The sequence below is a fragment of the Pongo pygmaeus genome, chromosome 4 (genome assembly GCF_028885625.2).
Source record: "Pongo pygmaeus isolate AG05252 chromosome 4, NHGRI_mPonPyg2-v2.0_pri, whole genome shotgun sequence".
Taxonomy (NCBI): Eukaryota; Metazoa; Chordata; class Mammalia; order Primates; family Hominidae; genus Pongo; species Pongo pygmaeus.
In genome coordinates this window covers 123,944,575-124,016,663 of record NC_072377.2, presented here as the reverse complement: position 1 = coordinate 124,016,663, position 72,089 = coordinate 123,944,575, and the positions used below count along the sequence as shown (strand labels likewise).

At 38.9% G+C, this 72,089-nt stretch overlaps 1 protein-coding gene and 1 non-coding gene across 3 annotated transcripts; one reads left to right on the top strand and one right to left on the bottom strand.

Annotated features, from left to right (window-relative positions):
• Nucleotides 1-23,876: 23,876 nt before the first annotated feature.
• FAM170A (family with sequence similarity 170 member A) lies at nucleotides 23,877-30,097 on the bottom strand. 2 transcript variants are annotated; one of them, XM_054489555.1, is made up of 5 exons: nucleotides 29,829-30,097; nucleotides 26,761-26,901; nucleotides 24,916-25,693; nucleotides 24,564-24,622; nucleotides 23,877-23,949 (listed from the first exon to the last, which is right to left on the bottom strand). In XM_054489555.1, exons 1-4 carry the CDS (start codon nucleotides 29,896-29,898, stop codon nucleotides 24,616-24,618), a joined length of 996 nt encoding a protein of 331 aa, XP_054345530.1. In that variant the 5' UTR covers nucleotides 29,899-30,097; the 3' UTR covers nucleotides 23,877-23,949; nucleotides 24,564-24,615. The 2 variants fall into 2 exon arrangements, with proteins under 2 accessions (XP_054345530.1, XP_054345531.1); XM_054489556.1 differs by lacking the exon at nucleotides 26,761-26,901 and having other exon boundaries at nucleotides 29,829-30,040.
• Nucleotides 30,098-49,317: 19,220 nt separating this feature from the next.
• On the top strand, nucleotides 49,318-49,421 carry LOC129037731 (small nucleolar RNA U13). The gene has a single exon (XR_008502954.1). It is a non-coding gene; the product is annotated as a small nucleolar RNA U13 (small nucleolar RNA).
• The last annotated feature ends 22,668 nt before the right edge of the window (nucleotides 49,422-72,089 follow it).

Sequence of the window (72,089 nt, the reverse complement as noted above, 5' to 3'; positions counted from 1 at the left end):
TGAGTTTCTTTACTCTCTGAGCCTCAGCTTCCTTTCCGTAAAATGGTGCCAATAATGCTTACCTCTGTTCTTTGTTGGGGGCATCAAGTGAGGTGATGAAGACTATATGCTTAGAAGAGGGCCAGGCACATGGTAAATATTTAAAGATAAAATGAGTTTAGAAAATTTCTGCCTTCCTCTGTATGTTCTGAGGAGAAGGAGGAGAATGGGGAGAGAATAAAAGGAGAGAAGTATCACAGCACAGTGCACTGTAATATTGTAAATCCCCTATGACATGTAACTACTATTTAATGTTCTTTCTAATACAGTTACTCATACTAGATCAAAAGACCCAATGTATGTAGCCATCTCATAAAGCAAGTATAGGACTCCCACCATATAATCAAGAGTCCAATGGGTTCCATTGTGTTTAACATTCAGACTCAAGGATGAAATCATTTCTTAAGAAAACCTAAAGGAATTTTTAATATGTCACTTTACTCCCAGCTTCTAGTGTAAGGGCTAACCAATTTTCAAATTTTTGTCTCTTTTCTACTCACTCTAGACATGCCCTGCTCCAGAATAGGATGTATTTATCCTATTTGTGTCTCTTTCATCTGTGTTTGGGTGAAAATAATAATCCATTCATATGTTAATCTAGTCTTTTGGGCCATTTTTAATCAGTTTTTTTCATATAGCACCACAGAACGGTAACTTCAGGCAAGTCTTTAAGACTAAGCTAGAGCTGACTAGCAGATGACCAGTGATTAAAGTCAGCAGTCACTATTGAGACCAGAGTTTATTATTTGGACGTTAGAAATGTTTGTCATTAAAATGAAAAGCAGGGTTAGTCAGTTAATGAATCTGGCACAACAGCATCTGGAATGCAGGAAGGACAAAATACTGAATAAGTTCAGAAATCAAGGAGACATTATGAGCCAACAAGGTCATTGCCTACATGTTCCCTTTTCTCTCCATAAGATTTGAACTTCCTATAAATCCTATCATTTAAGATGGCAGCCTGTCCCAGCTCTGGACTGTGAAATGCCAACATAAATGAAAATTTAATAGCTTTCCACCTGCAGCACCTGTGCAGATAAATTGTACCAGGCTTCAAACAAGTTGCAGAGCCTCAATATGTTATATATGGAGCAGCTGGTTCAGTCAATGTGCATTTGCTGAATGGTTTCTGTAATCCCAGCTTGAGCTGGAAAGGAATCTCTATAAAAGTAGTTAACTCAGAGCGTCCATGAAAGAAGCATCTGTCATCTAAACAACTTTGTGGGAGATGCCTGCCTTCTCAGCTGTGGCAAATGATGAGAAAGACTGCTATCAGAAAGAGCAACAATGTTCGTCAACACATGCTTTCCAAAGTGACACAGCAAGTCTCCTTTGCCACTAGCTCAGGTTGTTAACACCTGGCCCGAAATCAGAGTCATTTACCCAACACTCTCCTTGGAATAAAATGAACACTTGGTTATTCCTGATACTTTTTGGCCCTGTCGCATCAAAATGTACTTTAATAACCTGTTTATCTACTAAGAATGTATATTCTGTCATTGTTTCTACTCTGCCAAGTCTGTAAGTATTCTTGTCAAAAAGAAGAACGAAGAAAGAAAGTCATGTTTGGGAGCAGAACATTAGAAGCCTTGCAACAACCCAAGAAACTGCATTACACTATCTTACTCCCAGAATTATCCCACTGGGTACAAATACATATTATAGGGATAGTATATTTTTCATATAAAATGTTTCCTTTGGAATATAAATCATTCTATTATAAAGATACATGCACGCCTATGTTTATTGCAGCACTATTCACAATAGCAGAGATATGGAACCAGCCAAAATGCCCATCAATGATAGAATAGATAAAGAAAATGTGGTACATATATACCATGGAATACTATGCAGCAGAAAAAGGAACAAGATCATGTCCTTTGCAGGGGCATGGATGGAGCTGGAAGCCATTATCCTCAGCAAACTAACACAGGTACAGAAAACCAAACACAACATGTTCTCATTTATAAGTGGGAGCTGAACAGCGAGAACACATGGACACAGGGAGGAGAACAACACACACTGGGGCCTGTTGGGAGGGTGGGGGAAAGGAGAGCATCAGGATAAATAGGTAATGCATGCAGGGCTTAATACCTAGGCGATGGGTTGATAGGTGCAGCAAACCACCATGGCACACATTTACTTATGTAACAAACCTGCACATCCTGCACATGTATTCTGGAACTTAAAATTTTTTAAAATGTATCCTCTGTTTGTATGCAATGGCCTAAACATGCCCTATCTTCTCATGTGATTATTAGTTATTAATGTTCTTTAATTGAACTGGTTTATGAGATCTGTTCCTTTGTTGATTTATACCCACTATCACTGACCCTAATCCCTACATTATATCAAGGATCCTCAGTAAAAGGAAAAGAATGATTGCACATACATAAACATATGTTTCTACCTACCTTCCAAAATAATAAAATCACACGCTTGAAAATCAATAAAATGTAAGAGACCCTTTTATGCTCTCTGTCCACCTGTCTTCACATTGTCTCAATTCTACTATTGACTTTGTCTTCCATTTCTAGATCCTGTTCCATCCTTTCAACTTATCTTTTCAGTGAGCAAACTAAATGGCTTTAATGAATACTCACCCCATGCTTTCCTCCACTACCGAAACCTTGTCATGCATTTCCAAGGTGAGAACCTTGCCTGAGCCACCCCTTAAATCCCCATGATAGGGAGAGGGGGATGGCTCAAAATTTCCCATGAGAACGAAATTAGATGCAAATAACCACCCAAACCTTCAGTCTAGAGTAGATTGTTCTAAATTTTACTTTGAGGAAAAGGATTTCTTTAAATGATGGTCATGTAAAATGATCATCTATTGGGAATGTACTTTAGCATTTATTAAGGAAAAGCAAATGACACTTGGTTTTTTACAAACCCTTTATAATCTATCTGATGGCTCAAAAACTATTAAGAAGATTATTATGGATGATTTTATAGCCAAACACAATGGCTTATAATTTCTACCAGTACTGGTTCTGTCTTCATAGCCTAATGATTATTTCTACACATAGCTTTACATTTCAATTTTTTATCATTCCCAAGCCATCAGACATGGATTAGGAAAAAAGTCTAAGTAATAGGAAATTATATCTTAGTATTATTTTTAAACAATTAATAGTTCCCAATTGAGTGAAATGAATTTTATTTTACACCAAATTACAATAATGCAGCTCTAATCTGTAACATCACTGCTAGGCTCTACTTACTGGAAGTTTAGTTCATTTGATTCTGGACTTCAGCACAGAAGACCTCAGTTCCACTTTTCATTTCTGCCACTGAGCTCCTGAGTAATCACGCCCGTGCCAACTGAAATTCCTTTGACTTTTTTTTTATGGGGAGATGTCTGTTTTTTCTTTCTTCATTTTTAAAATGGCAATAATCCAAATTCAATCTGCAAACAGCCACCCAAAGTCAGGGACCTCATTTTAGGTTTTATTTTCAAGCTATGTTTCTAGAAGTTCTGAAATTCTGCATAGTTCAACATGTTTCATACAAATAATTTCACTCCAGTTTTTTATTTTAATATATTTTAACACTTTGGGAATATACCAGAAATTACTAACTCACATGTATTATAGACATTTTAACACATTTTGGTGAACATCCTTTCAAGGAATTGCCTTGTTAACCCATTCTTGTGTGCAAATCTCAGTATCAAGCTTCTATAGGCCAGGCATGGTGGCTCACGCCTGTAATCCCAACACTTTGGGAGGCTGAGGAGGGCAGATTGCTTGAGCTCAGGAGTTCAACACCAACCTGACCAACATGGTGAAACCCCGTCTCTACTAAAAATACAAAAATTAGCCAGGCATGGTAGCGGGCACCTGTAGTCCCAGCTACTCAGGAGGCTGGTACACAAGAATCACTTGAACCCAAGAGGCGGAGGTAGTAGTGAGCCTAGATCATGCCACTGTACTCTAGCCTGGAGGACAGGATAAGACTCCATCTCAAAAACAAAAAGAAAAGCTTCTATAAAAATCTGTGTGTATAAATGACCTTCTGTTAAGTATTTCTTAGTAAAAATATAGATTAGCCCTGGTCTTTTTCTTTTTTTAAAGTCAGTGCCTGATTTACTCTCATTCTTCAGATGTACAAGCAAGTCCCCCCATATGTGAATGGCTTTCTTATTGAGGCCTATATGCTAGGCCAGCCCATAGTGGGCATGTGCAACACCTGGTCATTATTACATAATCTGTGGCAGTGTAGCAAGATGACGCTAGTGGTGAAGTAAAAAAAGAAAACAATTCGACTAAGTTACTACAAGGGTTGGTTAATGGGATTTTGCAATCATGTTAGGGAATCGTGCTGGAGTTTCAGGGTGACAAATTTGAATTATAAAGGGTTAGAAAAGACCCTACTCTGGGTTTTTTGCAACCGGATAGAATTTTGTACAGGGAGAACCAAGGAGAATAGAGATTCCATGATCCTTGAATATCTCCCAGCCTGATATCTGTTGGTATGATTTGCTAAGTGCACATCCTTTGAGCTTATCACAGTAAACTGTATTTCTATAAAATGTATATGATAACTCATTTTTCCCATATCAGTAACCCAGTCATGCAATAACATGACCCTCCCATGTTTACACCAAGTGAGATTCACACTCATCTGCTTGGAACATAGTCTTATCATGTAATAGTCAATTTTTCAGTAAGAATTTAATTTCTAGCAGGTCATGTCTCAATTTTGTTGAATTATAAATTTTAGTACGTATTACAAGTTTTATGTGCTACCTGTCTGACTTTGATGTTTATAATAAATACAAGCAGCAGTTAGATATTGTTGGTGATTAAATTTTGAAATGAAAATTTCTTACCATCTCTTTCATGTTTCTGGATAAATAATAAATGCAGTGACAGTATACAGCAGGCTGTTACCATTTTCAGCTACCTATCTGTTGAATCAGTGTTTTCATATATAATTATGTTTTGGAGTTCTAAAGAATATTCTATCTGAAAAAATTACTCAATTGCTGGGAAAATAAGAGTTTGAAAACTGCTATTTTGAAGATACAACCACTGATATCATTTGCAAACCATCCTGATAGGCAAACACAAAAAACTGAATGTATGGTCCCAGGTGTATTTGGAAGGCAGAACCATCCTTTGAGTAGGCAACACTAGTGAGAGACTTTTTACCTTTTGCCAACCTGACACACAGATGGAACAGCTCACCAGAATCAAATGTGCAGTCAATGCACGAAACTAGAAAAGTAAACCTGGGAAGACATGAGACCTCAGAAAGAATGAAAAATAGGTGTCATGATGATAATATGTTATCAACATGTACTATAAATGTGGGGTGCTTCTGGCCTAGCTTTTATATTTATGATAAGGAAGCAGTTGTAAGATATTGAGCTGTGATTATATATGGTTTCCAGCTGAGCCCTTAACCTTCCTGTCCCCTTCAGTCCCTTCCTATTGGTCTCTATTCATTTGCCTCCTAGAGATGGGCTCCAAATTCAAAATCAAGCTACTCGTATAAGTTATGCAGGTATAGCCTTCTAATTAAAGTTGTATTGAGAATATAATCTGCTTTTTACTAAGAAAGAACTTATACTTTGCTTCCATTTTCACTCCTTTTATTCCTCAAGTAAGAGAACAAAGTGAGAAATGTAGAGTCACACTTTTTTACTTTGCTTTTTAAAGAATAAAGTAGTAAAAGAATATGAACTGACAGCCAATTCCCCTCCCATATCCATTCTTCTAAACTTGGTTAATAGCTATCAATTTAATCTAGTATTCCTATGTCACCAGTCACTACTGTGTGCAGACAATTGAATTCAGCAAGACTCCATGGCTATATATGATATTGGAATTAAATGACATTGGACCTGTTTATCTTAGATTATTTACCCCTTAGCATTTCACATAAGTGATGCCTACTGTATTAGTCCATTTTTACACTGCTGTAAAGAACTGCCCAAGACTGGTAATTTATAAAGGAAGGAGGTTTAATTGACTCTCAGTTCCACGTGGCTGGGGAGGCCTCAGGAAACTTACACAATCATGGTGGGGAAACGGGAAGCAAGGCACATCTTCCCACGGTGGCAGGAGAGAGAGGGAGCAGGGGAAATGGCCACTTTTAAAACCATCACATCTCATGAGAACTCACTCACTATCATAGGACAGCATGGGGGAAACTATCCCTAGGATCCCATCACTTCCTACCAGGGCTCTCCCTTGACATGTGAGGATTATAATTTTGAGATGAGATTTGGGTGGGGACACAGAGCCAAACCATATCACCTACTCTTATATGCTTAAAGTGAATGCATTTAATTATAAATTTAATAGAGCCATTATGCTTTTTATATCACCTTTACACTGTATAATTATTTAAACAGTACTGTAAGCAAATAACGTGTATAGGGAAATGTAAGTTAACCATAAAGGTAACTTTAGCAAGATCACCAGTGCTTGCTTTGAGCCAGCCATCCAGATAGTGAAATGTGACCCTCATCATGGTAAATACATGACTTGCTGTCTGTCGTACCATGGTGACATGGTTCCCAAAGATGTCAATGCTGCCATTGCCACCATCAAGACCAAGTGTACTATCCAATTTGTGGATTAGTGCCCCACTGGCTTCAGGGTTGGTATTAACTAGCAGCCTCCCACTGTGGTGCCTAGTGGAGACCTAGCCAAAGTACAGAAAGTTGTGTGCATGTTGAACAACACCATAGCTGTCGCTGAGGCCTGAGCTCACCTGGACCAAAACTTTGACCTGATGTATGCAAAGCATGCCTTTGTTCACTGGTACGTGGGTGAGGGGATGGAGGAAGAAGAGTTTTCTGAAGCCCGTGATGACATGGCTTGAAAAGGATTATGAGGAGGTTGGAGCAGATAGTGCTGAGGGAGAGGATGAGGGTGAAGAGTATTAAACTGTGTGCTATACTTTTATACACCATTGTATTGGGACTGTCTCATTTTTGTTCTGTGAAAATGTACATTATATCCCTAAATGGTCAATAAAAGTAATAATTCCATTTTAAATGTCAAAAAAAAACCTCACTAAGCATGTTACTCTTAGTGAAATCAATGCATGGTCTAGCCTCTCATATAAGAAACAGAAAAACAAAAAACAATCTATTAAAAGATTATTTAATAGATATTAATAGTTTAATAGAAAGCAACTTGACAACTCTGTTTCCTCAAGAAAATGTCTTCATATGGTTTTTCCCAGATTCAAACCCAGTAATAAGCATCCTAGTTCAAGTAGTTAAATGTGAGAAATGGGGAAGGGAAGATCCAACAGGGGAGTAAGACGGTGAGAAAGAGAAGAGGAAAAAAAAGCATTAAAGGGTCTGTTATTCACTGGGTAATATTATAGGCAACTGGAGCTAATCCGCAGAGAGACTCTGGGAATCAGAAAATTCCACATGAAGGAGAAGGGTGCTAGGGCATTTGTGTACCCCTCCCATCAATCCCTGGTTGAGGGCTGTTCCTGGAGAGTTCTTAGCTCCCATCCCTTCCTCCCTGCCGTCTACACAGACAGAGCAGATGTCAATAGCTTATGGAAGCTCTTGGGCTGGAAGAGGGCAGACACCATCTGCCAGTTGGAAGTCTGCCAGAGCGCACCAAAGAGGTAAGGTCTAAGAGATACTGGAGGGACACTGAAAGAATTGCCAATAAAAGACAAATGCCAAGTGTAAATTCAGAGGGGTTCACAAGTCATCTAAGCAACTGAGCAAAGATAATAAGTCTCTTTTGACAAAAGCCTAAGATGAATTACTTTCTATGATTTTAATAATAATTGCTGGTTACCATTTATTAAGCAGCTCCTATGTGCCAGATATTGCTCTGAGCAACAAATATCCATGATCTCATTTAAAGTTCATAGCAACCCTATTATGATCATCCCCAATTTACAAATGAGGAAGTTAGGGTTAGAGGGATTAAGAAATTTCCTGAAGTAACAAACCAGACTAAGTTCTCTTTCTGCCTCCCATTGCTTTCTTAGGTCCTTAGATTGAGAGAGAAATATTTTCCTTAGAATGAGTATACACTAAGCTCTAGAAAATGTATCTAAAGAATATGACCACCCACAACCTTCAGAGAAAGACCTGGGTCTTCACATCTTTGAAATGCCAGCCCATGTACCAAAAGCGAAGAAATTTCCCACCCTGGTGGCCCTGCTGAAAGGGTAGACTTTTATGAGAAGTCTCTCATTTCGGGCTCTGTACCTGCTTCTTTCAAGTTAGCACTTTTTCTTTTTCCTTTTTTCTTTTTTTTTTTTTTTTTTTTTTTGAGACAGAGTCTCACTGTCTCACCCAGGCTGGAGTGCACTGGTGCGATCTCAGCTCTCTGCAACATCCACCTCTCAAGTTCAAGTGATTCTCCTGCCTCAGCCTCCCAAGTAGATGGGATAACAGGCATGTGCCATTAAGCCCAGCTAATTTTTATTGTATTGTTAGTACAGATGAGGTTTCACCATGTTGGCCAGGCTGGTCTTGAACTCCCGACCTCAAGTGATCTGACCACCTCAGCCTCCCAAAGTGCTGGGATTACAGGCATGAGCCACCACGCCCAGCCAAGTTTAACATATTTAAAGAGCTGCAAGCTCCATTAATTACAAGACCATCTCTGCATCTGTTTCCTTTCCCATCTGACTTCCATTCACACTGCCTGGTCATTGATGGGGAAGTTTATTTTGTGTAGCATCCTTCCAATCTGACTTTTCTTTTACCTCTTCACATTCTGGCGATTTTATTCTAAAATCTCCAGTTAGAACTTTAAAATAGATTTTTAAAGAACATCTGAATGTTAGTACTTCAAAGACCTAACGTGTAACCATCTTCTACAATAAACCTAAATTCAAATCCATTTTAAGTAGCATTTTGGGCAAAATAATATTTCATACTCACGTGCATTTGTTCTCTTTTACTCCTGATTCTCCATATCTTTCTTAAAACTTTCAAACTTTAAGTCCTTTTATGCTATCATACCCAATTTTCAATTATTTGTATCAAAGGAAAAGGATATCATAGGTGAAATCCCTTCTATATTATTTTACCAGTCTAATTTCTAGACAAAAGCTTTGAAGTGGTAACAGATAGAAGAAATGTATATCCGAATAAGCCATAAGCTAGGAAGACAGACCAACAATTAGCAATGAAGGCCAAATCCGAGTACAACAAAAGCCATGGAGAATACTGATATCCTTTGTTGGAGTGACATTTCACAGACATTGGTACCTTGTTAAAGATTACATTTCCAAGATCAAAATGGATAACGATGAAACATGCTCAGGAGTAGAAAGCAAGAGGGTTTTACTAACAGTAGCCCTCTAGAATTTATAAATAGTACTGAATGACTGACAGGAAGATAAGTAGCATATTACCATTCAGGGAATTTTGTTACTTTCCAACCACGTGGGGTAGCAGGGAGGCAGTGGGGGTGTCTGCCATGATTAGTCTTCCTTCTTACACCTTGGTTGTGAAACACAATTCAGTGTTAATCTAAATGTAGACATAGGTGTGCGTGCACGTACACACACGCATACATATGGAGAAAGGGGAACCTTTCATACAGTCTGCGCTTGAGAGAACTGAAGATTTTTATCAATGTGACTGAAGGCTTCCTTTACACCCTGGAATTCATTCCACAGGAATATTTAACCTTCCTCAAAAGTGAAGCTAAACAGTCTTCCAGGAGTGGCTTCCTTCCCTGTAGTAGGCCTAAGTTTTCTTCTCTTAAAATAAAAACAAGGTAAATATTTTAGAAAGCCAAGAGATTTAGACCAGTCTATACACTAAAATGTATTGAAATTCATTCATATACAGAATTCATTTCTTATTTAACATTACTTCTGAACTGTTTGAGTAGATCTGGATCTCACACACACACACACACACACACACACACACGGCCTTTGGTGGAGAAGAGAGGGTATTAAATAAGTGATGTATTCAGCAACTAGTTTTAAGAGGAGAGATGTTTTCTGCCTTTTTGTTAACTTCTTCTGAAGCAAAAAATGGTTACCTGTGGTGAGGTCCAATCAGAACTCCATTGCCTCCTTTGAGGTGAGCCCACAAGGCCTGTCCTGCTCTGTTCTAGGGGAGCAGCACTGCACGCTGAGCTGCTGCAGATTTGGACCACAGAGATTTCTTTGAAGAAATTTACAACTACTCCACATTCGCCACTGCTTACAACATGTGGCATACATTGCCTCAGGCGGTGCAACTCATTTTATCATCAATTTAATCTTTTTCTCATAACAAAGAAAGAAGCTATTGAATGTGTAGGAACGGCCCATAAAAAGGAATATGATCAAAGGTCACTAAAACGCCCTTTCACAAGCTTGTGGGGATAGAAAGAAAAGAAGGTAAAGAGGACCAGGAGTCATAAAGCTAGAAATTCTGCAAGTGTCTTGGCCCTTACTGTTATATACTTCTAGGTCCCTGCCCCAGAATTCCTTAAATTTCATTTTTTTCCATCAGTTGTTATTTTCACTTGGCTACTGTTGGGAAAAAGCTGAGTGTTGGGAAAAAGCTGAGGCAGGGCTTGCGGGTCTGACATAATGCCCAGGACTTAGGGCATAAAACCCCTCGTGGCCCCTGGAATGAGTCCAGACTTGTAGGCTCCTTGCGTCTATCTTAAACTAGAAGAACATGCTCCCCATTATCTCAAGTAGCAGAATATGTTCCATATGCGTCAAAGGAAATGCTAAATCGTCACAGCTGTAGATCATGTGCTTGCCCTTTCGACCCCCACATTCTCATCACCTGTTTCTTTGTTTGATCACCCATAAATAGTCTGGGCTTCCAGAGCTCGGGGCCTTCACAGCCTCCATTCTCGTGTTGGGCCACCTGGACCCACTTTCTCTCTCAAACTGTCTTTCCTCATTCCTTTGACTCTGCCAGACTTTTTCCCCCCCATGACCTGGTGTTGGGACCTGATCACCCTAACAGTCTACTACATGTACCAGACCCTTTTTCTTTTTTTTTTTTTTTTTTTTTTGAGACGGAGTCTCACTCTGTCACCCAGGCTGGAGTACAATGGCGCAGTCTCAGCTCACTGCAACCTCTGCCTCCCAGGTTCAAGCGATTCTCCTGCCTCAGCCTCCCAAGTAGCTGGAATTACAGGTGCCCACCACACCTGGCTAATTTTTGTATTTTTAGTAGAGACAGGGTTTCACCATGTTGGCCAGGCTGGTCTCAACCTCCTGACCTCCTGATCCACCTACCTCGGCCTCCCAAAGTGCTGGGATTACAGGCATGAGCCACTGCACCCAGCCACCAGACCCTTTTTCTATAGTGATGGCCCTTTTGGATTCTAAGGTAATTTAGAATAATACAAAGAAAGATCTGCCTTGCAGAATCAGGAAATTTACTGAGCATGTTACTCTTAGTGGAATCAATGTGGTGGTGTAGCCTCCTGTAAGAAACAGAAAAACAAAAAACAAAACTCACTGCCCCCCACCCTCCACCTTAGTCCCAGCGACCTACCTAGTCCCATATGGGACACTGGTCCACACACAGAAGAATTCGAGCTTACTCCATGTTGGCTGATGCTCAGTTAAATCCACTCCATACCCAGGTACCTTAGTGACTTCTCTAAAACACACATCTGATGACGTCACTTTTCTGCTTATTAGCCCACAGAACAAGTCCAAGCTTGTTAACACAGTCAACAGAGCTCTGTCTCCCTTCCCAGCCACTCTCTCCCTTGGATTTTATGCCCAGCCATACTGAAGAATGTGCACATTCTCTTCATCTTAGAGATTCTGTACAGACTTTCCCTCTGCCCAAAACTTTTCCATTTCTCCATCTTTGCCTGAGAAAGTCTGGGAAAATTCTTAGTCACCCTGCAGAACTCCAATGTCACTTCCGCCAAGAGCCTTTCCTGGGTCCCCCATTCCCTACCCTAACAACTAGACTTAATTAGCTGACACTCCTGTTTGCCTTCACAGTTGCACTTACCTCTTCTATCTCCTATATTGCCATTGCCTATTTATCAGTCTTTCTGACTGAACTATAAGCTCCTTAAAGCCTAATAATTCGTTTTCTTCACTGTTGTATTTCAAAACCCAGAATACTACCTAACACATGACAGTAACTCAATAAATACCTAGGAACAGATGAATGAATGACAAGCTGGCCAATCCCTAATGCTATTCCTCACTGCCTGGCCTGCAACCCAAACCACAGCCCAGTACCATCCCTCTTCATGTGCCATTTGTGAATTTCCAGCAACATTCTTCCCATTCCACACATCCCTATTTCACATTGTTCCCAGAACTCCTCAAGCAATTTGTGACTATTCAAAAACCAGTTTTTACCTTCCCTTAGCTGCCTCCACTATGGTCCAAATTATCCCTAATAATTTGCTCTCCTTGGCTCCTGTAATACCAGTGTTACATAAATAGCAGATATTTGTGCCATGAAAGGGAACAAAACAGATGAAAATCCCTTTGCACTGTACAGGGAGCAGCACCACATCTTCAGGGTCTGGGCAGTGCCATTGTCAGCCCAGAAAATTCATATCTTTTCTATAGCCTCAGACCTGCTTTTTCTCAGAAAGTGAGAGAGTCCAAAGAGTATATCAGAGAATTTTCTGGACCTCCAAAGTTGTAAACAAACTCTGTCTTTGAAACACCATCTAGACAGAACCAAATATAAGAGCCTACATGTGATGAAGACAAGATCTCTGTGACTTCCGTTCTGGAAACTGTGTAGTTCATTGTTGTTTCCACAGGCCATAAAAGGTGATCTTGAAACTCAAGTCTGTATCTGGTCCCATCTTGAAACTCAGGTCTGTACCTGGTCCCATCTTGAAACTCGGATCTGTACCTGGTCCTTACGAACATCTAAGTTTGCATCTGTCTGTGCACTCTGACCCACTAGAGCCTGATCATGCATCTAGATGTATAACAGGACTTTTTCTGTCTATCTGGGAACCTGGAATCTTTCACATCGATCCCATTAAATCTCCCAAGAAAGAAAAACTACATAGGCGTCAAAGCTGTGTTCATCCAGTTTCACAAGCCTCATCATCTCTTGTTAGCCACATGCAGCTATTTTTAGGAAGATTCCATTTTGAACTGGAAACAAAGTCATGAGGGTGAGAGTCACTTTGAGGCTTCCCCTTAGATATGGGCTTCCAGACTTACTAGAAAGCTCTTAAAAGGAAGGTCAGGAAAGGTCACCTTAACTCAGGGAAGCCCAAGGAAGTACTTGCAGTCAAGATTTCACATTGTTCCCCGAACTCCCAAGCAACTTGTGACTATTTGTACCTTCCCTTAGCTGCCTCTACTGTGGTCCATCAGTAGGTTGCCAGATTTGGCCAATAAAAATGATATCCAGTTAAATTTGAATTTAGATAAACAACAGATAATTATTTTAATATAAGTATATTCTATGTAATACTTAGGCATACTTAGACTAAAAATCGACTCATTATTTTTCTGACCCTCAAATTTAACTAAACAGCCTGTATTTTATGTGTCAACCCTACTCATTGGAAATGGTGGAGGCTCACCAGGATCAGGAATAAGGACCCCAAAGATGCCCCCAAATAATCCTTGGCTTTTATTTATAGACAGTGAATTAGTAAGCATGAGAAGCATGAGCTTTTCATTCCAACTAACAGGCTGCAATGAATATCTTCAGTTTTAGGGCTTTATATACTCATCATTATCACAATCTTTCTTATTTTAAAGAGATGGTTATTTTTTCCAACCTTAATATCTCATCAAAAAGTATTCAAAAGTTCACTAGACAAATGAAAAACATGTATCTGAAAAATGAAGGCAAAACCCCTGGTGTTTAGCAAAAAACAAAAAGTACTAGGAAGACGGAAGAAAACTAACTTAATAAGTAAATCTCTCCAGGGATATTTCCATAGTTTGATGTCCTCCCACACTCTGAAAATATTATTGCATCAAGAATGTAGAACTGCTAACCAAATTTATGGCGTCATTACAATTCTATCAAATTGAGGATACTACTATATCAACAAATGGGCCGAGTAGCTGACCCAGGGACCATGGCAATTTGTGGAGCATATCCAAAGGCCTGAAATGGAACCAGGCAAGCTTTTTCTGTGCATTTCCACCTGGGCCCCAATAATGATACTAAGCTCCTAGTACTTGCCAACTTTAAGTACTTTTCTATGTATCTCCATTTTTCCCTGAGTATTTGGACTACATCCTAGACTTGACATTACATGAACTGCATACAAGAAGCTATTTGCTATAAAAGGGGAGGGGGGGGTAGTGGGAACCCTGAATCTGTAGCTGTTTTCCTTCATCCAGCTACATGGAGTTTTATAAAATAAAGGGTCAGTTTAGTTAACCTCTTCCATATAACAGTACCATGCTTGTCTTAAGAGATGTAAAAATCTAACATGATTTTTAATAGTTTTTGTGGCAAAACCATCATCTCCCAGATGGCGGCAACAGAGCAAAGTAATTAAAGGCGTGGATTTTGACTTGCTCTTATGTCTTGGAGGAGTCACTTGACCTCTGTGTATTGTCTGTACTTATCTGCACTTATCTGTCACGTGGGATCAATAATTATACCTATTTTATAAGGATGTTGTGAAAATTACATGTGATAATATGTAATATTATCAAATATAAAGTATATATTATATATATAGTATATATAAAGTAGCTAGAGGAGTGCCTGACACACAGTAAGCACTCGGCAGATATTAACTATTAGCTATTGGAATTATTTCTCCATGAAAAGGACTATTTTATCAGTGGATGACTGAGTGACAGAGACTGAATCACAGAATCACAGCATTTTGGAGGTGACCTAGTTCATACTCTATGTGAAAAAAGAAAATTATATGTGTGCATAGGAAAATGTCTGAAAGTTAGCATAGTAAATGGTTAATGAGGTTAACTTTGAGGACTAAAATAAATTGGGAAAGGAGTATGGAAAAAAATTAAGTTTTACTCAATTTTTAAATCATTTGAGTTTTTACAGTGAGACTTCCAATATATTGGTTGTGTGATTTTTTAAAAATGTGGCAGGATAAATGTTTTGAAGTTTTCCTGGTATGTCTGTGTTTTTTTTTTCTTTTTTTTTGGAATGGCTGGTATTTCTTTCATCTTTGGATAGAAAGAAATACCCCACTGAGTTAGCAGGCTGCAGGAAAGAGATGACAGAACAAAAATGAATGGAGAGAAAGAAAGGAGTCTAGGAAATGAGAAAAACTCACAATGACAATACTTTGGAGAAAGGATGTGATGAGGGAAAATGAGGCAAATGTCCTACCTTTATGAAGATAGGGACTCCCTGGGCTGAGGATGGAGGAAGGTCAGAGGTGGCTGAACAAGGGAGCCAGGCAGAAAAGGACACACAAATAAGTGCAGAGCAAGCATCCTGAGACACTCTGCTTTCCCCCATGCAAGCATGCATCTCCAGCAGCCAGCACTTCACCTGTGACTCCCCAGCAAGAATGACACTCAGGGGTGTCCTATCCAACTTATTCTGCATCCACTATGTCAGGACACTTATAAGCCCGGAGTTGTGGATGGCTCCAACACCTATAGGGGTGATAATGGTATGAAGGGGGATCCCCTGAACCCAAACTTCATGGGAAGAAACAGAACAAGCTCAGAACTCCCCCAGGCCAGAGGTTTTCTGCACATGATTTCTGTCTGAAATCATGTGCCTTATCTGGACCAGGTGCACCTCACTGATCTTAGAATTTTTTCTTAGTAGCTGATGTGACTACAGTGTATAGTAACTTCGTGACTACAGTGTACAGTAACCTCAGGCATGAACAAACTCTTCCTCCACCTTTTGTATGAGTCAGACTAGTGTGGTCTGGTCTCAGATGAATTCAAGGCTGCAGAAAAAGAACAAAGTTCCCAGATGGTTCCAGGAGTTGTGCCCACATTTCCTTAGACCACTAAGGTGCTCATCCTAAGATGAAAATAGCATCTGCCTCCTAGAGTCATTCTTCAGACTGATTGCACGAGTCAAACAAATGCTTAGACGAGTGCTTGGCTCATGATCAGTTCTCAGTAATATCTAGCTAATTTTATTATTATATGTCCCTCCTTATCAGAGAGGTTTGAAGATCAAACTCCCATGACCTCTAAAAAAAGATAAAACTAGTTTACCTATTGACAGTGATTTTAGCCCTAGGTTTAATGAGCCATCAAAACTACTGTTGAAAAATAGGGGACTTTACAGTTTTGAAGAAGAAGCAGAATGCCTTGGAGAGGAAGAGCTTGGCCAAGAGACTTGGACAAATATTCCCCAGAAAGGAGAAGAGAAGGGTCTGGGGACCCAGAAGCATGATCATCAAATTATAAATTCCCTGCATTGGCATTTTAGGGGAACACTGGAAAGGGACAATAAATGCTCATAAGACTAGAATAACAAGTAGAAAGTGGTTTCAGGAGAAGATCACTCTTACAGAGTGTGTTTCAAAAGCAGAGAAGCTGGCAAAAGGACAAGCATGAGCAAGGAATGAAATAAAGGGGGTACCTGGTTCCTTCATTGAATGAACCCAGCCCCATGGCCAGCAGGCCTCCAGGAAACACTTGCAGCCCTGGAGCTATCGATCATTCATCATCTTTTGAGAAAATACACCCAGCTCTGAGATCATCTCTTCAACACCATCTTTCCTTCTTGAGTTTAGTTTGACCTCCTCCCTCATCTTCAAGCTATGGACTAATGCTGCCTAGCAAGAAGGGTCATTCGTGTCCCTGGTCCTCTAGCTATCATGATTCACATTAGTGAAGTACAAAAGGCAGTGACCAAATAATGAGAAACGGGAGTGTATGAACAGGAAGAGATACTCATAAAGCAGCAGATTTTGGGGACAATATGGTCCATGTCAGCTGTATGTGTCTGGCACCACCTTAATTACTAGCATTCCTTGGAAAGAAGTTCTCAGAAGGCAGAGGCAGGCCATCTGGTTGCACAGTGCCCTCACACTCCACTCAGAGATCTCAATAATAGCTTCAGCCCCCAAGATCACTCCCTTTGTCTGCTCATGGTTTTTGGATTCTCCTTTTCTCCACACTTGTTTTGAGGAGAGGCAGAAGGATGGAGGCGCAGGCCAGCCCAGATTCTCCCGAGGGCCCAACAGGATGCCTAAAATTAACCTGTTACCTTCTGGGCAGTGGCTTAGATCTCCCCATGTGGGTGAATTTTCCTTTCATCTGTGCTCCAAATTCCTGACAAATGTCGTCCATGCTTCAAGTGTCTGACTGGAGGAAGCCTGTGGAAGCGGGCTAAAGGCAAGCAGCAGTCCTTCAAACAGCCTGACGCTTTCTGAGTCTCAGGAGAAGTCTACACAATGTTCTATTAAATCCTGTTTGCTCCAGAGAAGTAATGGAAACAATTCAATTGTTCGATAATATTTTAATGGAAAATAAATTAGTCTATATGCATACGATGGAACAGTATCAAATTGTTAAATGGGTCTTGATCCACATGATTGACATGGATAAATCTTGAAAACATGTTGATTGAAATAAAATATGTTTCATAATGTTATAACAATCATGTAAATAAATAGTCACATGAATTCTAAATATTGCTATGGATATATACATGCAAGAAAACAATTAAAACATGGACTGGATATATGCAGATCTTTGATATTAGTTATCTCTGTGTGGGGGTGGGGGGGCAGTCCTAAAAATGTATGAAAAACAGTTATCATGAGTTTTAAAAGTATATAAGATGCATTATAATGAACTAAAGTTCTTCATGGAATACATTATTTACATTTGATATCATCATTTATCTAGGAAATCCAAAATAATCCATAGGTAAAATAGTAAAAACTAATAATATAGTTCACCAAGGCAGATGGTTACGAGATCAAAAATTAAAAAATCAATCAAGTCCCTCTACAATAGAAATAGCAAATTAGAAAATGTAAGGGAAAATACAATGCTATTTAAAATAGTACCAAGGACTATATAAAGTATTTAGAGCTAAAAATACATGTAACATAATGTATAACTAAAAAGCTGTGTATGATTAAATTCTGCCCAATTCAAGGTTAAAAACAACAATAAATGTTAACTATTATGATGCTCATGCTTCATGAGAAAACACTCTCTTCTCAAATAGCAGACAATTAAGTGGGGGGGATTCAAAGACACCCAGCATTCTAAATGTGAGCTAGCCCAAACCTTTTGATAACACATAAAGCTGAGGCCAGAGAAGTTAAGTTCCTTGATCAAGGGCCCAATGTCCTGACTGCAAGGCTAGCATTTTTCAGTAATTCACAAGACACAGTCAAAATTAGTACCTTGGAGGGAGAAAGTAATTATATGTATCATGTAATTACTCAAACTTAAGTGAAGAAATAGCTAACAAAATTCCAGATATTGAGAGAGAATTGAAGTGCAGAGTTTAAAATTTTACTAATCTGTAGGGAAACTGCAGACTATTTAAAGTATTTTATTAGACAGTAGTGATAACCATTGAATACTTAGGAGAAATGCAATCTGGTTAACAAAGTCGAGAGACAACTGCAGGAGAAAGGAACACCTTTCTCAAAATGTCCATCAATGAAGGGATAGTTAATTATATTATGATTTGTCACTGGAAGTAAATAAATTACACTTGCTTAAAAAAAATGGGATGAATCTATATTAAAGATCCATGTTAAATGTCTATATTAAAGGCATTAAAAGATCTTCAACAAAAATGTTGATTTAGATTACACATAGTATGATACAATTTATGAATCAAAAATCTCTATAAAGCTACATATATCATATAAAACAGCTATGTATGTAAATACATGGACCTAAGATCTTGAAACCAAACAACTAATGATCAAAATCTCTGCAAAATGAAGTAGGCTTGGGAGGAGAGTAGGGATAATTTGAGGGGGACTTTAATTTTATTTTTATACATTGATTACTTTAATATCATTTGCATTTTTATGATGACAATATTTCTATATTGCTCCTAAAATTTAAAAATATATAGCTGGATGCTACTTTGAAAAAGTTACTGAAATATTTTTTATCACTTCTCTTTGCTGCTGGATTTTCCCCATCCAGTCAGCTAAGCACTTGAAGTTCATTGCATTAGGAAGATAAAGACCCAGCAGAAACAAAGGAGAAAAAAAGGAAAATTCTTGGCTATGGAATGTCAAAAGCAGAAACCACAGGAGAAAAGAAAAGACTTCTGTGAACAAACAATAAATCTCACCTCAATTGTAGAAAGATTTCCCTGTACTAGAAGGTCAGAGAGAGGGAGAAAAGTGTTGAGGGAGAAAGGTTAGCATGGCCAGGGACAAGGAAAATTACTTTAAAGACTATATATACAGGAAGAGAATCAGTATCTACAGACTAGCCAGCCTGCACTTGCCCTGTACTCCAGCCACCACTCCCAATCACAGACACTTGGAGAAACTGAGAGAACTCTGCCTGCAGCTCGTTTGGAACCCATTCCATTAAGCATTTTATGCCTGCAGAACAAGCAAGAAATATATTAGATCCTCCCTGTTGAACTCTCCATCTTTCAGAAACCTAAATCCTCCACGTACTTCAGCAAAAAGGAGAAGAGAGAAGACTTGGATCATGTGGAAGATTTGGGGGGTCCGGGGGGGCATGCCTGGAAGTGTGGCATTTATCTCTTCTACCATATTCTGTCAGAAAGCTCTGCCACATGGCCCCACCTAACTGTAAAAGAGGATAGGAAATATACTTTATGTAAATGCTCAGGAGGAAAAGAAATACAGATTTTATGAGCATATAGCAGTGTGACAGCCACAGATGGCATATCCGTATGGTGCGCCCAACTAAAAGCATCTTCAACAATCATGACATTACTGTTTCATAAAGTTCAGATTTGAGAGATAGGTGACTCAATGACTATGGGTCCCTGAGTGGGATTTTCTGTAATTCTTTTGGCTATCCCCTCATGTTTGAAAGACAGTTGTCATACCTGTAGGCATTACACCTTCCAACATCTACCTTCAAAAACAAGAAGGAAAGGGTCAGGGTTTTTCACCGTGAGCCACTCCCCTTTTATCAAAGAGGAAAATCTCTGCCAGAAGTTCCCCAGCAAACTTCCCCTTACTACTTATTTGGTAAAAATCAATCACTAAAAAAGTGGAATGAAGCAATATGACCAGCTTCAATAAATCAAGATTCACCTCCTGAGGCTGTGCCCAGTAAAGCTCAAAACCTGAACAAAATCAGAGTTCAGCTAGCAGTAAGCAGAGAGTGATATTAGGACATGATCTACCAAAGTTGGTAAGTGAAAAACACAGATGGAGATGTAGAAACCATTCCAAACCTCTCAGTCTTTGAAATAAGTATAATCAGCTAAACTCACTTACTAAAAAGCAGACTGAATATTGTAAATACAGCAAAACAGTTCTTAGACAAAAAGCATATTAAAGCAACTAATTGGAATTTAAAACAAGAAAGGAATTAATAGAGAAAAAGTGGGGGAAATATTTGACAATAAGAAAACCCACCAAAAAAAGTAAAAAACATTAATTTTCACATGACTTGTAATATAATTTCAAAATATATGAGCTAACTCTGTACAAATATAAGCAGAAATTGACAAGTTCACAATCATTGTAAAATATTTCAGGCTATACCAGAAACTGGAAGATCAGACTTAAAAATAGAAAGAATAAAAAATATTTGAATAAAATAAAGGAGACTGATTAACAGATATGCATATGAACTTGAATCCAATAGAGAATACACGTTCTTTTCAAGTACATATGAAACACTTTTTAAATTGATTATGCACCAGGTTACAATAAAACTTTGGCAACTTTGAAATGTATTCCTATGTGATTCACAGATTAAAAAGAATATCAGAATGGAAATTATAAAACATTTAGAAATAAACAACAATGAAAGTATAACACAAAACTTGTGGAATACTACTAAAATGGCATTTCAGAAAATTTGCATAGTTTCATATGCATTTATTTAAAAATAAGAATGATTAAAAATCAGTAAGTTAATTGTTCAATAGATGCTGGAAAAAGAAAACATTGAGTAAACCTATAAAAGAAGGAAAGAAATAATAAAGGTATGATTAGAAAATCAAAAAAAGGAAATAATACAAAATATCAACACTACTAAAAGATTTCATTTTCAATTATTAAAATAACAAATCTCTGGCAACACTAATCAGTTGAACTAGGTGAGTAAATGTGCAAATAAAAAATTAGAAAAAAATGCAAACATAATTACAATAGAAGATTTTTAAATCACAGACTACCATGATAAAACTATGAACTACTTTGTGTTATTAAATGTAATTTGTAAAAATATAAATTTGTTTCCGGAAAAACTGAAAGCTTTAAACAACAAATTGAAATAATAAGAAAAATTATTCTCAACCCTCTACCCAACAAAAGAAAAATCCTACATAAGGCTTTTAAAGAAAAACTTTACCTAAACTTCAAGCATTAAATGGGAGGGGAGGGGCCAAGATGGCCCACTACAAACAGCTGCAGTCGGTGGCTCCCACCAAAAAGAATCAACACAGCATTTGAATCCTGCACTGACTGGATAAAGAAAATGTGGTACATACACACCATAGAATACTATGCAGCCATAAAAAGGAACAAGATCATGTCCTTTTCAGGGACATGGATGGAGCTGGAAGCCATTATTCTCAGCAAACTAACACAGGAACAGAAAACCAAACACTGTATGTTCTCAATTATAAGTGGGAGATGAGCAATGAGAACACATGGACACAGGGAGGGGAAAAACACACACTGGGGCCTGTTAGGAGGGAAGGAGAAGGGAGAGCATCAGGATAAATAGCTAATGCATGCAGGGCTTAATACCTAGGTGATAGGTTGACAGGTGCAGCAAACCACCATGGCACATGTTTACCTATGTAACAAACCTGCACAGCCTGCACATGTATCCTGGAACTTAAAATAAAATTAAATTTTAAAAAAAAAAAGGATTAAGTGAACTCCCGTTCCATAGAAGCCCTTTCAGGGATGAGAGGAAAAAAATCATAGCATAGGAGATAGCTAATTTTGTTTTTAAAAAAAAAAAAATGGACAAGGGTAATGTAAGAAAAAAATTATACTGTGATATTATTTGTGAATAGTCATAGAAATCCTAAATTTCTTAATAGCAAAGTGAATTCAACAGTTTAGTAAAAGAAAACAATAATGGTAGAATGAGGTTTATTTCAGGGAGGCCAGGATGGTTTATCATCCAAAAACCCATGATGCATTACACAAAATTAACAACTAAAGGAATGAAATCATCTGAATAGATGCATCAAACCCACATAAAATTCAACAATCATTCTCACTTTTTTTAAAATTAGGTTATTTTTATGGTCACTATTATTTTATATTGTACCAGAGGTCCTAGCCTGTTCAGTAACAGAAGAAAAATAAAAGTGCTGTCTAGAAATAAAAAGGAAAAAACTAATTCTTCTTATTTGTATTTAATATGATTGAATATAGAAAAATACAGAATACTATGTAGAAATACTTACACCTGAAAAATTTCAAAAAGGTTGCTAGATGTGAAATGAAAATTTAAAATATGCATCAATAATAACCAATTCTAAGATATAATAGAAAAAACATACCATTTACAAGGAGAATGAAAAGAAATCTTGGACTGCATCAAATAAAAATTGTATATAACATTTGTGGAGAAAAGCATTAATCATTATTGAAGAACAAAGAAAGAAAGAAAAAATGCTTGAACAAAGAAAGAAATACACCATGGCAGTAACTACTAAACTGAAATATCTATATAATTCAGCACAGCAATGGATGTCTGGGTATACATCCTAGAGAGAGACTCACATTCTGTGGTAATAGAGGAAATTTGGATGCAACTAAAATTTCATCAAAAAGACAATAAATAAAAAGTTGGCATATTGATAGAATGAACTATAATACAGTAGTAAAAATTAGTTAACTACAGATATGTGTACGACAATGGATAATCTGTTTTTTAATAAAAACAAGTTGCAAACTAATAATGAAGTACAATAGTATGTGAAACTTTCAAGATATTCAAAACATTTTATATATTTGTATAATAGCATAAAACATGCATAGAAGTATTAAAAAATACTCAAAATCCATATGTAAGGCAATGGAACAGGGGACTATGGCTGTATTTGTAATCATTTTTACTTCAAAGCCATCTGAAGCAAACGTAGAAAAATGCTAAGCTTAATAAAACGGGATGATGGAAACATAGGTATGTAGTGGAGTTTGCCTTGGTCTCATATGAAATGTGGTATCCAGCCTTGAAAAAATTGTCACACAGAAGCCTAATCCATCCCAGGAGCTTGGTTATTGCTGCCTCTGGAAAAGGCTGGTAGATATCTTTAGTGCTGATGTAAAACTTCGTTCACAAACCACTAGAGAGATAGATGAAAATAATGAATAGGGCCGGGCGCCGTAGCTCACGCCTGCAATCCCAGCACTTTGGGAGGCCCAGGCGGGTAGATCACTTGAGCCCAGGAGTTTGAGAGCAGCCTGACCAACATGGTGAAACCTCGTCTCTACTAAAAAAAAAATACAAAATTAGCTGTGTGTGTTGGCACATGCCTGTAATCCCAGCTACTTGGGAGGCTGAGGCAGGAGAATCACTTGAACTCGGGAGGCATAGGTTGCAGTGAGCCAAGATCATGCCACTGCACTCCAGCCTGGGCAACAAAAGTGAAACTCCATCTCAGAAAAAAAAAAAAAAAAGAAGAAGAAGAAGAAGAAGAAGAAAAAGAAAAAGAAAAAGGAAAAAAAAGAAAATGATGAATAGATAGGTAGATTAATTTGTTAATTAAATAATGTATCCAGGGAAGGTTTGAAGCACAACCTTTATTACACATGATGTTTACATGTTAGACTGAATGCTGGTCCCTCATCTCCTTCATACCTTGGGCAGCCTGTCTGCTGCTATCTCCATGGCTCTTTCTTCTCCCTGGAAGTGAAGAAAACAATTGAGGCAGAACAGGAAGAGGCAAGAAACAATACAAGCATTGCTAGTCAGTTACCCTTCACCTTTTGTTTTAAAGCTCAGAGCCATGCACCCCACAGTGAGTTCATTTCCAGATCAAATGCAGCAAAATGAAGGTTCTGAAACATTTCCAGGTCTCTTGGTATCTCATCAGGATGATGTTGTTACCTCTCCAAATTCCCCTTTTCCCCAAGGGCTATACCCATGGGCTGAGGTGAGATCCCAGCTCAGGCCAAAGGCTCTCAGACTCCACACCTCTGATCTTGCTGGCACCCTGTCCTTTCAGGCCAATCCTGGCCCTTGAGGTTACACTGAGCTTTCTCTGCCAAGAAGAGCTGCAGTACTTCCTCTCAGAATTGAGGAAAATCTTGGAGACATTGAGAAAGTTCCCAGTCAATGCTCTTCACCTTGTCATCTAAGCAAATGGAGGACAATTACCCCAGAAGCACCAGGTGCACGACAAGTTAATGCGGCTGCAGAGCCACCAGGTGACCCAGTGCATCCCTGAGAATCCTTCCCTTGGATTCCTCTGGGCCCTCACAACACAGCCTCAGAAAACTGCAAGTCTCACTCCTTACCTCTTGCAAGAGAAGGCCACACCATCTTCCAGTATTTTCTGGCCCATAAGTCTCAGCTGCTGTGTGAAAATCAAACCAAAGAAAGACACTTCTTAGTTAATGCGACCTTTGAAATTCTCAGAATTTCCTGCAGGAACTGGAAAGGTCAAGACAAATCCTGACTTACAATCAAGACTTTATTAGATGCCTAGGCAAGAAGCAGGGATCCCAGTTATGTCCCCCTCCATTGTTCCCTGAGGCAATAAAGCCCCCAAATCTTCCTTACAGAGACCTAAGCCTGAACTGGGGAGACAGTACTGGCTGGGGGAAGCCATTGCTCCCTCAGCGGACCCACAACCCAGCCTTTGCTCACTTCCTGTCCTTTGGAGAATGAAACACACAGCCTGGACATTGGCTCCAGGATCTCCTCAGGCCAAGGTCTTCCACTGTGGACTGCCTCTCCTCCTCCTTCTTTGCTTCTGGTTTCTCTTCCTCCTCCTCCTCATTTCCATTTTCCTCCTCCTGCTTGTCTTGGGTGCTCTCTGATTTCATGTTGCCTGTCAGCTGAGCCATGGTAAGATGAAAGACGTGGCAGCTGAAGCCCTCTCTGATCCCATACTGCACATGCTCCTGGAGGGCTTCCATGGTGGTGAACACCCGGCAGCAGGCCATGCACCTGAAGCCATTCTCCATGGTCACCAGCCAGTCAGGAGTCTTGGCCCTGGGTGTGTCTTCAACAGTGGGTGAGCCTGGCAGGCTGTCTGATTCTGCCCTTTCCTCATGCTCTTTCTCCTCCCCGCTGGGCTCACTGTCAGACAGGAGGTTTCTGGTGGACACATCAGAGGGGGGAGTACCTACCCTCACAACCTCAGAAAGGGTCACTTCTTCCATCTTTGGCTGCTTTTCTAAGGACTCCGAAGTTTCCTCTGTCTCCCAGGAGACAGCCACACCTTTTTTCATTTGTACCTGCATGTAGTATATTTTCATGCCCCTTTCCTCTTTGTTTACACACAGAGAGGACACACAAGTCTTATAGGACGAATGGGACGACAAGGAGACATGTTGTGAGTGGGGAGGAGTCTCTCCTCGTTCCTGAACCTGGGCCAAGGGGGGTTGAGGCTGGGGGCTGTCTCGATGTATTCTCTGGATTCCTGGGAAAGGAAATTAGAAACATGAGCAGATGCATGGGCCATGCCAGGAGCTGAGGGAATGTAAGTTGAATATGTGTGGTGCAGGAGACAGGGACTGTGGTGTGATGCAGCTGTGTGGTGAGCTTGGTATTTGTTGTTCATATTGTGGGGTAGTGATTCTAGTGTCATTTGCGTGTAGGGATGTTGGTGGGGTGTCCGTATATAGGGGTGTGAAGTATGGTGGTGAGGACTGCAGCATACGTGGAATGTCGGCAGCGTGTGTGTGCTATGAAGATGTGAGTTGGTGCCATCATTGATGTGTTATTTGTGGAATGTGGGAGGTAGTGTGGGAGAATGACACTGCAGGTCATGCATTCGGGTGGTGTGTGTGCAGAGAGAGTACCTGTGGAGCGTGTGGCTGTATGTGTGAGGTGTGTGGGCCTGAGCTAGAGTCCCGCTGTAGTGCTGGAGGCCTGGGCTGAGGAACTCTTTCTCTGGAAGGCAAAGGCAGAGCCCAAATAGTTCCGCTGAAGGTGCTTAATCTGGTCCTGTGGCCCTACACCCCAAGAGCAGACTTTTCTGGCCTCTGCTCCCTGACTGCCTGACTGCACACCAGGGCTCATGCTCTCCTACACTGAGCTTATATCCACGCTCTTCTAACAGCTCTGTCATCTTGCCCAGACACCTCTGCAGAGCTCTGATCGTATCCAACTGCCCTGGGTTTCTTCTTAGCCTCATCCTTGGATCTATGGGCCTCCTGCCCCCTACCCAAGGAGCCCTGCACCCAATCCCATGCCTAAGGAGTCCAGCACCCAAAGATTCTCATACCCATAGCGCCCTGCATCCAGAGTCTCATGCTCAAGGAACCTCACACCCAGAGAATCTCACATCCAAGGAGGCCCACACCCAAAGAGTGTCACACCGAAGGAGCCCCAAACCCAAAAAGCCCCACTCCCAAAGAGTCTTACACCCAAGCAGCACTGCAACCAAAGAGTCTCATGCCCACAGAGCCCCACACTCAAAGATTTTCATGCCCAATGAACCCCACAGCCAAGGAGCCATGTGCCCAAGGAACCCTGCACCCTTACCACCGTGGATGAGCTTGCGTGAAGAAGAAACGCAGGAGAAGTATTCGGAGGTAGAAGTAACTTCTCCCACCCCTTGGCTCCAGCCTTTGGCCACTCTAGTGGATCCAGGCTGCAGGGCATCCTCTTGGGACTTTGACATTCCTGAGAAAGGTATGAAGGGCACAGAGATATGATGGATGGGGAATATTTGTGCATCATTTACCATCCAACAAATATTTACTGAGTGGCTGACATATGTCCGGTGTAGTGAACACACATGGTTTGTGAGACAGGCTTCTGGTGGATACTCCAGTATTTAATTACAGTCAACAGGTATTTTGATAGTGTATTCCAGTTTAATTACAGTCAACAGGTATTTTGATAGTGTATCAATAGGAACATAGGCCTGTGTGGTGACTATGAATACGTCTGAAATGTAAGAGTGATACATATCAGGTAGCCTTTGATATGTGTAGATTTGTGTAGGTGTATTGTAGAAACATGTGTCTGTGTCTGTGGAGTTTGTGTGCATAGTTTGTGTTTACAACCCTGGAATTATGCAATATGTAACTTTTCCTGATTATATGGTGTGGCTTGTATTTATAATATACATTAATTCATTCATCTGGCAATATTTCATGAACAGCTACCATGAATCAGACACCAGTCCACTCTTCTAGTCTCTGGGAATACTGAACAAAACAGTCCTTCTTCTAAGTGGACTTTCCTTTCTAGACAAGGAAGACAGACATTAAGCAGAAATATATGTTTATCATAGGTCAGCTCATTATGAATATATAAGGGTCACCAGATTCAGCAAACAAAAAAAGCTGATGCTTAGTTAAATTTGAATTTTAGATAAATTACAAATAATTTTTTTAGTGTAAGTGTGTCCCATGCAATATTTGTCATACTTATTTTTAGTGTCAGTATGTTCCATACCATATTTGGGACACACTTATACTAAAAAATCATTGGTGGTTTATCTGATATTCAAGTGTAACTGAACATCCTGTATTTTATCCGGCAACCCTAATAAGGGGATGGTGGTGAATCTTTGTTTCGTTGTGGTCTGTGCAAAGCAGGCCTGGCTCTGCTACACAGTGTGTTGCAGATATGGTATGTATGATGTGTGACTGGCTCTTAAAGAGGTATTTACAGTTAGTTTAACGTAGCTGGGTTTGTGTGAGAGTGGAGGAGACACACACACACAGCCCTCACACACAAGAAATCTCTGTAGGAAGAAAAGACTGTCACACACATGGGTTGCGTGAGTATGTAATAGAGGAACAGTATGTGTGTATAATTATATGCACTGTGTGTGGAGGTGTGTGACTCTTTTTCTGTATCAGAGTATATATGGGCGTATGAGTGACTGTCTCCTGGAATACCATTAACAAAAATTCGGTATACACTGTTAGGTGTATTGAGTGTTGCCCAGGCCCAGGCATGGTGATAGGAAGTTCATCCCGCAGACCCCACCACTGTGCACCCATTATCTCCAGTCCTCCTCCTCCCAACACACACACGCACGTGTACACACAGACACACATACACAGGCAGACAAAACATTCTGAAATGTAAGGGTAGATGAAGGAAAACCATCGCCTTCCCCTTCCTGTCCCAGCCCCCTGCTCTCCATGCCTACTCTCCACGCCTCCATTCCCAGGGCTCAACCTACAGGTCTTTACCACCTTCGGCCTCATAGGCGCTGCTGAGCTCTAATTGGGGCAGAAGACTCCAGGGCCATCTCTGGGGCAGGCTCCTTTCTGCCCTGTCTCCTGCATGTGAGCATCCCCCTTTCAGGATAAGCAGCTTGTTTACATTTAATACATGCCATTATCATGCAGCCTGGGAAGTAAATTGACAGCGATCTAAGGCCCTTACCCTGTGCTTCATTTCCTCTGGAAAGTCCCACACTGTGGATTCACAAACTCTATTGGATTAATTGGTTAATTCTTCCTGCTGAAGAATTGGCGTGGTTTCACTATGACGCCATCCCTAACAAGTGTTTAATCTACTTTCTAACAAGCATTTCACTTCTCAAGATATTTTTCAACAAGGCCTTTAACTCATTGGGCTACTCTCATTTCTGCTAAAAGGGGTAGTGCAAATCATAGATTTCTACCAGCGCCCTTCACACCATCCACCTCAGTCACCCCAGGGAAAGAGCAAATAAAGAGAATAAGAGAGAAAGACGAGACTCAGGCTGCATCACTGGGTCTTTGTAAGTGGGTCCCCCGCCTGCCTGAGACTGGCATAGTTCCAGGTACCAGCAGCCCCAGAACAAAAGTTCTCAGCCCAGCAGGGTTGGCTTTCTGTGTGCCAGTGGCATCTGAACTTCCTGTCCATCTCACATCCGGGTACCCTCAAGATGGATGTGCTGGCATCAGCCAACAGCCAGGTCTCCCCCTCCCTACTGCATAGGTGGTACATTCTCCTCAGTTCCTCCTCCCTAAAGAAGGCTCAGGCTGGCCGGGAGCGATGGCTCACACCTGTAATCCCAACACTTTGGGAGGCCGAGGTGGGTGGATCATGAGGTCAGGAGACCGAAACCATCCTGGCTAACAAGGTGAAACCCTGTCTCTACTAAAAATACAAAAAAAAAAAAATTAGCTGGGCATGGTGGTGGGCGCCTGTAGTCCCAGCTACTCGGGAGGCTGAGGCAGGAGAATGGCCTGAACCTGGGAGGCGGAGCTTGCAGTGAGCCGAGATCACACCACTGCACTCCAGCCTGGGCAAGAGAGCAAGACTCCATCTCAGAAGAAAAAAAAGAGGCCGAGGCAGGCGGATCAGGAGGTCAGGAGATCGAGACCATCCTGGCTAACACGGTGAAACCCCATCTCTACTAAAAATACAAAAAATTAGCCGGGCGTGGTGGTGGGCACCTGTAGTCCCAGCTACTCTGGAGGCTGGGGCAGGAGAATGGCGTGAACCTGGGAGGCGGAGCTTGCAGTGAGCCGAGATCGTGCCACTGCACTCCAGCCTGGGCGACAGAGCGAGACTCCGTCTCAAAAAAAAAAAAAAGAAGAAGCAGGCTCTGGCTGGCCAGTGACGCTTGTGCCCTAGACAGTTTGCCCCGCACATACCTCCTCCCTTCTCAGAGGTTTCCTGGAACTCTTCATTTTCCAAATGTTTCCTCTTTTGTCGTCGTTTCATGATATCAGCTAGAAGAGTTTCTAGAAGATGCTTAATGTCCACCTCCCAGTTTTTCCTGTAGATTGGCCCTTCTTGGCTCTCAGGAAATTCATTTAAAAGATTCAGTAAGAATAAACGTAGTTGAATCTCCTAAATAGCTAAATAACTCAGACCGCTTAGTGAAGGAGCAGCACTGCCCAGTGCCCACTACACTGCAAGGCTGTTAAGGTTCAAAGTTCACCAGGCCCACAGCAGATTCTCTGACCTCAATGATGACATCACAGCGTTCTGCGGACCTAGGTCCAACACAGTCTGTGCAACTGCAGAGACCTCGTTTTCAAAAACAATTCCTTTTTTCCAATAGAAGTCCTCTAATGAATTCAACTCTCCCGTATTTCAAATGTGGCAGAATATTTTGAGATGTTAACATGTTTCTGTTTAATTTTTTTCTTTTCTCCTTTTTTTTCACCCTTTCCCTTCTGGACTCAAGCAGGTAGCAGGCTTTGTGTTCATTGCTCAGAGGAGGGGTATGGCAGGGCTGAAAGCAGCAATAGCATGTATATCATCTTGACTTTTCTTTTTTGTTGTTGTTGTTTTTATTTTGTTTTGTTTAGTCAGAGACAGGGTCTCTCTCTGTTGCCCAGGCTGGAGTGCAGTGGTGTGATCATAGGGTCACTTCAGCCCCTAGGCTCAAGTGATCCTCATACTTCAGCCTCCCGAGTAGCTGGGACAACAGGCACCAGACACGAATCACCACACCTGGCTAATTTTTTTTTGTTGGTTTTTTTTTTTTTTGAGAAACAGGGTCTCAGTATGTTGCCCAGGTTGGTCTTGAACTCCTAGCCTTAAGCTATCCTCCTGCCTCAGGCTCCCAAATTGCTGAGCCACCACACCCCACCTGACTTTTATTTCTAAAATCTCAGACTCTATAGGAAAGAGGAAAGTTAGCAGAAACATAACAGAAGCAGGATTTTTTAAATTAGGCATGCCCCCTTCTTACTCTACTACAGTGTTGAGAGGTACTGATTAGGTCAGAGAGAGAGAGGGATCTTCAAACTATGGAGGAAAGGAGCCCTCTAAAATGTGGCTGAAGAGGTACATGTGGCAAAAACTTCAAGAAGGGCTGGCTGTATTACGCATACAGGCAGAATCATGGCGACCTATCTCACACATGGCATAGGAGCTACGCCACCTAAAGACTCTCTGGCAACTGAGCTGATGGGCATCTAAACTTCAGCTGTATGCTCCAATAACCAGAGACTATGCTCTCACCCCACCCTCAAAACCTCAGCCCTGTATGATTTCCAAATAGGGAGGGGTGGAAATCCAAACGGGACATCAACAGAACCAAGGCTTAAATTACAAATTAAATGGAGTTATATAAGAAAATTGCATACTATTTCCTACACATCTCTGCTCATGGGCTGAAATGTATACCAGTTATAAGTGGCAACCCATCTGGATCTTCCTGATTCCAATCTAAAATTAGAGACACCTCATTTGGGGCAGTGGCCCCAATCCAGTGGGACTATTAGTTGACAAGTATGAGGGGGACTCCCAGAAATCACTGCATTAAAAAAGCAGTAGAAATACCCAGAGGACCAAGATGGGCCCAAATTTGAAAGGGCACTGCAGACTGTCCCCAGGCAGAAGGAGAATGAAGATAGGGCAAATGTAGCCTTGTAAAAAAATGCTGATGAGATTAAATCTCCAGTTTCTTAAAGAATCCCTAAAAAAGAGGGGCCAAAGCGCATTTTTTCATGTGGTAGAAATTTTCAGACTAAAGTAGAGAGAATTGTATAATAGGAATGCAGTTTCATGTACACATAATCCAGTTTCAACAGTTATCAGTATTCTGCCATTCTTGTTCCATCCACCACACACACACACTTTTAGTCTTTTGTTCATTTCTTTTTATTTAGGTGTTTGAGATAGAGGAGTGGGGGACTTGCTGTATTTTAAAGCAAATTCCAGACATTATGTCATTTCTGCTTGAACGCAGCAGTATGTACCTACAAAGATATGAACTTTTAAAAAGCATAACAGAAATATCATTATCTCACCAAATGAATTTAATCATAATTCTTTTATATAATTTAATAACCAAGCCATACTCAGTTTCCTCCAAATATGCTAAAATATCTTTGTATAACTGTATTGTTGAGATCAAGATCCAAACAAAGTCCACACATTGTAATTGTTCGATACATCTTTTAGTCTACAACAGTTCTCCCTCCCTTTTTAAGGCATTCACCTGTTGGAAAAAACTAAGTAATTTATCTTCTAGAATTTTCCACAGTTTGGAAATGGTTAATTGTATTCTTGTGATGTTATCTAGATGTTCCCCTATGAGCTGCATTGCCTTGTAAACAGGTAGTTAGGTCTAGACAATTGATTAGTTTTAGATTCAGTGACATGGGAAGCTTGGAGAGTTTTGCATGAGAAATTACATTTGAAAAGATCACTCTGGTAACTGTGTTGAGAATAGACTTTTAGAAGGCAAAGGCCGAATCAGAGAGAACAGTGGGCCTATTGCAATAATCCAGGAGAGAGATGAGACTGGTTTGGATCACAATGTTAGTTGTGAAAATAATGGATAGTGGTCATCTTCTGGATGTATTTTGTAGGAAGAGACAACAGAATTTGCTGAAAGATCAGATGTTTTCCAGAAGCTAGGCTTGTGGACTCCTTCATCTGGTACCCACCAAAAAAGCCCATTCTACATCTGCCCCTGAAGTCATAGCCTTCATGCGGGGAACATGTGGGGACACTAGATCAAAGGAGCCTCCTCTTGTAGCAGACAAAGATGGTTGTTTGTTCCTCCCTCTGACCTCCCCCTCTGGCTTTCCTCTGTTCCTCTTTGACTTCCCCCACCACCAGTTTCATCATCAAAACTCCTTCTGATCCTTGAAGAGTCAGGGAAAAAATGTCCACCAGGTGACCAAATATTACTTAGGGGTAGGAGTCACAGTCCTGGAAGACATACCCCAAACTGTTCACTTTCCTTACCTCTGAGTCAAGGAGGATGAGAGGAACAGGTGCAGAAGATAATGAAAGAGAACTCTATTCCTTATATTTCATACTCTGGATGGTTAGAATTCTATAACAAAAATGTACCAACATATAACTTGTGTAACTAAAAATATACACATATGAAGAACAAACCAGCGAGACTGCCATTCCTAGAAAATTGACAATATTAAGAATAAAGCAGAAGATACAATTACAGATCCTGCAGACATCAAAAAAAAAAGCAAGAAAACCCCACAAACAAAGCTATGGACATGAATTTGACAACTTAGATGAAATGGACAAATTTCTCAAAAAACACAAACTGCTACAACTCACTCAATATGAAATAAGTAAATTTCATGCCCTATAACTATAAAGGAAATTGAATTTGTAATTGTTAAACTCCCAAAAAAGAAATCTCCATGACTACATGGTTTCACTGGGAAATTCTGTCAAATGTTTAAAGAAGAATTAACATTAATTCTACACAATCTCTTCCAGAAAAAGAGGAAGAGAGATGATTTCTCAATTCATTTTATGAAGTTATTAATACCCTGATACCTAATCAGACAAAGAGAGCAACAAAAAAGAAAACTACATACCAATATTCCTAATAAATATAGATGCAAAAATTCTTGATAAAATATTAGAAAACAGAATTCAGCAATATGTATAAAGAATTACATACCATGACCAAGTGGGGTCTATTCCAAGGATGCAAGACTGATTCAACCTTCAAAATTCAATCAATATAATCCACTATATTTATAGGCTAAAAAGAAAAATCGCATAGGCTAAAGAAGAAAAGAAAATCAATCGATGCAAAACTTTTTAAAGCATTTTAAAATATTCATTCTAGCTGGGTTGGTGTGGTACTCCTATAGTCCAAGCTACTGGGGGGCTAAGGTGAGAAGATCACTTGAGCCCAGGAGTTTGAGGCCATCCTGGCAACATAGCAAGACCCCACATCTTTTTTTAAAAAAAGTTGTTCTTATAAAAATAGGAATAGAGAGGAAATTTCACAACTCAGTAGAGAGAATCTACATAAAGCCTACCACTAACATTGATGGTAAAACTGAATGTTTTTCTCCTAAGAACAGGAACATGGCAAAGCTGTCTACTCTCAATATTCTTAATAATAATGCTCTTAGCATAAAACTGGATGTTCAAGCCAGTGCAAAGGGCAAAAAAGGAAAACAAAAGTCACACAAGAGAGAATGAAAGAAATAAAACTTCCTATTTCTAGGTGACATGATTGTGTAGAAAATCCCAGAAAATCTACAGAAAGAAGAAAAGGAGGAGGAGGAGGAGGAGGAGAAGGAGGAGGAGGAAGAGGAGGAACAAAGGTAGAGAAGGAAGAAAAATGCAAAAAGAAAGAGAGAGAGAGAACTTCTATAAATGAATTCAGCAAAGTTACAGGGCAGAAGATAAAATTACATCAATTGTATTTCTATATATTAGCAACAGACACATGAACACCAAAATTAAAACAATACCACTGGCCAAGCAGAGCGGCTCATGCCTGTAATTCCAGCACTTTGAGAGGTGGAGGCGAGAGAATCCCTTGAGCCCAGGAGTTCCAGACCAACCTGGGCAACATAGGAAGAACCCGTCTCTACAAAAAGAAATTTTTAAAAATTAGCTGGGGGTGGTAGCACATGGCTCTGGTCCTAGGTACTCAGGAGGCTAAGCACATGAAATGATATTCAATGCAAAGTAAAACCACAGTGTATCACTATACAACTATTGGAATGACTACAATAGAAAAAGTGACAACATCAAATATTGATGAGGATGTTGGATCATTCATACATTGCTGCTAGAAATGTAAAATGTTATAGCCAAAAGTATGGCAGCTGAAATATATAACTACCTTATTACCCAGAAATTACATTATTGGGCATTTATCCCAAAGAAATGAAAAACCTGCATACAAAAACCTACATAACAGCTTGTTCATAATAGCCAAAAACTAGAAACAACTCAGATGTCCTTCAATGGGTGAATTATTAAACAAACTGTGGTACTTTCTTACTTTGAATACTACTTAGCAATAAAATGGATCAAACTTGGATGAATCTTCAGAGAATTACACAGACAAGGGGAAAAAAAATCAATGCCACCATGTTATATACTGTGTAATTCCACTTATAAAACATTCCTGGAATAAGGAAAGTATAAAAATGAAAAATCAATTAATGGTTGCCAGTGGTGAAGGAGGGGATGAGAGTGAGAGAAAAGCAAGTGTGGCTATAAAAGAGCAACATGCAATATGGCTATAAAAGAGCATCCCACTGCCACTCATACCATGGGGTGTGGCTCCTCTTCCTTTGAAAAGGGGAGAGAAGAGTGGGAAAGACTGCATCTTGTGGTTTGAGTGCCAGATTAGCTGCAGAACAATAGGACACCAGGTAAACTTCTAAGGTTTTTGACTCTAGTCCCTGACTTCTAGATGGCACCTCTGAAAATGCCTAGGGCCCCAGGGAACTCGCCACCCTGAAGGGAAGGACACAAGCCTCTCTGGCTTTACCACCTGCTGACAGTAGAGTCCCAGGGCCTTAAGTGAACACAAGTGGTAGCCAGGGAGTGGTTACAGTAGGCCTTCGGTGAGACCCAGTGCTGTGCTGCCTTCAGGTCTGACCCAGTACAATCATAGTGGTGGTGGCCTCATGGGAGTTTGTGTCACTTCATCCCCAGCTCTAGGTGGCTCAGAACAGAGAGACTGTGTTTGTTTGGGAGAAAGTAACGGAAGAGAACAAAAGTATCTGCCTGGTAATACAGAGAATTTTTCCAGATCTTGTCCAAGACCATCAAGGTGATACCTCTAGGAGTCTGCAAGGACCACAGTGTTACTGGGCTTGGGGTGCCCCCTAAAGCAGATACAGCTTAGATCACAACACCAAAATCCTTTCAAAAAAAGTATTCTCAAGAAGGACAAGTACTAAGTCCAGACTGAGAAGACAACAGTAAATACCTATCTATTCAATGCCCACACAGACAAACATCTACAAGTATCAAGACCATCCAAGAAAACATAACCTCATCAAATGAACTAAATAAGGCACCAGGAATCAATCCTGGAGAAACAGAAATATGTGGTCTTTCAGAAAAGGAATTCAAAGTAGCTGTTTTGAGAAAATTCAAATAAATTCAAGACAGCACGCAGAAGGAACTCAGAATTCTATATGTCAAATTTAACAAAGAGATTGAAATAATTAAAAATAATTAAGCAGAAATTGAAGACAAGAAAAACACAACTGGCATACTGAAGAATACACCAGAGTCCTTTAATAGAAGAATTGATCAAGCAAAAGAAAGAATTCATTGAGCTTAAAGACAGGCTATTTGAAAATATACAGTCAGAGAAGACAAAAGAAAAAAGATTTTAAAAAAACAATGACGCACACTTGCAGGATCTAGAAAATAGTCTCAAGAGGGCAAAACTAAGAGTTGTTGGCCTTAAAGAGGAGGTAGAGAATGAGATAGGAGTTAAAAGTTTATTCAAATGAATAATAACAGAAAGCTTTCCAAACCTAGAGAAAGATATCACTATCCAAGTATAAGAAGGTTATAGAACACCAAGCAGATTTAACCCAAAGAAGACAAGCTCAAGGCATTTAATCATCAAACTCCCAAAGGTCAAGAATAAAACAAGGATCTTAAAAGCAGCAAGCAAAAAATAAAAAATAAAAAAAAATAACGTACAATGGAGCTCCAATACATCTGGCACCAGACTTTTCAGTGGAAACCTTACAAACCAGGAGAGAGTGGCATGACATATTTAAAGTGCTGAAGGAAAAAAGTTTACCCTAGAATAATGTATCCATGAAAAATTCCTTCAAACATGAAGGAAAATAAAGACTTTTTCAGACAAACAAAAGCTGAGGGATTTAATCAACACCACACCTGTCCTACAAGAAATGCTAAAGGGAGTGCTTCAGTCAGAAAGAAAGGATGTTAATGAGCAATAAGAAATCATCTGAAGGTAAAAAAAAAAAAAAAAAAAAAAAAAAACTCACTGGTAATAGTAAGTACACAGAATATTTAAAAACTGTAGCTGCAGTGTATAAACTACCTTAAGTAGAAAGACTAAATGATGGACAAATCAAACATAATTACAACAACTTTTCAAGACATAGAAAGTACAATAAGATATAAATAGAAATAACAAAAAGTTAAAAATCAGGAGACAAAATTAAGGCATAACATCTTTATTAACTTTCCTCTGGCTTGCCTGTTTATGCAAACAGTTGTTATCAACTTAAAATAATGGGTTATAAGATACTATTTGCAAGCCACATGGTAACCTCAAACCAAAAAACATACAATGAATACAGAAAAAATGAAAAGCAAGAAACTAAATCACATCACCAGAGAAAAGTACCTTCACTAAAAGGAAAACAGAAAGAGAAAGAAGGGAGAGAAGACCAAAAAACAAATTAAAAAATTGTAGGAGTAAGTCCTTACTTATCAATATTAACAATGAATATAAATGGACTAAATTATTCTATCAAAAGACATGGAATGGCTGCGTGGATTTTTTAAAAAGCAGGACCTAGTGATCTGTTGCATACAGGAAATACAATTCACCTATGAAGACACACATAGAAATAAAAGAAAGGGGAGAAATAAGATAATCCATGCCAATAGAAACTGAAAAGGAGCAGGAGTAGGTATGCTTACATCAGACTAAATAGATTTTAAGACAAAAACTATGCAAGGCGACAAAAAAGGCCACTATACAATAATAAAGGGGTCAATTCAGCAAGAGTATATAACAATCTTAAATATATATGCACTCAACACTGGAGCACATAGATATAATAAAGGAAATATTATTAGAGCTGAAGAGAGAGATAGACATCAATATAATAATAGCTGATGACTTCAACACCCCACATTCAGCACTGGAAAGATCTTGCAGACGAATAAACAAAGAAACATCAAACTTGGTCTGCACTATAGACCAAATTGACCTAATAGATATTTACAGAACATTTCATCCAGTAGCTACAGAATACAGTTTTTTTTCCTCAGCACATGGATTATTCCCAAGGACAGATCATATGTTAGGTCACCAAGCATGTCTAAAAACATTCAAAAAGATGAAATCATATCAAGCATCTTCTCTGATCACAATGAAATAAAACCAGAAATCAATAACAAGAGGAATTTTGGAAGCAATACAAACATATGGAAATTAAATATATGCTCCTGAATGACCAGTGGGTCAATGAAGAAATTAAGAAGGAAATTGAAAAAATTTTTGAAGCAAATGATAATGGAAACACAACATACCAAAACCTATGAGGCATGGCAAAAACAGCTCTAAGAGAGAAGTTTATACATACAAGTGCCTACAACATCAAAAAGGAAGAAAAACTTCAAACAAGCTAACAACGCACCTTAAAGAACTAGAAAAGCAAGAGCATGCCAAATGCACAATTAACCAGATAAATAATAAAAATCAGAGCAGAAATAAGTGAAAGTGAATGAAAACAATACAAAGTATCAATGAAACAAAAAGTTGGGTTTTTGAAAAGTTAACCAAAATTGACAAACCTTTGACCAGACTAAGAAAATAAGAGAAAAGATCCAAATAAATCAGAGATGAAAAAGGAGGCATTACAACTTATACTGCAGAAAGTCAGATGATCATTAGTGGCTAGTATGAACAACTATATGCCAATAAATTGGAAAACCTAGAAGAAATAGACAAATTCCAAGATACATACAACCTACAAGATTGAACCATGAAGAATCCAAAACCTGAACAGACCAATAACAAGAAACAAGATGAAACCATAATAAAATTTCTGCCAGTAAAGAAAAGGCCAGGACTCAATGACTTTACTGCTGAATTCTACCAAACATTTAAAGAAAAACTAATATCAATCCTACTCAAACTATTCCAAAAAATAGAGAAGGGACTACCTCCAAACTCATTCTATGAGGCCAGTGTTACCCCGTTACCAAAACCAACAAAGACACATCAAAAAAGAAAACTGCAGGCCAATATCTCTGATGAATATCGATGCAAAAATCCTCAACAAAATACTAGCAAACCAAATTCGATAATATGTTAAAAAGATCATTCATCATGACCAAGTGGGATTTATCCCAGGGATGCAAGCATGGTTCAACATATGCAAATACATCATATCAACAGAATGAAGGACAAAACTATATGATCATTTTAATTGACATTGGAAAAGCATTTGATAAAATTCCACATCCCTTCATGATAAAACCCCTAGAAAAACTAGGTATAGAAGGAGCATACCTCAACATAATAAAAGCCATATGCAATAGACCCACAGCTAATATCATACTGAATGGGGAAAAACTGAAAGCCTTTCCTCTAAGATTTGGAATATAAGGATGCCCAGTTTCAACACTGTTATTCAACATAGTACAAGAAGTACTAGCTAGAGCAATGAGACAAGACAAAAAATAATGGGCATCCAAATCAGAGAGGAAGAAGTCAAATTGTCCTTATTTGCAGATGATATGCTCTTATATTTGGAAAAACCTAAAAACTCTACTGAAAAACTATTACAACTGATAAACAAATTCAGTAAAGTTGCAGGATACAAAATCAACATACAAAAATCAGCAGCATTTTTATATACCAATCTTGAACAATCTGAAAAAAAATTTAAGTAATCTCATTTACAACAGCCGCAAATGAAATTAAATACCTAGGAATTAACCAAAGAAGTGAAATATCTCTATAATGAAAACTATAAAACATTGATTAAAGAATTTGAAGAGGATACAAAAAATGGAAAGTTATTCCATGTTAACGGATTGTAAAATCAGTATTATTAAAATGTCAATACCACCCAAAGCAATCTATTCATTCAGTGCTATTCCTATATAAATACTAATGACATTCTTCACAGAAATAGAAAAAACAATCCTAAAATTTATATGAAACCATAAAAGACACAGAATAGCAAAGTTTCCCTGAGCAAAAAGAACAAAGCTAGAGGAATCACATTACCTGATTTCAAATTATACTATCGAGATACAGTAACCAAAACAGCATGGTACTAGCATAAAAACAGACACATTGACCAATTAAACAGAATAAAGAACCCAGAAACAAATCTACACAACCACAGTGAACTCATTTTTGACAGCAGTGCTAAAAACATACACTGGGGAAAAGACGATCTCCTCAGTAAGTAGTGCTGGGGAAACTGGATATCCAAATTCAGAAGAATGAAACTAGACTCCTATCTCTTACCATATACAAAAATCAAATCAAAATTGATTAAAGATTTAAATCTAAGACCTCAAACTATAAAACTACTAGAAGAAAACATAGGGGAAACTCTTGAGGCCATTGGTCTGGACAAAAATTTCTTGAGGCAAACACAGTCAATCAAAGCAAAAATGGACAAATGGGATTACATCAAGTTAAAAAGCTTCTGTACAGCAAAGGAAACAGTCAACAAAGTAAAGAGACAACCACAGAATGTGAGAAAATATTTACAAACTACCAATCTGACAAGGGATTAATAACCAGAATATATAGGGAGCTCAAAAACTCTAAGGGAAAAGTCTAATAATCTGATTTTACAATGGGCCAAATATTTGAATAGACATTTATGAAAAGAAAACATACAAATGATGAACAGGCCTAGGAAAAGGTGGTCAACATCACATCGTTGATCATCAGAGAAATACAAATCAAAACTATAATGAGATATTATCTCTCCCTAGTTAAAATGGCTTAAATCCGAAAGACAGGCAATAAAAAATGCTAGTGAGGATGTAAAGCAAAGGGGACCTTTGTACACTGTTGGTAGGAAGGTAAATTAATACAACCACTATGGAGAACTGTTTGGTCGTTCCTCAAAAAACTAAAAATAGAGCTACCATATGATCCAGCAGTCCCACTACTGAGTATATACCCAAAAGAAAGGAAATCAGTATATTGAAGAGATAGCTGCACTCCTATGTTTGTTGCAGCACTGCTCACAATAGCCATAATTTGGAGGCAACCTAAGTGTCCATCAACAGATGAATAGATAAAGAAAATGTGGCACATATACACAATGGAGTACTATTCAGTCATCAAAAAAGAATGATCCTGTTATTTGCAACAACATGATGGAACTGGAGGTCATTACGCTAATTGAAATAAGCCAGGCAGGGAAAGACAAATATCACATATTCTCACTTATTTGGGGGATTTTAAAATCAAAACAATTGAACTCATAGAGATAGCGAGTAGGAGGATAATTACCAGAGGCTGGGAGGGGTCGTGGGGAGTTGAGGGGATGGTGGAGATAGTTAATGTGTACAAAAAAAAAATAGCTAGGAAGAACAAATAAGACCTAGTACTTGATAGCACAACAGGTTGACTGTAGTCAATAATAATTTATTTGCACATTTAAAAATAACTAATAGTACGTAATTGGATTGTTTGTAACACAGGGATAATGCTTGAGGGGATGGATATTTCATTTTCCATGATGTGATTATTCCACATTGTATGCCTATAGCAAAACATCTCATGTACCCCGTAAATATATATACCTACTATATAACCACAAAAATTTTTTAAAAAATTTTTTTTAAAAGATCGAGGTTGGTCACTATGGGATTCAGGTAAAGAATTATCTTGCCTCTCCTACAAAATACATTTTTCTTAACACCTGTGCAAGTCTCCATGGAAGGCACACTAGATAAAATTTCTTGCTATTCACAGGAGGGCAAATAAGTTAACACTGGAGAAAGCACTTTATAAACTATACCTGCTGCAAAAGTGTAAGGTGCAAGAGTTACCCTCAGGAATTGCAAATCTAAATACCTTTAAACTAGAATGAACTTTGAAATTCTGTAACCACCATTTATTCTTCAATTTCTATAGCAACCTCCATCAAGAGTTTGCCCAGTCCACATTTCAATATTCCCACTGATAGGAAGCTTGCTTCCCCTAAAAGTAGTTTTAACATCTATCTATAGAAAGGTCTGTAAAATCTTAATTTAAGAAAAAAGAAGACCTTCTGTAAGTATGAAACTTTCCCTCATTCATCACCATTACACTCTTTAGAGACTATGTCAATCAAGAATAAGCTTGCTTATTCTATCGTTAACAAATAACCCATAAAAATCTCGGTGGCTTAAAACAACCAAGATTTCCTGCTCCTAGTGCATGTTCTCTGTGGGTCAGCTGGGAGCTTGCTCCTCATTGTCCTCACTCTTGTACCCCGGCTTATAAAACCACCACTTTCTGGAAAATTTCCAGGCATTACAGAAGGAAAGAGAATTCTGGAAAGTCTCACTTGGGCATTAAATGTTCTGACCTAGAAGTCATACAGATCACTTCCACTCAAAATCATTGACCAGGAAATACAATCTTATCATGTGCCACCCCATATTCTACAGTCCTGAGTCAAAAATACTTGTGACCAGGCACAGAAGCTCATGCCTAGAATCCCAGCACTTTGGAGGCAGAGGTGGGAAAGTCACTTGAAACCAGGAGTTCCAGATCAGCCTGGGCAACATAGCAAGACCCTGTCTCTACAAAAAATAACATAAAAAATTAGCCAGATGTGGTGGTGCACACCTGTAGAATCCATTACTTGAAAGGAAGCAGGAGGATCACTTGAGCCCAGGAGTTCAAGGCTGCACTGAGCTAAACTATGATTGCACCACCGCACAGAAGCCTGGGCAACAGAGCAAGATCCCCCATCTCTATTTTTTTAAATGCTTGTGAACAATACTGCTGAATAGCACAGACACCATATTAAAAAATTCTAATTCCTTATCATTAAATACAAACCTTGACAAACCCACCAAGCTATATTTTCACAAAACTAGGGCTGGAACTCAGATCTCTGAGATCACAATTTGGAACTTTTTCCATCATGCTGTGTTAGGATGTTTACATGAGGACAATGTAGCTGGGATTATATGGCATTTACTTAGTTTTTTGTTTTGTTTTTCTTATTCATAAATAGCTTCAGGAGGAAGGTTGGAAGTTCCTAAAGCACATGCCTTAAACTGAAAAGCAACTGCAAAATAATTTTACTACCTTTTGAAATGTTTGACCTGGTAAAGATTGGATTTCTGAGAGGCTTTTATTTTCTGAATATAGGGAATACAAAGGAAACAATCTTTCTAAGACTTCAAGAAACAACGGAAAAACTCTTGACTCTCACTTTGCTATTTCGATTTTTTTTTGACACTTTGGGTCTTTGAGTAATTGTGGCAGCAGCAGCCACAGAGTTTTACCCAAGATAAAAGTATATATAATAGCATGGCAGCCTCTGCAGAACCACACAATATGGTAAACGCCTTAGCTCGATCCTATTTGCTCATAGTTCTGTGCAAAATAACAAATGGTTCTGAAACAATTATTCCAAATATCTTTTGCTCTTATTACTTTAAAGACTTGGCTGCCAAATATTTGCTCCAAGATAAAAAAAGAACACATATATAGGACGAAGATTATGCATTAAGATATGCTGCTTATTTTGCTTCTGTAGATACAATGCACATCTTATGAATTAGAGGCAGTCTTCCACCCTTCCCCAAATGGTGGACAAATGAGCATATCATTCCATCACTTTTATCCATCCTGGCTGGAGACACTTTTTTAAAGAATATTACTTTCCTGCTCAAATCTTAAATGCCTTCCTAATATGAGGAGAATAAAGTCTAAAATATTCAACCAAACATTCAAAGGCCTGCAGGGGTAGAATCCTTATTGAATTTTCTAGCCTACAGCACAGCACTGCCCTTTAGCTTCTATTCAAGTCAGCCAAATTTCCCTCTTGAAATAGAGTGCAGGTCCTTGCTCAAGTTATTTCTTTCAATAGCACAAATGTTCAAAGTACAATTTGTTTTAAAGTTCCACTTTCTATAAGAAGCCTTTTCAGATATCCCATTGGGAATGGACTACACATTTCTGGTTTTTTTGTTTTGGTTTGGTTTGGTTTGGTTTGGTTTTTGTTTTGTTTTGATTTGTTGTGTTTTGTTTGAGACAGAGTCTTACTCTGTTGCCCAGGCTAGAGTGCAGTGGCACAATCTCAGCTCACTGCAACCTCCACCTCCAGGGTTCAAGCAATTCTCCTGCCTCAGCCTCCCAGGTAGCTGGGATTACAGGCACCAGCCACCACACCCAGCTAATTTTTGTATTTTTAGTAGAGACGAGGTTTCACCATGTTGGCCAGGCTGGTCTTGAACTCCTGACCTCAGGCCTGCCTTGGCCTCCCAAAGTGCTGTGATTACAGGCATGAGCCACCACGCCCAGCCTGGACTACACATATCTATAGCATGTTAGTTGTTCTTCTGTGATAGCCCTTTTCATATTCTGCCTTCAGGTCAGTCTATTAATGAACATATCTGATTTCCCTACAACACAGGATATAAATCCTTGGAAAGTGGAGGCTATAATTTCTCATCTCTGGATTCTCCACAGCTCCTTGAACTTAGTTTAAGCTCCCCTACTCACCACCTGCCCCTCAAAATAAAAACAAAAGCCTAAATAAATTGCCAAAGTACTGGATCTTGTTTCTCCCTGGCCCAAACAATGTCCCAACTGGTTTCTCTTTTACTTTTCTTCACACAAGCACAAAAGTGTAATCTCTGCATTTATCTGTAAAAGGAGGGATTTGTCAGGCCTGTCACCATACCCACGTATCTGAAGCAAAGTGAGAACGCTGCTTGTCTTGCATAATAAACCCAACTCCCTTTATCTTTATCAAAAACTATTTTTTCCACTGCCTAAAATTTAACCATGGAGAATCAGCACTTTGAATATTTAACTTTCAAAATTTCTTATTAAAATACAAGTACTTTTGTGAGAAGTGATACCTTAATTTAAACCATTATCAACCAATGTTTTAGCAATGATTAGAGGAAAACAAGTCAGGAATTAAGCCATTTCTTAATGGAATAAAAGATATGGAAACAGGGAAGAGAGGGAATAGTATCCGGTTAGCAGGTAGATGACGGTGGTGGTGAGAAAACAACAAAAATATTCAACTTCCGCATAAATTTGCAACAGACTAGATCTTCCTGAGATGGTGTGCCTGTATGAAGCAATGTATTAAGAACATAAGAAACATATTTTACATATATACCCATAGCCAAATTAATAATGTTAACAGACATTATTACTGTTCGGTAGAACAGAGATTCACAGAAGTTCAAATAACTACACAGTAATCAAAGTTTAATTATAGAAGAGCCCAGAGATTTGGATAAAACGCACAATTGTAAAGGAAACCTTCCCATCAGATACTTTGTTGCTGTGTATAAATGAGAAGCAAGAGAAGCAATCCTTACAAAGCAGGCTCCGATGATTGCTGGTGCCTAGGAAACCTCCTGGCCCAAAAGGATTACTCTGAACTGAGCCACGTCTTCCACTGAATCTGTTTTGTAGAGTTTTGAAAATCTCCATGGACCTGATACCCTTGACATCAATCCATGAAAGTAAATGGGATTAACAGGCTCTGGCCAAGGTTTCAGTGTCCCTTCCAAGAGATGGGCAGTGTATCCACAATTGAGAGGGGGAATATGAATTGCTGGCAAATCCCATGCTTACAATGCCTCTTGGTCTATAAATCATGCCTTCCTGCTGTTTATAATTCTATAAATGATTAGAGAGAAATTTGTTCCTAGATGCAATAACTGAGGTCACTGAAGATTACATGCTGCATGAGCTCACAATATCTGCCCTGAGAAAAACAATAAAGTGGTCAACCTCCTACTCCTTTTGCTGGAATACTTACTGTTTGTCACTAAAGGAGTTTAGCTGTAACCTATGAGCAAAAACCTTCTGTCATTCACATTCAGTTCTTTAGTGGGTAGAAAGGGGTCAGAGAAACTTAAGAGTATCTGAACAGTTGAAGATTCCAACCTGACACAGAGCTGAGAACAGTGCATCTACCATGTGGGTAATTTTTAAGACTGCTTGGATGTATCGAACCTTTTTATTGGTTCTCTGTCTTTCAGGTGTCCCAAAATTTCTATCTCATTGCAATTTTGGAAATGACTCAAGTTCTGTCTTCCTCCAGAGAAAGGAAGTAGCCACAAGTTTTATAAACCTAAAATTAGAGTTGCCAAGTTAGACTGTCATACCGTTGGAGCCTGACAATATTTAATACCTGATAACATCATTGTCAAATAACATTTCTAAGAACCCAATTGCATGACATATTGAAGTTCTAAGTTGAAGATCACAAATTACATCGTTGTAGTCTCTGGGCCTCCTAGTTCCCACAGTCTAAAGCAGGTGTGTGCAGTGTATAGAAAAGTCAAAATAAAAAATGGCAGACCAGAATTAGAATGGACAAAGCAACTGCCCTACCACTGTGGATTCTTTCCATCTCCTGCCATCCATCATTCTTCCCCCAAAAGTATATCCCAACCCTCGTGACCAGTCCCACCTCCTTGAGGTGGAGGCAAAGCCTGGAAAGATAATCCAGCAGTTGCTGAGATGCTCAGGATTGGGAAGGACTTTGGTGTTTGTGAAATCCAGTCCCCATGCTACCCTTGAATTTCCTCTACAATGGCTCCACCAAGTAGTTACCTGGCAAATATTCACACACTTTCAGGGGCTGGTAATTCACCACTTTCTAAAGAAAACTATATCTCTGGGCAAGTATGATAGAAAACTCTTCTTTGTAAGGCCAAATCTACTTCCCAGAGTCTATTGTTTCTAGTTGCTTCCTTTGGGGCCACAGAGAACAAGTCTACATTCCTCTTCCATAAGACAGCCCTCCTAATATCTCAAGACTATTATCTCAGCCCTTTAAGTCTTTTCATAAGCTACATAGTCGTATCCTCCAAGCATTCAGATTTTATTAGCCTGTTGCCATCCAAGTTTCCCCTAAATGTGTCCTAGTTGCTTTATATTTGTCTTAATGTACATTTCCCACAACTGCACACAATATTCCAACTAAGCCCTGACCAAAACAAAATAAGAGTTGTGTTCTTACTTTCTTCATTGTAAATACTTCATCTAAGACTAGTTCTTTGGTATACACATCACATTAACTCTTGCTGACCCGATCCAGGCATTTTGAAGTAGCCAAGTCAAAATTCAAAACCATTATTTATTCCCAAGTAATCTAGCCAAATGATAACTAGGACTCTTCTATCCCCAACCTGAAGACCATCCATAAGCCTTAGCCCAGAAAAATGAAGGCACAATAAACGGGTGAAAGGTTTTGTTGTGTACTTTCCTTTTATTTTTTATAAGTAGAAAAATCTTTTAAAAATCAGCAAAATAAAACATTCATTTATTCAACATTTATTGAGGACCCATTATGTACAGCTCTCAAAATTACTGGGGCCACAAAGATAAATATTTGCAATCAGTGCTGTAGAAACTCTTACCAACTGGTTTCATGGTTATTTCTTTACCCTACTCTTGAGTAGGTGATAGAGTATACTCTTGTGTTTAATGTAATTGCTCCATGCACTGAACAGATTCTAATGTTTTATGCCAGCCTAATCTTAATGCAACATTGACAACAATAATAATACCTAACATTTGTTAAATGTTTATTACATATTTGCTTTGATTTCTAGACTTGATTTGCTCAAGATCCTTCCAAATCTCTTCAGGTCAAAAATAATTGTCTCAAAATGTCATGCAACTTGGTGAGCTACCTACATAAACATTTAACTCCTGTGAAGGCATGCCTAATAAGTTAAACCATTAATTGCCAAATAATATTCTGTTTGGTTGATAGTAAAATGTAGGAGAAAGAGCACAAGTCTGGCATTAGAACCACCTGGGTTTGAATTTCAGCTGCACTAATAAACAAGCCATCAGCCCAGGACAAGTTTCCCTCCCTCTGGAAATGGAGATAATACCCTTTACCTTGCCATGTTCCTGTATAAAGCACTTGACACAATACTTGTAAATAGGCAGTAAATGGCATGTTTCCCTCACAGCACAGATTATTACAGCTTACATCTCATTTCCCTTAAATAGATTACTCGCTCATAGAGAAGGGACTGAGATTTGCTTTTCTTCATATCCCTCATATTCCCGACACCTAGCATAAGTAGACACCCACATTCTTCTTCAATATAAATGTGAGCATCTGGCTTCAAGTTCAGTTGCATATCATCTAGAAATAATCACATTTCTGTTCTGGTCTCTCATTTTCACAAGGGATGTTTGAAGATTTTCAGGGGTTATCTAAGATCAACTATTATTTAAAAAAAAAAAAATGCCCTCCTCGAGTCCCAGGCAGTCGTGTTGAAGCTCTAAGTCCAATCTATTTGACAAACAGGTTAGCATTGACATTTATTATATTTTTAATGTTGAGCCAACTTTAAGCTCAACTTCTCTCCTAAATTAATGGTGTTCCAAGACATGGCTAAAGCAAGAGGAACAAGAAGTGTTTGATGGGGAAAGCCAACACCTGATATTTCCCATTTCTGACCTGTACCTCAGCAAGCTAAAGGAAAATGTTGTTGGTCTCCAGTGTCTACCCTAAGCAATAAAATTAAGAAGTTTACTCCCACACTGCCTTAACCAGGCTGAGGTAATTGTTATTGTTATGGCTTTAGCAGTTTGAGTGGGAGAAGATGAGAATTCTGAAAGAGATTTATTTACTGCAAAGCATCCCAAATATCTCATTAATCTGCTTTTCATTTGGCAAACTTTTATTTCATTAAAAGTGCCATGCTGTGTGGTTTAAAACAAAGCAAAAATGCCTCTGGGAAGACAAAGCAGCAAAGTGGAAACAGCTTGGGATCTGAAATGATTTTGATATGAGTTTGATTTCCAGGTGTGCTACCTACTTGCTCTGTGACCACAGGCAGTTTTCCATAGTTAGTTAGAACCCCAATTTCCTCATCTATAAACATAGGACAACTGTTATGTTGTTTGTGAATACTGATGCCAGCTCTAGGACCTTGGGCTCTCTTTTGTTTATCTGTTTATTTCTTCATTTGCGAAATGAAGATCATAATGGTACCAACTCCATAGAGTTTCTGATGAGAATTTAGACAAGTGAATATATGTAAACTGATTAGAACAGTGTCTAGCACAGAATATGTGCAGTGTGTTTGTCATCATCATCATCATCGCCATCACTACTAAGTGACACATGTAAAGTGTGCCTTGCACAATACCTGATACCTAGGAGGTGCTCTATAAATGTAAGAGAAAACATGTCCCCTCACAACTAGAAACCTTCCATTGGGGTCTGAAGAAACTCACTGAGTAGGAAGGCCTATTGCACAATTGTAGACTCTGCATTTTGGAGAAGGAGGGATCATCATGTAGATGAAGGCCTGTTTACAAAAGTAAAGACCAAGGGAGGTAGAGAAGGGAGTTAACCCTGAAAAGGTGGCATAGTTAATAAAAAAGAGAAATTCCAGGCCTCCTGCAGCCAGATTACTGCATTATTCTGCCTTCTAAAAGTGTTACTTGGTTGAGTGATCCTTTTGTAGCTCATGAACATGATGACTGGGTGTTCAAGCACGTGTGAGAGATGTGCCACCCTTGAACCTTGTTATGACATTGGCACATTACCTGTCTGACCTGAAAACAAAATAGAAATAAAAATAAAAGTATTACTTGGTTGAGAAACACCTTCCAACAAATAATTTGCAAACTGTCAGATGGCATCTGATCCTCTGCGATTTTCGTGAGCTTGAGGTAGCTTGAAGAGATGCTAGCAATATAAAGGGAGAGGGTGGCTCCTCAGCAATTTTCTTAGCAGTTCCAATTCAGAAAGGGGACATTCACCTCTCTCCAGACAGTAAAACAAGAACAGGGCCTCTAGATACTTGCCACCCACAAATGCAAATTCAGCAAGCTCTGCCTCCCTGGGTTAATTTTAAACACTGCTTTTTAATCCAAGTTTAGATTTGTTTTGTTGTATACGTACAACATCACTGAGTTTCAGAGTTCTTATTTCTTATCCCTAGGTAATGAGATCTTTTTTTAGCTGATTTGATGTCACTCACCACTAGAAGGAAATAGAATGTCCCTCTTCTAATTGGAAATACGTAAGTGCTTCAGTGGGTTTTCCTTCATTCCTTCCCTTTGTCAGTGAGATAGATCTGACCTAAGGAGTTTTGGCTTTCAAAGCAGCTTTGAAAAACCAAGGATAAAAGAAATTCAATTAACCAAAGAATCAGAAGTCAAGAATACAAGAAAGAGACCAGGAAACAGAAGGGGAAAAAAGTCAGCCCTGGGTTGAGCACAAAATATTGACATTTTTGGTTGCCCAAGCTTGAGTCTAGGTTCTATTTAGTGCTGGGATTCTGAGCCTCTCTGGAAAACTAATGGAACAAGTAAGGCTAAAGTCTGTTTTCATGAGGAGCCAAACGGAGGACCAGGTGATGGTCTTAATACAGCATTTAAGCTTTTTTCCAACTTTGTCCATACCATACCTGCCCTCATGGCCTCAGATCTCAGTACTAAAAAGAGAGAAGGCTGTACATCTAAAAATAAATAAATAAATAAATATATATATATATATATATATATATATATATATATATACTAAAAACCTTGCTTTGAGATCCACATGTATCCCCAAAGGGAGAAGAAGGCATTATCCCACTTCCACCCAGCTTACATCAAGAACTCCAAGAAAGAAATCAGAGGCATAGGCAAAAATGGTACCAGGAGAGGGTACTGACTAACAGCAAAGGCTATCACCCCTCCGAAGGCAGCCCGCCTATCAACATGAGGCCAGAAGCAGGGCGGGGGGGAAATAACATCAGAAATTCATGGGTGGTTGATAGAACTAGCCAGCACAGACAGACCACCCCTGGGGACTCCACTGGGGGTGGGTAGAAAGGACATAGAGGTTTGTAATAGCCAGAAGGATCAAAAGCCAAAAAATATGGGTTATTACCATTTATATGACCCCTTTTTAAACTCCAAGTTCATGCAGCCTGAGAAAATGAGCTTATATTAGTAATATCACCTCCTTTCCTTTTCCTACAATTTAAACTGCATACAGTGTTATAATGAGGATCCCTACTGAGCTGTGCTCATACCAACTAACTCTTCTGATGCAGGTGTTCTCTGTCAAAGATATACAATTTTTGATGCTTAGAATTTAATTAGGTGCTGCTCTTTATATATTAAAGTAATTCAAACTATTGTACCACCTGGTTATACGATTTCTGTTACATTTCTTGTAAGTATGATGGGCTGGTACTGAATTATCCATTTTCTCATTCAGGTTCCCTTGAAACTAATCACATGTGTTTGAAAAAGAGTAGGTCAGGGTTAGGGACTATCTATGACTGTGAGAGCATTTCTCTATAAAGAAGCAATATAATATGGAGAATTAAGCAGCACTCATTCAGAGGATAACAAAAAACTCATTATTATTGTTATCTAGAGCCTCAGTCTGGGCTTCAGTTTCTTCATGAGTGTAAACACATTTTTTGCAGATAATATCTCCTATGCTTCCCCTAGGAGTTCTTAAGAGTCAGAGGAGATCATCTGAAAGCTTTATTAACCTATAAGGGATCATGAAAAATAAGGAGCTGCTTAGTCCATTGGAGAAATAGAAACTTGTTTTCAGGCGAGTTAAGATACCGGCTTCCCTAACTGTTGGTATTAAAATTTAGTAATTTATAAAATTTAGCACTCCATCTCACAATTCTCATGTAATTACATGAAATTCAGAGGGAAAGAAAATAAAGACCAATCCCCTCCCGTCACAGTTTCTGGGCAATTTTAGCTCATATTAGACATCTTTAAGCAATGCTGCATTCTAACATCCAATGCTAGGCGTTCTTTTGGAGAACAAAGAAAATATGTACCAATACAAAGCTGCTTTTGCCATTGTTATCCTAAATGCACATGGATGTCTTCTTAAAGCACTTTGCAAATCAATATGCCACCAACTTAGTGAAATCTGGCACCATACGGTAAACGTATGACTAAAGAGAAGCATCTTTCCCATGAAAAAACTAGTGGCTTTTAGTGGCCAGAATAAAAACAAAATTAAATTGGAGTCTGGGGATGGTGATAGAAGGAGAAGTGGGTCATCCTTATAAACCCCATTCCTTTCAAAAGTTTGTGTTAATAGAAGCCCAATCTCCAAAATATGAGTTTCTATATTACCTAGGGGAAAATGATGTCAAAGTAATTTGAATATTTTTCAAATAACTTTCCTTAATACTTTATGCAACTGTGAAATCCCACAGGCCTGTAAATCTTAGCAAAGCCACCGTTTCCAGCTCAAAACCCTGCCTTTGGGTCTGCCTTTCTCTCTTCTTTTCTGGATGAGTAACATTTTCAATCAAGTTGTTTTTCTTGTTACTCTGGGAAACAGGCTCTTTCTGAATAAACATAATCCCCCATTTCAGGCTCACGGGTATTACCTTCTTCTCTTTCTCATATCAGCTAGAACATGAGGATTTACATCCTAGCAACTGTGTGGGTAGAGGAGAGATGCTGTAGGGTAGGACAATTCACTTTAGCAATCTTAAGAGTAGGGTCACCTCAGAAAAAAAATGCTTTACTTCTCTGAGTTGGATCTCTCAACTGCCAACTGCGGACAACAGTAACACTAGTAAGAATCAAATAGGACTTCACTCTATATGTTTCTAATAAGAACAGCCCCCACTGCCTGCCTTGTGACCCCACTGTGGTGTATACAGACTTCAATCACAACATTTTAGTCCACTTACTTGTTTATATTTCTGTCTCCCCTCACTCAACTGAAAGCCTTTGGAGAACAAGACCTTTCCCTTATTTATTTTAGGAATCCCCAAATTAAGCTTGTCGATGTTCATTATGTAATGGTTTTAAAGGAATTTCGGTCAAAGGATTAATTTGCTAATTGACTAGTTGATTGGTTGAGCGAATTCTGCAAATGAACGCACTTTGTAAACCTCTGAGCACTAGACAAATGTAAAGCATTATTACATGGAATTCCATAATTAGCTTTGAACTTAAGGTAATTAGATAGTTGCTCAAAGTCAAAATGTAATGAGCCTTATAAGTGGTCTTATTTCATAGTGTTCTTAGTTTTTGTTTGTTTAATCCAGACAGTTGCCAAAAATTTACAAACCCCAAAATAATACACTAAAAAAGCAGTTCATGCAATCAAAATAGTGGAAAGTATTTTGCTGTTAAATTAGCATTGCCTCATAAAAACACAATGATGGAATGACATACTTTAAATTCTTCCTGGGTATAAAGTGGCATCCTGGAGAGACCATTAATGCTAACACCAACACAACATAAAACACTCAGGGGACTGTCCTCAGATGCCCATTTTGTTTTTACAAATTATCCTCTATATGAGAGTATTTAAATAAACCAATTAGGTTTGGGATTTTTCCCCCTATTCGATTCAATACCACAAATATTAGATGCCAACTTCATATTAGCTAAGTACAACAGGACAAATAAGGATTTTAGGGTGGGACGTAGGTTGCAAAAGGGAGTCTTGACAAGAACACAAATACCATAACCAAGGCAGAATGTAAATGCCGTAAGACAAATACATAACTCTCTAGTGCTATGAATCTAGAAACAGAGAAGTAACAGGCAGCTGGGGAAGATCAGAAAAGGCATCATGGTGGAGGAGGTATCTGTAATAAAAGTTAAGCTTTGAGCAATATTGCAAGCCACACAGATAGGGAGGACAGTATGATAGGGCTAGAGGAGTGGGTATTGCAGAAAGGCGGAAGACCAACTCCTCCAGCTATCTTTGGTCTGCATTTCCAGAAGTATCTACTTCATTGGTTCCTGGAATATCAGCTTGACTTTGCTAATAACCAGTCTGAGAGTACTCACATTTAATGAAAAATAACACTGATGTGATTACTGCCAATATCGCTCCCTTTTAACAACAGCAACAAACATTATTTTTCAAAAATGGAACAACTGCATTTTTATAATATCCTTGAGAAAGAATTAAAAATGTGAAATATATTCTAGGTGACTTTTTTTTAATATACTTTAAGTTTTAGGGTACATGTGCACAACGTGCAGGTTTGTTACATATGTGTACTTGTGCCATGTTGGTGTGCTGCACCCATTAACTCGTCATTTAACATTAGGTATATCTCCTAATGCTATCCCTCCCCCCTCCCCACAACCCACAACAGGCCCTGGTGTGTGATGTTTCCCTTCCTGTGTCCATGTGTTCTAATTATTCAATTCCCACTTATGAGTGAGAACGTGTGGTGTTTGGTTTTTTTGTCCTTGAGATAATTTGCTGAGAATGATGGTTTCCAGCTTCATCAATGTCCCTACAAAGGACATGAACTCATCATTTTTTATGGCTGCATAGTATTCCATTGTGTATATGTGCCACATTTTCTTAATCTAGTCTATCATTGTTGGACATTTGGATTGGTTCCAAGTCTTTGCTATTGTGAATAGTGCCGCAATAAACATATGTGTCTTTATAGTGGCATGTTTTATAATCCTTTGGGTATATACCCAGTAATGGGATGGCTGGGTCAAATGGTATTTCTAGTTCTAGATCCCTGAGGAATCGCCACACTGACTTCCACAATGGTTGAACTAGTTTACAGTCCCACCAACAGGGTAAAAGTGTTATTTCTCCACAACCTCTCCAGCACCTGTTGTTTCCTTACATTTTATGATCGTCATTCTAACTGGTGAGAGATGGTATCTCATTGTGGTTTTGATTTGCATTTCTCTGATGGCCAGTGATGATGAGCATTTTTTCATGTGTCTTTTGGCTGCATAAATGTCTTCTTTTGAGAAGTGTCTGTTCATGTCCTTTGCCCACTTTTTGACAGGGTTGTTTGTTTTTTTCTTGTAAATTTGTTTGAGTTCACTATAGATTCTGGATATTAGCCCTTTGTCAGATGAGTAGATTGCAAAAATTTTCTCCCATTCTGTAGGTTTCCTGTTCACTCTGATGGTAGCTTCTTTTGCTGTGCAGAAGCTCTTTAGTTTAATTAGATCCCATTTGTCAATTTTGGCTTTTGTTGCCATTGCTTTTGGTGTTTTCGACATGAAGTCCTTGCCCATGCCTATGTCCTGAATGGTATTGTCTAGGTTTTCTTCTAGGGTTTTCATGGTTTTAGGTCTAACATTTAAGTCTTTAATCCATCTTGAATTAATTTTTGTATAAGGTGTAAGGAATGGATCCAGTTTCAGCTTTCTACATATGGCTAGTCAGTTTTCCCAGCACCATTTATTAAATATAGGGAATTCTTTCCCCATTGCTTGTTTTTGTCAGGTTTATCAAAGTTCAGATAGTTGTAGATATGTGGCATTATTTCTGAGGTCTCTGTTCTGTTCCATTGGTCTATATCTCTGTTTTGGTACCAGTACCATGCTGTTTTGATTACTGTAGCCTTGTAGTATAGTTTGAAGTCAGGTAGCATGATGCCTCCAGCTTTGTTCTTTTGGCTTAGGATTGACTTGGCAATGTGGGCTCTTTTTGGTTCTGTATGAACTTTAAAGTAGTTTTTTCCAATTCTGTGAAGAAAGTCATTGGTAGCTTGATGGGGATGGCATTGAAACTATAAATTACCTTGGGCAGTATGGCCATTTTCATGATATTGATTCTTCCTACCCATGAGCATGGAATGTTCTGCCATTTGTTTGTACCCTCTTATTTCATTGAGCAGTGGTTTGTAGTTCTCCTTGAAGAGGTCCTTCACATCCCTTGTAAGTTGTAGGTATTCCATTCTCTTTGAAGCAATTGTGAATGGGAGTTCACTCATGATTTGGCTCTCTGTTTATCTGTTATTGGTGTGTAAGAATGCTTGTGATTTTTGCACATTGATTTTGTATGCTGAGACTTTGCTGAAGTTGCCTATCAGCTTAAGGAGATTTTGGGCTGAGACAATGGGGTTTTCTAGATATACAATCATGTCATCTGCAAACAGGGACAATTTGACTTCTTCTTTTCCTAATTGAATACCCTTTATTTCCTACTCCTGCCTGATTGCCCTGGCCAGAACTTCCAACCCTATGTTGAATAGAAGTGGTGAGAGAGGGCATCTGTGTCTTGTGCCAGTTTTCAAAGGGAATGCTTCCAGTTTTTGCCCATTCAGTATGATATTGGCTGTGGGTTTGTCATAGATAGCTCTTATAATTTTGAGATATGTCCCACCAATACCTAATTTATTGAGAGTTTTTAGCATGAAAGGTAGTTGAATTTTGTCAAAGGCCTTTTCTGCAACTATTGAGATAATCATGTGGTTTTTGTCATTGGTCCTGTTTATATACTGGATTACGTTTATTGATTTGTGTACGTTGAACCAGCCTTGCATCCCAGGGATGAAGCCCACTTGATTATGGTGGATAAGCTTTTTGATGTGCTGCTGGATTCGGTTTGCCAGTATTTTATTGAGGATTTTTGCATTGATGTTCATCAGGGATATCGGTCTAAAATTCTCTTTTTTTGTTGTGTCTCTGCCCGGCTTTGGTATCAGGATGATGCTGGCCTCATAAAATGAGTTAGGGAGGATTCCCTCTTTTTCTACTGATTGGAATAGTTTCAGAAGGAATGGTACCAGCTCCTCCTTGTACCTCTGGTAGAATTCGGCTGTGAATCTATCTGGTCCTGGACTTTTTTTGGTTGGTAAGCTATTAATTATTGCCTCAATTTCAGAGCCTGTTATTGGTCTATTCAGAGATTCAACTTCTTCCTCGTTTAGTCTTGGGAGGGTGTATGTATCAAGGAATTTATCCATTTCTTCTAGATTTTCTAGTTTATTTGCATAGAGGTGTTTATAGTATTCTCTGATGGTAGTTTGTATTTCTGTGGGATCGGTGGTGATATCCCCTTTATCATTTCTTATTGCATCTATTTGATTCTTCTCTCTTTTCTTCTTTATTAGTCTTGCTAGCGGTCTATCAATTTTGTTGATCCTTTCAAAAAACCAGCTCCTGGATTCATTGATTTTTTGAAGGGTTTTTTGTGTCTCTATTTCCTTCTGTTCTGCTCTGATCTTACTTATTTCTTGCCTTCTGCTAGCTTTTGAACGTGTTTGCTCTTGCTTCTCTAGTTCTTTCAATGGTGATGTTAGGGTGTCAATTTTAGATCTTTCCTGCTTTCTCTTGTGGGCATTTAGTGCTATAAATTTCCCTCTACACACTGCTTTGATGTGTCCCAGAGATTCTGGTATGTTGTGTCTCTGTTCTCATTGGTTTCAAAGAACATTTTTATTTCTGCCTTCATTTCGCTATGTACCCAGTAGTCATTCAGGAGCAGGTTGTTCAGTTTCCATGTAGTTGAGTGGTTTTGAGTGAGTTTCTTAATCCTGAGTTCTAGTTTGATTGCACTGTGGTCTGAGAGACAGTTTGTTATAATTTCTGTTCTTTTACATTTGCTGAGGAGTGCTTTACTTCCAACTATTGGTCAATTTTGGAATAGGTGTGGTGTGGTGCTGAAAAGAATGTATATTCTGTTGATTTGGGGTGGAGAGTTCTGTAGATGTCTATTAGGTCCACTTGGTGCAGAGCTGACTTCAATTCCTGGATATCCTTGTTAACTTTCTGTTTCGTTAATCTGTCTAATGTTGACAGTAGGGTGTTAAAGTCTCCCATTATTATTGTGTGGGAGTCTAAGTCTCTTTGTATGTCTCTAAGGACTTGCTTTATGAATCTGGGTGCTCCTGTATTGGGTGCATATATACTTAGGATAGTTAGCTCTTCTTGTTGAATTGATCCCTTTACCATTATGTAATGGCCTTCTTTGTCTCTTTTGATCTTTGTTGGTTTACAGTCTGTTTTATCAGAGACTAGGATTGCAACCCCTGCCTTTTTTCGTTTTCCATTTGCTTGGTAGATCTTCCTCCATCCCTTTATTTTGAGCCTATGTATGTCTCTGCACGTGAGATAGGTTTCCTGAGTACAGCACACTGATGGGTCTTGACTCTTTACCCAATTTGCCAGTCTGTGTCTTTTAACTGGAGCATTTAGTCCATTTACATTTAAGGTTAATATTGTTATGTGTGAATTTGATCCTGTCATTATGATGTTAGCTGGTTATTTTGCTCATTAGTTGATGCAGTTTCTTCCTAGCCTCGATGGTCTTCACAATTTGGCATGTTTTTGCAGTGGCTGGTACCGGTTGTTCCTTTTCATGTTTAATGCTTCCTTCAGGAGCTATTGTAGGGCAGGCCTGGTGGTGACAAAATCTCTCAGCATTTGCTTGTCTGTAAAGTATTTTATTTCTCCTTCACTTATGAAGCTTAGTTTGGCTGGATATGAAATTCTGGGTTGAAAATTCTTTTCTTTAGGAATGTTGAATATTGGCCACCACTCTCTTCTGGCTTGTAGAGTTTCTGCTGAGAGATCAGCTGTTAGTCTGACGGGCTTCCCTTCGTGGGTAACCCAACCTTTCTCTCTGGCTGCCCTTAACATTTTTTCCTTCATTTCAACTTTGGTAAATCTGACAATTATGTGTCTTGGAGTTGCTCTTCTTGAGGAGTATCTTTGCGGTGTTCTCTGTATTTCCTGAATTTGAATGTTGGCCTGCCTTGCTAGATTGGGGAAGTTCTCCTGGATAATATCCTGCAGAGTGTTTTCCAACTTGGTTCCATTCTCCCTGTCACTTTCAGGTACACCAATCAGACGTAGATTTGGTCTTTTCACATAGTCCCATATTTCTTGGAGGCTTTGTTCATTTCTTTTTATTCTTTTTTCTCTAAACTTCTCTTCTTGCTTTATTTCATTCATTTGATCTTCCATCACTGATACCCTTTCTTCCAGTTGATCGAATTGGCTACTGAGGCTTGTGCATTCATCACATATTTCTCGTGCTGTGGTTTTCACCTCCATCAGGTCCTTTAAGGACTTCTCTGCATTGGTTATTCTAGTTAGCCATTCGTCTAATTTTTTTTCAAGGTTTTTAATTTCTTTGCCATGGGTTGGAACTTCCTCCTTTAGCTCAGAGTAGTTTGATCATCTGAAGCCTTCTTCTCTCAACTCATCAAAATCATTCTCCATCCAGCTTTGTTCCATTGCTGGTGCAGAGCTGCATTCCTTTGGAGGAGGAGAGGCACTCTGATTTTTAGAGTTTCCAGTTTTTCTGCTCTGTTTTTTCCCCATCTTTGTGGTTTTACCTACCTTTGGTCTTTGATGATGGTGATGTACAGATGGGGTTTTGGTGTGGATGTCTTTTTGTTTGTTAGTTTTCCTTCTAACAGTCAGGACCCTTAGCTGCAGGTCTGTTGGAGTTTGCTGGAGGTCCACTCCAGACCCTGTTTGCCTGGGTATCAGCAGCGGAGGCTGCAGAACAGCGGATATTGGTGAACAGCAAATGTTGCTGCCTGATTGTTCCTCTGGAAGTTTTGTCTCAGAGGAGTACCCAGCTGTGTGAGGTGTCAGTCTGCCCCTACTGGGGGGTACCTCCCAGTTAGGCTACTCGGGGGTCTGGGACCCACTTGAGGAGGCAGTCTGTCCATTGTCAGATCTCAAGCTGCATGCTGGGAGAACCACTACTCTCTTCAAAGCTGTCAGACAGGGACATTTAAGTCTGCAGAGGTTTCTGCTGCCTTTTGTTTTGCTATGCCCTGTCCCCAGAGGTGGAGTCTACAGCGGCAGGCAGGCCTCCTTGAGCTGCGGTGGGCTCCACCCTTTTCAAGCTTCCCAGCCGCTTTGTTTACCTACTCGAGCCTGGGCAATGGCGGGCACCCCTCCCCCAGCCTCGCTGCCACCTTGCAGTTTGATCTCAGACTGCTGTCCTAGCAATGAGTGAGGCTCCATGGGGGTAGGACCCTCCGAGCCAGGGGTGGGATACAATCTCCTGGTGTGCCATTTGCTAAGACCATTGGAAAAGTGCAGTATTAGGGTGCGAGTGACCCGATTTCCCAGGTGCCATCTGTCACCCCTTTCTTTGACTAGGAAAGGGAATTCCCTGATCCCTTGCACTTCCTGAGTAAGGCAATGCCTCGCCCTGCTTCGGCTCACGCTGGGTGCACTGCACCCATTGTCCTGCACCTACTTTCCGACACTCCCTAGTGAGATGAACCCGGTACCTCAGTTGGAAATGCAGAAATCACTCGTCTTCTGCCTCACTCATGCTGAGAGATGTAGACTGGAGCTGTTGACTGGAGCTGTTCCTATTCGGCCATCTTGGCTCCTGGTGATTTTTAATAATTGTATTTTCTTCCATTTTTATTAGAATTCAGAACATATACTTCTTGGTCTTTTCCAAAAATGATCTGTGCCTAATGTTAAAGGACAGCAGAGTCTGCCTCCCAAAAATATACCACTTTGATGTAAGGATTATTTTGAGTGGAAAGCAATTGAGAAGAAGCAGATACAAAAACAAAATATCTGCCCTCTTCCTAATTGCCTAAAAGCAGGGCATTAAGTAAACAAAGGTGTCCCTTCCTCCCCATTTCTGCCAGGTATAACAAAGTTTGATCACCAGAGATGATCTTTATCAGCCTGGAGATGGCACCAAAGGAATCCACGTTAAAAAATTTACTGAGGAGGGGCCGGGCACGGTGGCTCATGCCTGTAATCCCAGCACTTTGGGCGGCCAAAGTGGGTGGATCACCTGGGGTCGGGAGTTTGAAACCAGCCTGAACAACATGGAGAAACCCCATCTCTATTAAAAATACAAAATTAGTCCGGCATGGTGGTGGGTGCCTGTAATCCCAGCTACTCGGGAGGCTGAGGCAGGAGAATCGCTTGAACCGGGGAGGTGGAGGTTGCAGTGAGCCAAGATTGCGCCACTGCACTCTAGCCTGGGCAACAAGAGCAAAACTCCATCTCAAAAACAAACAAAAAAATTACTGATTCACCTCTGTCTACCATCAGTTTCCCACATATTTGCCACCTCACAATTTTCTGCCCCTAGAGACTCAAGGTCCTTCTGCTTTATGTTACCAGTTCTCTAAAAATGTTTTGTTCTTTGTTGAAGACACCACATAAGCCACCATTCTAAGCTATCTCTTTGAGAGTTAGTCTTTCCGTGACTTTTCTCTCAGGTATATATGAAATATACATGTTAGTAAACCTCTGTTTGTTTTTCTCTTGTCTTAAAAAAAAAAACTTTAGAAAATTAAATTTAACAGAGTTTAAGTGAGCAAGAAAAAATACAAAAATGACTTGTGAATCAGGCGGCCACTGGGGCTGCCACATGGTGGGATAAGATTTATGAAGAGAAAAAGGAAAGTGACATGCAGAAAACAGAAGTGAGGTTCAGAAACAGCTGGATTGGTTGCAGCTTGGTGTTTGCCTTATTTGAACACCATTTAAATCACTGACTGACTGTGAGTGGTTGAAGTATGACTGCCGTGATTGGCTGCAAGTCAGCTAATATTACAGACACATTCTCCTAAGTGAGGTTTTCAGTTTGTATATGTGCTAGGTTAGGTTATGATTCATACATAAGAACACAAGTATGCAAATATGGAGGCTTTCTCAAGCCAGACTTTGGTTTGATTTAACAATTTCCCTCCTTTTGGTCAGCCTCTCAACTTTAGATATTAACCAAAACTTCGGACATTGGTGCCACTCTCTGTCACCATCATAAATAACTTATTTGGCCTCAGTATGAAATTCACACATCTTCTTTGGTCTCAGTGTGGAATTCACACGTCACAGTGTCACACCAGTTGAATAATTCTTTATGTTCTTGCTGATCTAGTCAAAGTAAAATCATAAGACCATTCAATACTCAATGGATGGCTAAATACAAAACATTTAAGACTTGAGAGGATACAGAGTTACCAGGGGGACTATTAAAATTACTGTCAAGACTGTAATATCAAAAAACCAAAGTGTACTTCTTAACCAGATTTCTTATGAAATTAACCAAGTCAAATCCAACAAGTCAAAGTTCAGCAATATAGGCAGTTCAACAGTATTTGAGTCTAATTGGTCATAGTCTTTGTTCAGGGTGTCATGGTAATTAAGGACCATCATTCACTGTAAAATATTCTAAATATTTTAAAATATTTTAAAACATTCTAAATATTTTAAAATATTTTAAAACATTCTAAATATTTTAAAATATTTTAAAATATTTAAATTATAAAAATAATTTAAAGAGGTACCCATTTTTGTTGTTATCCTGGTCACACAAGTTATAATAACCTGGAGACCTACCAGAAGAAATATAAAGATAAGAAAACTTTGGAAAACCCCAGCTTGCTATCCACCATTTAGGATATCTGCAAACCAACTGTTAGTTGTTCCCATAAACACATTCTATGTTCCTTTCTCTTGAAAGATTTCCCTAATTTATTTGGTGGCAGTGTCTAAGGAAAGAATAGTATCTACCATATTTTTAATTAAGCCTTCTGTAGTAATAAAATCAGGGGAAAGATAGGTCCAACATTCAGTTTTGTTCAATAGCAAACATAAGGCCCCAACTTGAGCTAAAAGGAAATATAAAGCTGCATGATGTGTTTTTGTTGAACACGTATGGTATCATTTACCTTTCAGAGAGTGGCTCCTACCCACCTCAAACCGTGGGAAGTCTGATTGGCTATAAACTTCAAGATTTCTCTCAATTTATGAATTAGCTATAAATTCCATACAACTAGTACCCCACTACCACCAAGAGCGAGTCCCCAGGAACCACGATGGAATCTCTCCTCAGTAGAATCTAATTTATCTTTCATCTATTTCAAGATTGGTACTAATTTCGGTTATTGACTGCTTTGGTTTCTGATCATAGGAGCTATTACAGGAACTCTCACGGGAAGCTATTTAAAAGGCAGGAGTGAGCCAGACCAAATAGCAAGATCCAAACCAACAAGCAGGTAGAATGAAATTCGGTGCAGACCAAATATAGTCCCTAAGGGATTGGAAAAGAGGGCCATCTAGTTGTATTTGAGCAAGGGTTAGTTAAATTTTTCACCCTTGTTCTGCCTAGCTCTTGAACAAAGTCCAGTGGAAAATTTACTTTTTTGTGGCCCTTTCATAAAATGTTGTAAGGATGTATAACCATATTTAGTTAAAAAAAAAAAAAACAGGGGGACGGGGCAGGGGGACTTACTGGATTTAATCTAGTGACTTTCTATGAGCGATTACTTGTACCCACATGGATAATTCCCAGGCTTTGAGTGTGTGATGCCAGGAAGCACAAAATACATTTTGCAGACGTTACTTGGATAGGTTTGCTATATTTGGTAATGATCAGGTTATTTAATATAAAAGATAGAATGTTCTTTCTAATGAGTACTGGAAAGCAAGTAGCAGTGATATTTAGAACACCAAAGATAGCTTTCCACTCTTCTTTTGGCGTCTCACAGTGATTGTCATTGAGAATGCAGAGAGGCATTGGCATCAGTGGGACTGCTTCCTGATTTTTTGGCATTAGCCCACAAACCCAACAATTGTTCTAGTTTCATGCTAGAACACAAGCTTGAGCTACAGCCATCCACTGATTATGGCCTTATGAATTTTCCTGTAGGAAAAATAAAAGCATTAGGGCAGCAGAAAATGAGGGAAAAAGACAAAAGCATAACGTTTTCATGATGGTACAGAAGTCTTGATCTGTGAACTTGAGAAAGCTGTTAACATTTAAGATTCCATTTACTTCTAGGGAGAAATTTCCATGGTCAGCTTTACCTTAAAGTCCCAACAGGAGTACTGTTCCAAGAATCTGAAAGGGCTTTTTTGAATTGTAACGTGGACCTAGGATTCAAGGCCTTCATTGCAGTGTGAGTGGTGAGAAAAACTTGATATGGTCCCTTCCAATAGGGGTCAGGGGCAGTCTTACTCTGATGTTATTTCCAAAACACCCATTCTCCAAGTTCTAGACCACGACGTATTTGATTGACCTCAGATGGTGGGTCATGTAAAGGTTTTTTTACCTGGTGAAAATATACTTTGGCATAATGCTTAAAGCCTTGTAGCATTTAATCATGTCAGAGTTTAAGAGAGCAAGGAATGTGTGAGCTTTTATTATTAGGGACATAGGTTTTCCAGTGACTGTTTCCTAAGAGCTCAACTTATGGTTTCTAGTCAGAGTGGATCTGATTGCTATTAAAGCCAATAGCAGTGTCTTAGGCCAAGATAATGCAATTGACTTAGTTAGCATTGCCAATTTCAGTTCTAATATGCCATTTGTTCTTTCAACCTATCCAGAAGACTGTGGATGATAGAAACAATGATAATGCCATTGTGTTCACAATACATTCTTCAATTGCTTTAGAAATTGCCCAGTAAAATGAGTTCTCCTACTGCTAGAGATTTCTCTAGGAATGTCCCTTAAGGAAACACATTTTCCAATAATTGCTTAGCTACTGTTACAGCACCAGCTTTCCTACATAGGAAAGCCTCTACCAACCAGGAAACACACAGACTATTACAAGAACATACTAGTACCCCACTGAGAGTGGCAACTGAATAAAATCCATCTTTAAATGTTCAAATAGCCCATCTTATGGTAGGAATATGCTACCTGAAGTTTTGATTGTTTTCACAAGATTATGAGTTTGACAAACCAAAATATTAGTTATGAACCATTTTAGAAATGTTAGCACAGTAACCCCAACAATATTTTTTCATAACTTGTATCACTTTGTCTGTTCCATGATGAGTTGTCAGGTGCATAGCTTTTGACAATAGAAGCTTCAAAGACTCAGGAAGGACCAGGTGGCCATCTGGGCCATCTGTGAGTCCACGCTTAACAATGAATTTGTATCCTTTTTTAACCATGAATTTGTATCCTTTCAGATATCACTTTTGTTTTTCCAAATCAAGTGCATAATACTGTTTTCTAAATAGGTCATCATAAGAAAGTTGACTTGGATCGATCTTAAGAGGTTGGTTCAGAAAGCATATCCTAACCGTTCCAGCACTAAATGATTGAGCATAAAAACCTACTAGAGAATTCTCTTTATGTTCAGGTTCAGTTTTATATGCATGAGCGTCAATCTTAATAATGACAATCTGTGATGGTAACAGGATAGTAGAAAGGAGTTCATCCATGTGCAGTCTATTTTTGATGGAGGTCCTACTAGAAATGAGAAACCTTTGGTGTTTCCATAACATACCAAAATTGTGTGCTATGCCAAAGGTGTATCAGCCATTTGCATAAATATTTACTGACTTGCCCTCAGCTATATGACAAGCTCAGGTGGGAGAAAAAGCTCCATGTCCTGAGCTGACTTAAATTGAGGAAGAGCTCCCTTCTCTCTCAACTTATTTTGGGTGGCAATGGCATGCCCTGCCCAATATTTTCCTTCTGAATTTTTGGCACAGGGCTCATCAACAAAAACTTATGATTATCCAATGGTGTATCTCATAAATCAACACAAGAGGCAACTATTTCTGATATTATCCTTACAAAATTGTAGTCTTCACCATCATCAGACAGGAGTAATAGAATAGCAGAGTTAAGTATGTTGCAGAATTTTAAATGGAGATTAGAAGGAGATTAATTTAACAAGACGTTGGTCTACTTTCTGAAAAACACTGAGTTTGGTTGGCATGTAAAGGACTTCTCACAGTATGTGGGACTTGCAAATTAAGTTTATTCCCTAAAATCAGCTCAGATGAAGCTTCTATCAACTTGGCTGCCACTGCTTTTAAACAATTAGCATGTACCTTCACTACTAGGTCTGATTGAGGGCTATAATATGCAATGGGCATATGTTTTCCTCTACGTTCTTGGATAAGAGCTCCTAATGCCTGATTGTTACATTCATGGACAAACAAGGTAAAACGTTTAGTGTAATTTGGAAGTCCCAAAGCTGGAGGCTGTTGTAAGGCAAAATTCATTTGGTTAAAAGCCTGCTCATGACTGTCTTCCCAAGGTAAAGGCTCTGGTACTGTGTTTCTAGTGAGCTCTTACAGTGGTGAGGCCATTCAGAAAAAAATGCAAGACTCAGAATTGGCAATATCCTGCAAGTCCAAGAAAACTTCTTAATTGTCTTCTGGTTACAAGCTGAGGAAAACTTTAAACAGTTTTATTCTTTCAGGCAAGAGGGAAATCCCTTTAGCAGTCAAGTGATAATGGACTTGCTCTTTTGAAAACTGAAGTTTTTTCATTGAAGCCTTGTGACCCTTATGTGTGAGTTGCTGTAAAAGGTAAATTTAGTCCATTTTATAGCACTCTTAATGGGAGAGCCTAAGAACAGATCATCTATATACTAAGTAACAGCAGAATTCTGAAGAAACTATAGGTTTATTAAGTCCTGATGCAATACTGGGGAAAAATACAAAGGGCCTTCAGTAAACCCTTGTGACATTACAGTCAAGGTATACTGCTGGTTTTTCTAAGTAAAAGCAAACAAGTATTGACTCTATTTATGGATTGAAGTGCTAAGGAAGGCTGAGCAGAGGTCTCTGACCTTCCTGTACCTGAATATTTATATGTTCCACTAAGCCTTAAAAGGTTTCTATTATCATTTTTTTGAATAAGCTTTCTACTTCTTCCTTTTTCACAACTTTCTTGAATTCCAATGACTCTTAGATTTGTTTTCGTTTTGTTTTGTTTGAAGTTATTCTCTATATCTTCTAGGTATTCTTAATTCCTTTTCATTATTTTTCTTTTTTCTCCTCTGTGTATTTTCAAATAGCCTGTCTTTGAGGTTAATGATTCTTCATTCTGCTTGATTCATTCTGTTTTTGAGAATCTCTAATGTATTTTACAGTTCAGCAAATGTATTTCTTGGTTCCAGGATTTCTATTTGATTTTTTATTATTATTTTGATCTCTTTCTGAAATTTCTTTGATAAATTTCTGAATTGCTTTTCTGTGTTATCTTGGAGTTCCCTGAGTTTCCTTAGAATTGCTATTTTGAATTATTGATCTGAGAGCTCACACATTACCATCTCATTAGGAACAGTCACTGGCTCCTTGCTTTGTCTGTTTGGGAGGTCATTGTTCCTTGTCTGCTGTTGTTTCTTGTGGACATACAGCTATAGCGTCACATTGCAGGATTAGTTGTTTTTTCCAGTTTTCACTGTACAGTTTGTTTTGCTCTTAGAGGGTATATTTACTTAAGGTATGTTTACTAGAGTATGTTTACTTAGAGGTTCTTTGCAGTTTCCTACTGAGTCTCCTTAATCCTAGACCACTGCTTCCTTTATGGGACTACATGGCATCTTAAGCTTAGGTTTGCCTCAGCTCTCCCAAATGTTCAGAGCACTGCCTGTCCCATATGGGAAGGGGGTCCCAAATGGGATACACCTGTTCTTTGTAAGAAGGTTGGCTGGAGGTTTGTGCCCAGAAGACTTATGGAGGGTGCCTCCTACAGCATGGTGCTGCAGAACAGCTACCCTGATTTGAAATCTCCTTTGGCTGAGATAAAGAGCAGAATTCACAGGCTGAGATTGCTAGACTCACCTCCCTATTTTGTCTCTAGCTGCTCTTTGGGATTTTTCTACCTATAGGCACTTGCAAGGCTTCCTGTGGGTTGAGGCAGGAACAGTTTTCTTGTAAGGGTACCCAAGATGGTGCGGAAGCTGGCTGTCTGCCTCAATCTCACTTTTTCCAGAGTAGGAACCATAAGTCTGAGAAGAATTTTCCATGTGTAATCCCTGGCAGATTGGGAGAGGGGCGTCACAGATAGAGACGTCACTTTCTCTTACTCTCTGCTCAGAGTTTTGCACTTCTTTGTGGCCCTGGGGATCATCTCAACCTCATATTTGAGTTCTGGGATATTGCTGGTGATAATCTGGATGCTGGATATTTAGTTTTTTGATGGGAAGAGTGGAGCCAGAATGCTTCTACTCTATTACTTTTGTGACATCACTCCTCCTGAGTAGAGGTCTATTACAGTGAACCGCTTCAAATAAGCAGGAACATTAGACAATAAAGTATTGGGATTTGCAATTACAGGAAACCTTGGTATTACAATTGTATTAATTAACTGTAAATCTTGAACAAATCTCCAGCCTCATTCATTTGGCTTTTTTTTTTTTTTTTTTTTGACGGAGTTTCACTCATGTTGCCCAGGCTGGAGTGCAATAGCACGATCTCAGCTCACTGCAACCTCCACCTCCCAGGTTCAAGCAATTCTCCTGCCTCAGCCTCCCAAGTAGCTGGGATTACAGGCACGCACCACCATGCCTGGCTAGTTTTTTGTATTTTTAGTAGAGACGGGGTTTCACCATGGCCAGGATGGTCTTGAACTCCTGACCTCAGGTGATCCACCCGCCTCGGCCTTCCAGAGTGCTGAGATTACAGGCATAAGCCACCACACCCGGCCTCATTTGGCTTTTTAACTGGTAGAATTGGAGCATTACAAGAACTGGTACACAGAATTATGTCTTTTTAAAAGTAAATCTTTTACAGTTGGTGAGGGCCCCTGAATTGCTTCAAGTTTTAGTGGATATTACAGTAATTTAGGCAAAGGTTTAGAATGATCTACTTGAATTTGTATAGGTTCCATACTTTTAATCCTTCCTATATCACTTGAGGAAGGGGCCCATAACATTCAGGTGTTTTAGAAAGGTTAGGTATATAACAGACCTGAGTTTCAATCTCATCAATTTCTGCCTGTAAAGAGCATAACTTGCCTGGTTCAGGAGAATCTGTAAACTCTGTCTCCCTCTGAGTAGAATCATATATGTTCTTTTAGTTTTGAAAGTGAGTCTCACCCTAGCAAGTTTATTGGAGTAGTATCATATGGTGAAAAGGTACAATTTTCTGAAAATGGCCCAAAAGTAAATTGAATGAGTTGATATATGAAAATCTCATGAATTTGATTTGAAACCCCCACCAGAGAAATGACTTTTTTGCGTCAAGGGATCCGATGGCTTAATAAAGTGGAGTTTATTTTACATAAGGTGGCTACAGTATCCACCAGGATGTACAAGATTCCTTATTTATTTTAACTTGTTTCTCCATGTTTATGTAAGGGTATTATGTCAGGGGCAATTTAACAGAGAATCCTTGGAGCCTAATAAATGTTGATTATCATCATTAATGTTAAAATCTCTTGGGCTCATTCTAGGGGTAAAATGATCTAGTCTAAAGAAAGGAGGCTTATTGTAGACTAATATAAAACCAAGAAATCTCTTTCCACATGTCCTTGTTGTTTGCAATGAAGGCAAACATCTCAGGATAAAGAATTTCTTGTTCTAGGACCTGTTGGTTGTGATTTAAAATAAAAATGAGAAGGTCCCTTTAGACTCAGCCCCTGTAACTGTTGTAATTGAAGAGTCATAATTGTTAGCATTTTGGATATTTTTTTTTTTTTTGCTCCAGAGTCCTCAAAATGTTCAGCTGAGGCCACCAGTTCATACCTGTAACTCTCCATCCAGGTTTATGTTTCTTAATTAAACAGGTAAGTTCAGGATGAAGTCCATTTACAAATAGAGGAGTTAATATCATTTCAGTCCCTGCAGGAAATACTTCTTGCTGTATTTTGAGTTCAGAATATTTTACAAACAGCATTTCTAAGTAAGTTCTATAATCAGAAAATGATTCATCCTTTTTTTTCTCTGCAAGACTGTATGATGAACCAATCAATCTTTGGTGGGAAAATCTTAGGAATTAAATATAAATGGTTTTCAGCAATTTTTCTAGCTCCTTTTGGCCTTTCTCATGAGGAAGTTTTGGAGAAGTTTAATACACGCCTCAGATTTGTCTCATCCCACTCCTGCCATCCATTTTTAAGCTTCACCAAACGTCAATATTATATGAATATATTAGTAAAGATCAGGGAATCATGGATTATAGACTCCTATGAGGATTGTAAGTTCTTCAGTAAATGATTGAGGATTTTTCCCTTGGGTTAGGGAAGTTCTTTACAATGTCTCTAAGATGAGTTTTAGACCATGAAGTAAAAATGGTTACAGCAGGAAAACCTGACAGATCAGAAGGTTTTACTAACTCCTCTTTTTTAATCACCTTCAGGATGAAAGGATAATGTAGCAAAAAGGTTAGCAGATTCAGAGTATTGAGGTAGAGATGGATAAAGGGAAGGAACAGCTGAAGTTAGTTCAGTAAGACAACAGTCCTCTTTTATCATGTCCTTAACCTGTTGCTTAAGCTTTTCATTTGCTTTTGCAAAGAATCTTTGAAGGAAGCAATTTTGATTTGTTTAGGCTCTTAGATGCTTCTGCATCCCATTGTTTTGTGTGGGTTTTTGATCTCCTTCTTTCTAATATGCCTCACAATAAACAATTTTATCCAACTTGAAATGTTACTGGTGTCATCATAATTCTAAGTTGTCTCTTGTAAAATTAACTCATTTTTCTGAAAATGCACACATTCTGGGCCCATAAGTTTTATAGAAAACATTAGCTGCAGTCCCAGAAGGTAGAGTCTTAGACTCCCTGGATTGAGATAAACCCATTATCCAAAAGGTATCTACCCAAACCCTTAGGCCTCTCACTGAATCCAATCTTGTTAAAGATTTAATTCAATTCAATCCTGCACCCAGTTCAGTCTAAATATTGTTCAAATAAATTCAGAGAGTTCAAATCACAAATTAGTGGAGCTCGGAATTCAAAAGAAAATTCACTCATGATCTCCAGTTACAAACAAGAATAGTGAACACAGCTGGCTTCATGGGTACTTTGCCTGGTTGCCTAGTGTTCCTAGGAGTCACTGGTGTTTTACTTCACATCCTCACTTCTGACATCAAATCTGTTAAAAGAAGGGCTTTAAACAAATTAAATTTAACAGAGTTTAATTGAGCAAGAAAAAAGACAAAATGATTTGCAAATTGGGTAGCCCTCAGAATCAGAAGAGATTCAAAGAGACTCAGGCTGCAACATGGTGTGATAAGATTTATGGACAGAAAAAGAAAAGTGACATACTTAAAACAAGAGTGAGGTACAAAAACAGCCGGATTGGTTACAGTTTGGTGGTTGCCTTATTTGAAACAGTTTGAACAGTTGGCCACCTTTGAGTAGTTAAGGTATGGCTGCTGTGATTGGCTGAGACTCAACTGTTGTTACAGAAGCATTCTCTTAAGATAGATTTTCAGCAGAACTCATATAAGAGTATAGAGGCTTTCTAAGGCCAAATTTTAGTTTGATTTAACACTGGTTAATGTGTCTTCTTGTTGTAGGGGTCCCAGTCAAGAATTAAGAAGGATGGAAAGGAAAATTATTTTTTCCACTTCTATACTGAAAAAACTCATTTAATATTTATAGCATTACATCTTGCCAACTTCTTTGTTATTCCATCCTTGCCAAATTCTGACGTCTAGCATTAGAATTAACTTCCTCAGAATATTTTTAAGAGCTGGAAAATGAAAATGTTTAACTGTATTATATTTCTTAACTTCCTCAAACTCTAGAGCAATCTCTTCAATCTGTGATAGAAATAAAGAACTGGTTTAATAGAATGTCTCCCAAATTGGGATTTGCAGGATACTAATAGGTGTTTCATTAAGAAATGGGAAATGTAAATTGACCAAAGTTAATAAGCAAGTTTTCGTTTTATCTATAAGACTTTTCAGTCTCTTTAATATGTTCTCATAAGTTGTGACTCTCCAGAGAAAGGACATATGTCTCCATACTTATTTTACAATGAAACATTTCTTAGCTACACCTATTAATTCCCAGAATGTTGTTTCAGGAAATACCATTCTGAGAAACACTTAGCTAATGAATTACTCCAGCTTAAAGATAGTTCCACAAGTCAGCTTTAGGAGTTTAGTTGAGCTCCATGGAAATTTTTCCTTCATTCAACAAAGAGCATACTTAGCCAAAAAACAAAGAGCAATTTAAAAAAAGAATTATATGTATCATGTAGCAAGCATCACTATAGGTAATTCTTTCAAGATGCCAAAAAAGAATATTTAATCATTACTTTCAAAGAAAGACAGCCACTTTATACAGGTTTCTGCACTTGTTGAATACTTACCATTGGAATATCTACTCTAACAACTTAAAAAAGTGTTCACTCAAAATTTACTATCCAAGTGAAAAATTACTTCAATGAATCTGCATATGCATGCCAGAAAAAACATTTTAATGTCTCGAAAAAGCCTTAGTGAAAAGTGAAAAGCCTTAGTCTCAACTGTTCTCCAGACAGGTTTGGGACTTATGCATTTTTTGATTAAAAGTTTTGTGCATTATCACTGTCACCTCCCCTACATCACTAAAAGAAAAAGTTTATTGAAAGAACAGAAAAGTATAAAGGTCTTTGAATGAAGCAGGTAAGTCTAAGAGTTGTGGGAAAGCCCATATATTAGAAGAAAGAGGTGAATAATGAGGCATATGAAGAATAAACGTGTAAAAGACATATGCTTGGCATGCATTTGTTTTCATCTGCCAAATCTATGATTTTTTGTAAGCATGAAAAATTTTAAAAGACATTTGCGATTGTGGTTGGTCCCAGAAAGCTTTACTGTGCTTCA

Coding starts and splice junctions, on each gene's coding strand:
- FAM170A (XM_054489555.1), bottom strand. CDS start 29,898: ATGAAACGACGACAAAAGAGGAAACATTTGGAAAATGAAGAGTTCCAG. Junction 26,902..29,828: donor AACCTCTGAGAAGGGAGGAG/GTATGTGCGGGG, acceptor TACCTTTCTCAG/GAATGTCAAAGTCCCAAGAG. Junction 25,694..26,760: donor ACGCAAGCTCATCCACGGTG/GTAAGGGTGCAG, acceptor TTCCTTTCCCAG/GAATCCAGAGAATACATCGA.